The sequence below is a fragment of the Ascaphus truei genome, chromosome 3 (assembly GCF_040206685.1).
Source record: "Ascaphus truei isolate aAscTru1 chromosome 3, aAscTru1.hap1, whole genome shotgun sequence".
In the NCBI taxonomy this organism is placed as follows: Eukaryota; Metazoa; Chordata; class Amphibia; order Anura; family Ascaphidae; genus Ascaphus; species Ascaphus truei.
Genome location: NC_134485.1, coordinates 32,127,700 through 32,199,788, shown reverse-complemented (window position 1 = coordinate 32,199,788; position 72,089 = coordinate 32,127,700). Strand labels below are relative to the sequence as shown.

Sequence of the window (72,089 nt, the reverse complement as noted above, 5' to 3'; positions counted from 1 at the left end):
CAGTGCACGGCTTTGCCCGGGGGCCTATAATGCTGGTAAGACGGCCCTGATCTCGGAGGTGATCCAGGAGACAGATATGAGCAGGTCAGATGCTTCATTGGAAAGTGTTTTAACTAGCTGGGGGGAGGGAGGGGAGAGTATTGAAATACGTAATAAATTAGGATAAATCCAACAACACCCACCCTGCTGCCAGAGGTAGTGAAGGTGGGATATTAAAGCAGGAAACATATCCAGGATAACAAAAGACAGCTAGAAAGGAAAAATATATCAACTCAGTCAGAAGGAGGTGTATATGGGAAACAGGAAGCATTAGGAAAAATAGCAATAAAGGCCTTTGGGTAACGTGTACAAATTCTTGAAGTTATAGGGTTTTCAATGCAATAGCGCCATTCTGTGCTATCACAGCTTATATAAAAAACCTCTATTCTTTGTTACATGGGCAAGTTTCCTTTTATCTCATATACCAATAACTAGATAGTATGCTCTCTAGTGTATATGTATCTATGCACAGAAGGTATTAGTTTTTAATCCAGAACCATTCTTTGCCTAGAATTCTGCCAATGCTACTGTAGGAGCTTGTTAATCATGTTTCATTCACTTGATGCAGAGTCATGATGGAGATTTGACAGATAAGATGATGCACATGGACTCTTTCAAAATGACATACCATATGTATGTACAGTATGTATGTATATCTTTATTTATATTGTGCCATTTATGTACATAGCACTTTACAGCAGTAATATAATATATACAGGCATACCCCGGTTTAAGGACACTCAATTTAAGTACACTCGCGAGTAAGGACATATCGCCCAATAGGCAAACGGCAGCTCGTGCATGCGCTTGTCAGCACGTCCTGAACAGCAATACCGGCTCCCTACCTGTTCCGAAGCTGTGCGCAAGCGGGGAGACTATAGAGCCTGTTACAAATGCGTTATTTACATCAGTTATGCACGTCTATGACGATTGCAGTACAGTACATGCATCGATAAGTGGAAAAAAGGTAGTGCTTCACTTTAAGTACATTTGCACTTTGCATACATGCTCTGGGCCCATTGCATAAGTTAATGCGGTGTGCCTGTAATGGGAAAAAACGCTTCAGACATAAAAGTAACATTAGGAAAAGGAGTCCTTGTCCCGAATAGCTTACAATCTAAATATGTGTCATGTACAAATTTAACCCCTCCTAGTATTGATACTCCCCAAATAACAAGATGATGCATGCAGGGGAAAATTGTAAAAAAAAATCTAATGCATTGATGCTAAAACATAGTGAGGAAAATTACTCTGCATCAATTTAGCTTAAAAATAGCTTGACACATGTACTTTAGATCATATTCAGCCAGTATTATTCTCTGTTTCTCATTACAATGTTGCTAGAGGAATAAGAATATTATCTAAATCAATTGAAAATACAATGAAAATAGGCAAACTTTCTTTCAGTTCTGATTTATGAAACCATCACAGAAAGACATTTGATAAATGTGCAACATGCAACTTGCAGCTGTTACATTCAGTTTGAAATGTAAAATGATCCATTTGTCTGGAAGAAAATCTAGTTTTCAATTTATCAACTATGGTTGTATTTCATTCTGCTCTGTAAAAACAAGAAGCATTTCATCACATTAGAACTGCTGGGAAAAAAACATATATACTTTTTGAATCAGTTTTTTTTCCTTTCTTTTTCTAGGCTAGACATTGTCTGTTCTTGCTGGAAACATTGTCATTGCCAAAATCATATCATAGAATACTGTAGATTAGAATAAATTGCGCATGATATAAGCTGAAACTAAACTTATGTTCAGCAATGTCAGGTGTAGTGTATGTAGACACGCCATTTCGTGATTTGAAGGATCCTTGCAGCCTCTCTGAGTTAGGCTAGCTTTCCACATGTACAGGCATACCCCGCATTAACGTACGCAATGGGTCCAGAGCATGTATGTAAAGCGAAAATGTACTTAAAGTGAAGCACTAACTTTTCCCCACTTATCGATGCCTGTACTGTACTGCAATCGTCATATTCGTGCATAACTGATGTAAATAACGCATGTGTAACAGCCTCTATGGTCTCCCCGCTTGCGCACAGCTTCGGTACAGGTAGGGAGCCGGTATTGGTGTTCAAGACATGCTGACAGGCGCATGCGCGAGCTGCTGTTTGCCTATTGGGCGATATGTCCTTACTCGCGAGTGTACTTAAAGTGAGTGTCCTTAAACCGGGGTATGCCTGTATATATAAAAAAAGAAAGAGAAGCACATGCTCACATAGTGTAATATATCCTCTTATTAACGGCTTCAAAATATTATTATAAACTACAGTAGAGCATATGCACTCACAAGAGTAATAGAAATAAAAGCTTATCTGGAGTTAAACCAAGGACCCAGTAAGAGAGCATTCAGATAGCATCTGTGTGCACACATTTTGCATCTGTAGAGCGGAATTTTTTTGGGGGGGTGGCAATTTTTTGGTGAGAAAATGTATGTGAGAAAGCCTTAACTTTTCAAGAACAGCACCCTCCTGTAGAGTCGCATCGTCATGGCGACCCAACGTCAAATAATGCTGCAACGTCACATGAAGCCATGTTGTCATGACAAAGCGGTGTCACATGAATATGTGTGAATTACATGTGAATATGCTAGGGCAGAGGGCCACCCTCGAGCCTACAGATAAATCCACCACTGATTGTCTGTAACGTAATCTCCTCAGTGTTTTTACAGTTTGCCTTTTTAATAACATTGTTTTATAGATGCAACCTACTGCACCGACACACTTTATTCGAGCAAATACCCAGTATGTACCTGGCAGATACCTGGAATGCGCCGCTCCTCACCTCTGACAAGCCCCGTTGCGTTTGCCTTCCCAGCCTGGGTTCATGCCTGGCTGACGGGCGGCTGATCTGTTAAATGATAATGATTAGGATTTAATAGGCTGCAATGCTTCGCGTGTCTACCAGATGGCATAAATTCATGAATTGTAATGCAGTATATATATATATATACTGTGCAGTATTGCAGCCAGCGGGAATAAAATGCTTCAATCCCTGCCTGGAAAATAACCCAATGCACTCGGGCAGAAAACAGTCACAAACCTCAATACACCCGGGTATACCCGAATTCGTGGGACTAGCCGAGCTCGAATAAAGTGTGTCGCCAGTGTACATTGCTGGCAATTTTCCTATGCAAGACTGTACCAATAACACATTAAATATAAACAAAATTGGTTTATATATATATATCAAAGAAATTGTCTGCGCTGACGCACATGATTTCAAAAATTACATTTATGAAGGGTATTTATACTGTTGTCAATTTTGGTCCATGCTACACAAGTATTCTGGGCATAAAAAGTTACTTACTGGTCTTTAACTCCGCGGCCCTATAACTTAGTAACTTGTTTTTCTAAGGGACAGTGCAACGCAATCTGAAAGGATGAGGAATGGAAGAAGGGGAGTCGTCCTCTTCTGGCCCATCATCAGTGATTCTGCTAATCATTCCCGAGGAGTAGTCACATGTTTGCAAAGTGCCAGAGGGGTTGTGACACTCTGGTGCCATTGTCTGTCTGACACTCAAATAGCTAAGGTGATGAAGAAAAATAATGCAGAAAACTGCACACAAAAAAAAAGTAATGTAAGACGCATTTTGATACACAGACCTGCACCCATATGCAAATTTCACTATGTTCAAACTTTTCTCACTTTATGTAGCCCCCTTTCCCCGTGTCTATGGGAACTACGTGTGCTGCCATTACCTGTGGCTCACAGAAGGCCTGAGCCTCCGCAGCTGGGAGCCTGGGGTGAGCTCTCATTTTTCTCGATGCAGCGCCTCCACCAAAGAGGGATCCCAGTGCAGTGTGATAACCCCTTTCAGAACCAATTACAGTGAAATGATACACACACCAGTATATAACAATTGGTTTACTGACAATAGAATAACGATATAACGGTACCATACAATATAACACACACAATACAATAATAACAACACATGGTGAGCATAAAGGATCCGTCTGATCCCACGACGTCTGCTGAAACTTCTCTCTCTGGTCCGCATAGACGTCCGCCTCTTGAGGGAGCTCCAGCTGGAGGTTGTCATTTAATGTCTATAGTTGCCTGTGGTTTGATCCCAAACCGCAGGCTGCAGCTTGTCATGTGGCGACTCTTCACTGGTGCTACACCTGACACTATAAGGCTAAAGGGCAGCGTCCATGTCTGGGGTCTTCCCTATAGCAGCCACAACCTAGACGGGGATTTAGGATCTAGCTGGGAACTAAGGGACAAACTTAGTCCTAGTCCAGGGGAGCACTGCACCCTGGACACTACCTCAACGGTTCTTCCCTTCTTCCAACTGCCAATAACTGCCAGCAACTCCAGTAACTGCCTATAACGGCCTGTAACTGCCAAATTGTGTCAACATTCTACCTGCATGTCCCTCAGGCTCCTAGGACATGGAGTCCCTTGCAGAGCCTCTCCTAAGATGGCTGCCTCAACTCTGGGGACTGCGCATGCGCAAAGACTCCACTGCGCATGCGCAAACCTAAAATGGTTGCCGCAACTTCTCGTCTCTCTGCGCTTGCGCACGGCTGCAATTGCGCATGCGCAAACTAGAAGATGGTGGCCCCCGCTTGCCAGGTATGTTGCGGAGCTCCACCGCTCCCATACACAGCAGCCGTCCCCCTCCCCGGCACCGGAGGTAAGAGGGGACACAGCTACATCTAAATCTCTCGTCTTGTCACAGATAGATGTAGACATGCACAAAAATGGCTCAACTAAGGCCGTGCCACCCATGATGTCACCCGTTGCCTTCGCCACCGGCAAAAGTTATGTTTCGCCGGGCGGCGGGGTCGCGGATTCCGGCAATTTGAGTTGTTCAAGGGCCGTCATGTGACGCGACTGCCCTTGAAAAATCAAATATTATTTGCTGGCTTCCAGTTTCCGCGACGGCGATGTCGCTCCGTCGCTCCGTCGCTTTGTCGCTGTCGCGCGTATTATAAGCGCACGCGGCGGCAATGTATTTGTTTTTGGGCGACGTCGCATCGCCGGCGCTATAAGCGCGGCCTTAGATTGATACATATACTCTGCCCAGCTCAGGCATATGTTTGCGTTTGATACATAGAACCCATTGTCTAATATATTTTGTAAACATCCACATTTCTGTTTTGTATATTATTTGTCAATAGTGCATTTTTTGCTCTTTGTTTCCATAATAAAAACTCTATTGGGCACATTTATCAAGTGCCTGGAAGGTGTTATTGAACACGTTGTGATAACCCGTTGTGACAGAGTCACTAACTCAGTAGGCTGGAATAGTGAATGGAGAGACGCTGCAGCCAGTTCACAGAGTGTTAATCTCCTCAGACAGAAAGAAGCACACCTGCAGCCTAATTAAACAGGGGCTGAACTATCAGTGAAACAAGTGCTTTAAAAAGCAGGAAGTTGCTCACACAAGGTGAGCTTGTTTTTCCACAGGAAGGTGGAGAGAACCCTCCCGGCTGGGAAGCTGTTGCTATTGCTCTGGTCCCCAGTCCTGCGAGGAGCTAGGCTGCTGGGACCAGCTGGGACCCCAACCCAGGATAAAGATACAGATTGCTGCGAGGCTGGACAAAGCCTGCTCCCCGGAACCGTGTTCCTGTTTGCTGCTGGAGCTGCTATAAGATAAGACTTTATTCTTATACGTATCGGTTAACCTTTGTGTAGCATGTTTTGGGCATGACCAGATTAGCTGGCTGTCCTGTTAGTAAGGGCTCAAGAAGTGAGTTAGTGTCCCTAACGGGACTAGGATTTAATTTTCAAGAAAGTAGTTTCTTAAAGGGACAGTGCACCCGTACTTATTTTGGTTGTGGCTAATAAACTAGTGTTTAAAGTTTCCCATCGTGTCTAGCGTCTTACTGACCCCGCCGCGAGGCCGTCCTGCCACAGGTGATGTCAGAAGTGGGATGTTACGCCTCTGGGGGTCAGTAGATGAAGATGTGTTGAGACACTGAACTCAAGCGGAAAAAAAAATGATTTTTTGCTGAAGCATGGAAGTTACAGCTAGCAAGCGCTGAGTGTAAATTTTGCCCCGTCGGGTATGAAAGGATTGCTGTGTAAAGCTAATGCCTTTTGCTGAAGTGAGTGAATTTGCAGCTAGCAAGTGCTGTGAGCAAAGTTTGCCCTGTCTGGTAAAAAAGAAAGTGAAAATGAATTTTGGCAAAGATGTTGCCCTAAGAAGAACCCAGAAGGTTCAAAGATTGTAAAGCCCATACAAGTTACGTGTGTTGTGCAAAGTCTGCCTCGTCGGGTGTGAAGAAAAAATAAATAAAATCCGGGGTTTTAAAATGGCCGCCGTCAAGTGTCAGTTTTGCAATGTACATAACCATACAAAACAGTGTCCCTTCAGGCCATACGATGATGATGATGATGACGACTCGTATGTGGCCCCTGGAGGAGAGCCGTACCCACAGATGAATTTAGTATGCTGGGCCTGTCATAAAGTAGGTCACATGGAAGATGTGTGCCCCAAAATTTTCAAAGACAAACAGCTGCAAAAGCAAGCAACGCCCTATGAGTGCAAGCAAGATGTGGAAGCTGATACCAGTGAGCGTGTGCCCAGTACCACTGATATCTCTGAAGCTAATAAAGCAAAGAAAAAGAAAACTGTTCCTCAAATCACAGGGGAAGTGACCAAGCCACTTGAACCTTCGCTGTCAGGACATGCGTCAGAAAGGCGCCGAGATGTTCTGCAGACCGGAGTGACCGGCAGAATTGTCACAGGAACGGTGGCAAAGGAAAAGGAGGAGCAAAGGGAAGCTGAATCCTTGATCCAGGGAAAAGAGGCCTTAATTTATGCACTCCAAACTGAAAAGCGTGATTATGATGTCTTGCAGGAACAATTGAATAGGGAGCGAGAAGCTAATGCCGAGGTACAGAGGTGTATACTCCCAGCTATACAAGAGTATGCGGCTTTAAAGAAAACAGAGCATCTCTTACGGAGTGAGTTAGAGGAGCTGACGAAAAGTTTGGATAAGGCCAACACCGCAATTGCTAACATGGAATCAGAGAGAACAAGTCCTAACTGGAGACTATGCTATCAGATGTCCCAGAGAGATGTGCAAAACTTCATCAAAGACTTAGAAGTTTCTCACCAAGAAGCTAGCATGCTCAAAACAGAGCTGGAGCTCTCACGCCAGGAGGGCCACAGTCTAAACACAGAGCTGGGTATGTTGAAGGAAACCCATGAGAATACCCTGAGGGATTTAGAGACTGTAAGGAAGGAGAATGTAAGTCTGACGCAGAAAAATTCAGACTTGACTGATCAAATCAGTAAAGGTGATAAGAAGCTCCACCAAGCAGGAAAAGTGGAGAAGCAATTGATCAAGGAAAAGCTAGAGGTGCAGGAAGCACTGCAGAATGCAGAGAGGATGCAACGTGTCTCCCTGCAGCAGCACACACAGGCAACGCACTTATGGCAGAGCCAGCTGCAAGAGCTACATGCAAGTCTGCAAGCAGCCAAGGAGAAGCAGCGAGTGCTACAGGAACGGCTGAGTACCCAGTATGTCCCCACAGAACAGCATGAGGAACTGAGGGCCACGCTGTATGCCACAAGAGCATCGCTAGGGGCAGAGCTGGGTACTTTGAAGAAAGCCAATGAAACGGTCCTAAAGGATATAGAGACTGTGAAAATGAAGAATATAAACCTGAAGGAAGAGGTTTTAAACCTGACTGGTCTGGTCAGTGATGGGACTGAGAAGCTTCACCAAGCGCAGAAAGTGAAGACGCAATTGGCGTAAGAAAAAAATGAAGTACAGGCTGCTCTGCAGAATGCAGAGAAAATGCTGAAAAAAGAATGCCTCGCCCTGGAGCAGCTGAAGATCACGTTGAGCGCCACAAGAGCATCGCTGGAGGCGGAGCTTAGAAGCCAGGTGACTCTGTGTGAGAGGGAACATGAGAAGGTCCAAAGACTGGAGCAAGAGCTGGAGAAGCAGAGAGGCAACTCCATCTCCATGAGTCAGTATGCCAAGGAGAAAGAAGCCTGGAAGACAGAAGCAACAGCGATACTGGCGACAAGAACTGCAGAGCTCAAAAAGATAGAGGAGGCGTTGATGCAAACCCAGAGTAAGCTCCGGGAAGAGGTGAAGGCCCTGAGAGGGGACTGGCAGCATCAGATTGAAGAGCTGCAAACGCAGGTTGCTGAGCGCAAGATACAGCTCGCCGAGCGGGAGAAGGTGACCGTCCGACAGGTGGCTTGCCTGATGTTGCACCATGAAACCGAGATGTCTGATATCCACAAGCGGCTGGACTACATGACCAATGAGGGGGCCCGGCTACAGCTGGAGCTAGACAAGGTCCGGGAGGAGCACCAGCAGCTGCAGGTCAGAATAAAGAAAGAGAGACAGATTTAAGCCTTGCTCTGAGTCTGCTAGGAGACGTAGAATCGCGACTCAATTCTAACGAAGATGAACTAGCAGCCGCACTGAGTGAAAGAAGAAAGGCAGAAGGACTGCTTCAAGACCTGAGGAAGGACCTGGAGTCTGAGTGTGCTGGCCGCAAGATGGCGGAGAAACAAAAGTGTGACCTGGTCAAGGAGCTTGAGGCTCTGAAGACTGAGCGGGATGCTACGTTGGACTCTACGGCTGACCAGCAGGAGGTTTCTCAGATGAAGCTGGAGGAAAAGCTTGCAACCCCAAGACAGACGTTTGGGTTACTGAAGCAGTCCAAGGAAAAGGTGGCGGTAGAGATAAAACAAGGGAGGCATTCCAGGAAGCATGACCGTGATACCATTGCAGAACTACAGTATACTTTCCACAAGGCACGGAATGCGAAGGCCAAATTGCGATGCACTGGCACAGTAAGAATCCAATCAAACTACAGTGCCCAGGGGGCACATGAGGGCAGCCACTGTGAAGAGACAGCCGCGAATGAGACGGAAGTGTGCCCGTGATCATAAGGGGAGAAAGACCGCACAGATGGTCCAGCAAATTTCCCAACAGAGTAAGTTAAAGAGTCAAGACAGAAAGGCCCAAGCCTATGAGTCTGCTGACCGTAAAAGAGAGGTGCCATGGGGTGTACTTCGGGTTAAAAGGAATCCCGACCAAGTTGAAGTACTGAAGATAAATGGTGTGGAACCCAACACTGAAGGTACACTGAGGAAGAAAGGTCCAAAAGAGAAGGCCAAACAGTCACTGACGAGTGTATGCAATGAGCTGACCGAGGTCAATGCTCTTCTACAGGATAAGGGAGACTCTGAGCACAAGAGGACAAGGACAACAATGCATCTCCAGGATTTACAGATCAAGGTCACAGCGTGGCGTAGAGTCCTGGCAGAGAGAGCTAATAGACAGCAGGATGCTCAGGAACCTTGTCAAGAAGAGACACAACAAAAGTGGAGCATCAACCTTAAACTGAAACTGGCACAAGACAAAGAGATAGGGAGGTACCAGTCTTCAGACACAGGTAGCCTGGTAATTACCCCAAAAAGAAAATGCCTAAATTGGAAGGCAAGAAAAAAAAGGGGGAGGGAAGGGCTGACGTCAGAAATTTTCGACGAAGATGCTGGTGCACGGGAATGGTGCACGGGCCGCTCCACAGGACAATGTTTCGCTGGGGAGAGGGATATGTGACAGAGTCACTAACTCAGTAGGCTGGAATAGTGAATGGAGAGACGCTGCAGCCAGTTCACAGAGTGTTAATCTCCTCAGACAGAAAGAAGCACACCTGCAGCCTAATTAAACAGGGGCTGAACTATCAGTGAAACAAGTGCTTTAAAAAGCAGGAAGTTGCTCACACAAGGTGAGCTTGTTTTTCCACAGGAAGGTGGAGAGAACTCTCCCGGCTGGGAAGCCGTTGCTGTTGCTCTGGTCCCCAGTCCTGCGAGGAGCTAGGCTGCTGGGACCTGCTGGGACCCCAACCCAGGATAAAGATACAGATTGCTGCGAGGCTGGACACAGCCTGCTCCCCGGAACCGTGTTCCTGTTTGCTGCTGGAGCTGCTATAAGATAAGACTTTATTCTTATACGTATCGGTTAACCTTTGTGTAGCATGTTTTGGGCATGACCAGATTAGCTGGCTGTCCTGTTAGTAAGGGCTCAAGAAGTGAGTTAGTGTCCCTAACGGGACTAGGATTTAATTTTCAAGAAAGTAGTTTCTTAAAGGGACAGTGCACCCGTACTTATTTTGGTTGTGGCTAATAAACCACTAGTGTTTAAAGTTTCCCATCGTGTCTAGTGTCTTACTGACCCCGCCGCGAGGCCGTCCTGCCACACCGTACTAGAACATGATTAATGTGCCCTATGTACAGTATCTTTATTCAGTAGTTCCTAAACCTCTCATCAAGAACCCAGCCATACAAGAATTTAGGGATAACAAATGTACTTGCTCACAGCTGAATGGCCATAATTTATATATGAATAGAATAGTGCGTGATTGGGAGGGATTGGGAAAGGATTGGGAACCATTGCCTTATTTGGATTTTTTTATTATTATTTAAAAGAGACAAACAAAGAGCACAAAAAAAGTAGAAGATAAAAAAAAGAGAAGAAAAATAATAAGGCAGAATAAAAGGAAGAACAATGAAAGTGGAAAAATAAAGGCATGTGTAGCCCGGCCCCCTTAGGCTTTCCAGTACCCCCCTCATCTTGGCGGCGGTCGCGGGTGCCGCCGGAGACAGCGACGGACCCGTCAGCTGGCCGCAAGAGTGGGGGCGCGCAGAGCAGCGTGTGGGCGGTTGCTGGGTGCTGGTGCGGCGTCGCGGCGGTGATCGCGTAGCCAGGTACTCCCGGCAGGTCCCGTTGCAGGGTGCCACCATTTTCTTTTGCCTTGTGCATGCGCAGTGAGGGCAGTAGTTGCGGAGGCCTTCGGCTAGCTCGCGCATGCGCAGTTATTATTACACTTTAATATGCTGTGCGTATACAACATTAAGGAAGGATTATAGAAGCTTTTCCAGTGAGATACCCAAAGATTCCCAAATGTTTTTTAGATCTGGCCTGCTATTGTCCTGTTAGAAAAACTCAGGGTTGAGAAACATCCAGCATGTGAAATAGAGTAGCACACACATTCTTCCAGTCCAAGGTAGTATGTTCACAAATGACAACATCCCTGCGCCAGACAAAATGCTACCGAGAACTTGGTTAACCCCAATAACTGTATCTCTTTCAGTGATCAGGGATCTCCTATTATACTTTTACACTCTTTTTTTTTATTTTTTTTTCTTGAAGGATTAAACAAATGTAACAATTATTTTTCATCAACTTGAAGCAATAGCAAGAGCTAGATATCATGCCAAAGCACATTTCCCTTCAGGCTGCTGTACTTCGAATGCTGAATATTATGATTGCTGTTTTATTTAATTGAAAATAATAATAAATCAGACACATCCATTTCAAAGCTGAAGCTTTACATAAAAATGTGCCAAGCTACAGTATTATAAATGTGTTAGAAATATGCATCACTACTTCAACAAAAATGTGATTAAAAAAGTGCCTTTAAACAGGATTTTATGTAGAACATTTTAGATAAGGATAATCAGATTATCAGCCCACATTAGGCCTTCATACTGTATATTAACTACACCCCTGAAGAAGTCCATACCTTGGATGAAACGCGTAGGGTTTTCCTGTGCGCTCTGACCTTGTTGAAGCAGTCAGTTCTTTCTGTGGACTCTCTGCTGTGATATCAGCTGTTTCGCTGCTGCGCCCTCCCGCTTGGATATCCAGTGTTGCGCTGACTGCCACGGGGCCAGATGATCCTCCCCCCACTGCTGGATAGCTGAGGGAGCCGGTCCGTGACGTCAGATGCCGATTGAGTGCGGAAGCAGAGGACGTGTAACAGCTGACTGGAGTCCACCACACAGCGTCTGAACCCAGAGTGGTTAACTGCTTTTATTTATTCGGGAGCATGTGAGTGTGTTGGAGCCTCCTTGCTCGACTGTATTTTATAATTAAATTGTGTTTCACTATTTTTCTTTCTTTTTCTTTACATATGCTGCCCATTTGAGATTCCTTGTGCTATATCCACCTTGGAGAGGAAGTTTTTTGCGCTTTATGTCCTCCCCCCAGAAGTTACTTTGAGTGATTGCGAAATCTCTCACACCAGCTGCATCTCCTCTTGGTGATATTTATTTGTTTCTGTTTATATATATATGTATATTTAAGGTTTGCACTCACTTTCCTTGCACTGTATATTAAAACAGTTGTGCTCTCAAGGGACCATATTGCAGATCCTTCTTTATTTCTATAATTAGTTATTCTTCACCATTCATTCTGCTGCTTTTGTTCGGCTGCTGTCCTTCATAGTGTCTCTAGTTGCTTCTAAGCTATATCACAGTGGTTGTCTATCTTGCAAAGCTCATTATTCCACAATCAGTCTAACTTAAGTACAGATAGAGCCAGATACATCTACAACCTGCCGCAACCCATGTGCTGCTGAACCGCGGACCAAACATGGAGTGTTCACGGCAAACTGCAACGCAGGGGGAATGGTCAATCAGGATTAACACAGCGGGGGTCCCTGCTTCTGAATGAGACTCCCGCTGTGTGAATCCTACAAGGCTGCATCAGTTTGGAAGAGATGCACAGTGAGAGTTGACAGAATCAGCCACTCTCTCTGCGCACCTCTAACAGGCGTTGTGCTGTTTTATTTTACTTTAATAACATAGTGTTGAAGCTGGGTGTCTTGGAGCTGAACTACATTAATTATAGCCCCGGGAACCCCATGCTTTCTAAGTTACAGGCCCCGGTATGGGGTGCCGGTTTCTCCGTGTGCATTTAAATCTCCCGGTTGTGTGACGCAGAAGAATTAAACCTGAAGAGAGATACCGGCACCCTATACCGGGGATTGTATCTCAGGAAGAAGGGGGTACCACGGGCTGAAATAAATTTGGTTTAGCTCCGGAGACCCCGTGCTTCAATAATATGTAAATAAAATAATAATTAAATCCGTTTCATTATCTTAGTGGTTAGCCCTAAGTTGGATTGTTGGGTCTTTTAGGTAAACCAAACAATGTGCTGCAATACTGCTCTCACTTGTCTCCCTCCATTTACAGGCAAGCCCTGACTCGCCAGGCACTTTTCCACCCCACCATCTCAGAACACTCATATACGGTACCACACATACAGTAAAACATAATACATTGCAAGTGAAAATTAAGTGCAATATAGCGCTCGTATGACAACCTAAATAAATTAAACTAATTAAACAATATGTGACAATGATAAATAAACCTGTGTAATAGAGTCCAAAAAAGAGTCAGTTGAGCTGCCCAAAAAGTTGCTCTGGATATCTCACAACCAGTGATGGATATGAGAGTGGTAAACCTCTTGTGGCGCTGAGGAAAGGAGTGGCCTGTGAAGTTCAAATGGACTGTAGAGATTGTCCTGTTCCTTGAATTGTTACCTCAAGAGAAGGGAGACAAAATATGGAGAGACACTACAATAGTGCATTACCCAAGAAACGTAAACATTGGATATGTAGACTGAGCAATTTAATAATCCAAAATGGAAAGATAAAAGTGTGTACAATTGTACATCAATTAGTAAAACATCTGAGTGCTGGAGCACTCTGAAAAAAAACTTTGCTCCGCCGATAGGAAAAATTGGAATCCTACTCACCAAAGGTGACTAGGACATATGCCATTAAGTAATTGGTCTTTAGCTGATCAACATCGCTCGCAATGAGGTGCAACACGCCAGTGCCTCGAGGAGATCCGCCTTCCGTGCTCGAAGTCCAATACTTCCGGAGTCTCACCGATCGGCTCCTCTGCTGACGTCACTGCTAGTGTCCACTGCTACGGTATCCTTGCTACGCCAAAATTGTCCAACGCGTTTCAAAACTCCTAATTGTGGGTTTCTTTGTCAGGCATCATTTTTTCAGAGTGCTCCAACACTCAGATGTTTTAGAAATTGATGTACAATTGTACACACTTTTATCTTTCCATTTTGGATTATTAAATTGCTCAGTCTACATATCCAATGTTTATGTTTCTTGGGTAATGCACTATTGTAGTGTCTCTCCATATTTTGTCTCCCTTCTCTTGAGGTAACAATTCAAGGAACAGGACAATCTCTACAGTCCATTTTAACTTCACAGGCCACTCCTTTCCTCAGCGCCACAAGAGGTTTACCACTCTCAAAACATAATACATACATGATCATAACACATCAAATACAGTAACGGTGTTGAAAAATAAAAAAAAATATTTAACTAACAAATCTTTTTTTTAAAAATGCATTCACCATCAAACTTCACTAACCCTCAACACATTCAACAACAACCTGCCCACAGTACCCCTCCATAGTACTCACCACAACACCCTCAACAATACTTTTCCCCACACTACCAATCAACATCATAAACAACCCCCTTCCAGCCCCACAGTGACAATCAATTGACAGAGGGGGTGGAGGTAGTTGCCCTGGGGAGGGTGGTTATGCCTCCCGGTGGATATTGGGGTGGTGAGGGGTTAACCCCTTAATTACTATAGCAGTTACTAACCTCTAAGGTAATTAAGGGGTAATTGGCCAGTAGTTCGTTTTTTTAATTTAATTTTGCTGCCCAATGGAGGATGAGGAGGACAAGATGAGGACAAGGCAGGGGTAAGTAGAACTTTAGTTTACTTGTGGTGAAGGAGGTAGTTGCCCCAGGGTGGGTATTTAGGCCTCTCAGTGGGTAGCGGGAGGGGTTTATCCCATCATTACCATAGCTGTTACCACTGCTATGGTAGTGAAGCGGTTAACTCCTTCCACAACCTTCTTGGTAGGCCTAACCATCCACCCTGGGGCAACTACCCCCTTCACAAACCCCTTAACTCCTATCAAACCAGATACTCTATTTTAACCCATTTATTACCTTAGCTGTGTTTGCCTGAGGGGCTGTGTAGACCACCAGATGTTTGCATGCCTCTTCCTGGCCACGGGACTTCCTGTCACATCGCTGTATGCTGTGCTCGCTCACCCCCCCCCCCCCTGCACCCGACAGACAAATTTCCGTATACCACGCATGAAACTAAAGAGGAATCTTTGTGAGTATAAATGTTGTTGGTTTTATAATTTTTTTATTAAACAGTATGATTGCCACTTCTCTTTGGAAAGGTGCTCCATTATAATAGAGGAACAAAGTTCATCAATAGTGCTCAAATGACTATAGAGAAAATGGTTATTATAATGTCCATATAGGCTTTCTTGATTGAAGATAGAATAATGCAGGCATCTAATGTAAATGTGAGTGATTGGTATATAGGTGAGCGTTATGTATAGGACATATATATTGAAGTCCTAGGGGTGCTGTGAATGGAGAATGATTAGCTCCACCACATCACTCCTAATGAGGACAATGTCACACACGCTTGCAACCACCTTTGTAGTATACCTTCCAATATAAAATAAAATAAAGGATAAAACTCACATGAGAAAAGCCTGTCTTCTTCTTGTTGGTGGCGTGCATCCGAGATAGCAGTAGATAGATGAGAATTCTGCAGGAGGCTGTGTGTCAGTGTGTCAGGGCACAGCCATGAATGATCAGGATAACAGCTTGTAGTTAAAACGTATTCTTTATTCGGACACCATGGTGCAGACAAAAAAATGGAGGGTAGCTCTTACGCGTTTCACGCCTAAATGGCGCTTCGTCTGACGAAGCGCCATTTAGGCGTGAAACGCGTAAGGGCTACCCTCCATTTTTTTGTCTGCACCATGGTGTCCGAATAAAGAATACTTTTTAACTACAAGCTGTTATCCTGATCATTCATGGCTGTGCCCTGACACAGTGCTCCATTATAAGAAGATTATTTTACTTGACATATGTGCTGCTGATATACAAAAGAGGAAGAAAAAACACCTCATCAGATTCTCTTAAGGCTTAAAAGGAAGAAATGAAATGTGAGTATGAAACTCACCCTGTGAACATTTGTGTCCCATTGTTTGCAATTTCACACTAATGTTCTCATTTTTCCCCTTTTCTCTCTTTTCTCCACATTTTTATTTATTTAATGTAACTACATAAGTTTATGTAACGATGTAATTATGTAACTATGTAACTATGTAACTCTCTTTTTCACATAAAATATATGTCTGTTTGTAATTTTAAGGAACAAGGACAGCTACCAATATGGCCATTTCTTCTTTTGAAAGTGTATGGAATTTTGCATAACATAATAAGGTGAGATACATTTGTGTATATTGTGTTCTACTAATATTACTGTGCAGTATATAGTGTTCTTGTTGTGTATGTGATTATCAATATGAAAAGTGATGTCCATGTGATTGGCTTATAACAGCTCTCCTTTAAATGTAAACTGTTTTCATAATATATATTTTAAAGTTATAAAAACTCAGTTTTCTTTTCTTGTAAAAACTATATTAGACTCCTGTTTTACTCCATGCTACATTCAAAGTTAACATCTGATTTTTTTTTCTTAATAAACGTGTGCAGCACTGTGAATACAGGTGAGATTGAACAACAGACAGACTTCTTTTTTTTTAAAATTTAATTGAAACCTTGTTTATTGAATTTCATTTTATGCGTAAATAATGTATTGACCATAATAAATGATGATAAGCTAAATAATGCACAAATGATATTTTAAAAATATGCTCATCAATAACATTTCACAAGTAGCGCCTCTCCCTGGCTCACTCATGCATATTCCATGTGGCTCCTCCAGTTCTTAAGAGTACTGGTGCCAAACACCATTTGAACAGCTATGGATGGTCCTTCGATTTGCACTTTATCGAAGCCACCGTGGGACAAGACTGCTATTAAATCAGCTCAAAGCCCTATGCATTGCATGGTAAATGTACTACTTTCTTAGGGTTAATGGCTGCTACCACTGTAGCTACCACTGACCTATATATACATAAAGCATTACACCAATTGGTTAAAGGTGTTTATATAAATACAAACTATCACACAATATAAACAGAATAATTATACATAAAAGTACAGCAATAGATCACGGCAATGCTGACAGCGGCCAGATGCTCCATAGCGGCCGCCTGGAAACAGGTTAAGCCCCCCTCGAGAACTACAGTAGTTAGAAGAATCAATGAGGTCATGACTATGGAGAAGCTGACAGCTATGCTCCAAAAGAAGATGCCTCAGTTTTGGAACACATGGGACCCCTGGTTAGAGAGATAAAGCTCAAAAAGGCCAAACACCTGGACCTTTAGTCCCTTCCAGACAGCAAGAGAGAGAATCAAGGTAGCCTCTGGATGTACCTTCACCCCCTCCTCTATCCCCCACCCATTCACCCATTCACCCTCCCCCCCCCCACTTGTTTGTTTCCTTCCCTCCCTTTCCCCCCCCCCTCTCTCTCTTTTCCCCCTATGGAAAACAGGAAAATGTTATTGGTCACCACCTGATTGTTGTATTGAGTAGAAATGTTGCGGGCTCATGACATTTCTGTATGTACTTTTATATGTGAACGTGTCCAATAAAAAATTGTTTTAAAAAAAAAGTACAGCAATAAAAATTACATATGTATATCAAAATGCATTAATAACACTATACATGCAAAAGGACTAAACTACTGTATACAAGTAAAACACCTTAATATACCTATTTATAATCTCGAATGAGACAGGAATCATGTCTATACTGTAGGTAATAAATGTATACATTCCTCGCAAAGACAAAAAGTTGTTAATTGTAAATGAGAGTACACTGGATATATTTCTTATACATAATACAGTAAATGTATATTCCAAAACATACAAATGCATGGGTGAACACAAATCTACAGTATTCTGGAGACATTATATATATATATATATATGTATATTCCAAAATAGAAAATATGCAAATGCAACGGAGACCCAAACATACTGTATGCATATACAGTAGACACCCAAAAATATAATAATGAACTCCTACTCTATCTATAAAGATCTAACTTTTTAGAAACCACTATCAAATACAACAAGATTAGGTAAAGAAAAATCAATTAAGAAGAAGAGTATTTTTTTCAAATACAACAAAACATAAGAATAATCACAGCTTAAAAAATCCCATTTGTCAAATAAACGGAACTATATCCATATCCTTTTTTGGACCATTATGGAACATCGTATCCAATTTAAAGATCCAATAATATTCTTTTCTGGATAATTTTTTCATTCAATCGTCCCCTCTGTCAAATAAAACAACATGTTCAATAGCTTTGAACTTAAAGCCACGCGGATCCTGACCATGACATGCTTTAAAATGTCTTGAAACACTTTGAAGGGCAAACCCTTTCTTAATGTTTCTGTCATGTTCTTGAACGCTTTGTTTTAGTAATCATTTCGTTCTACCGATAAACTGCTCGCCACAAGGGACACTGCGAAAAGTATATCACAAAGCTCATGGTGCAGTTGGTAAATTGTGAAATGTTAAATGTGCCCATCCTTCCATGTGGTTTCAAGTTGTATTAATTTCATCTGCATATTTGCACACTGAACAACGGCCACATCTAAAGAAGCCCTGTGGTTTGGCATCAAGCCAGCCAGACGGATAATCACGTATATCTTAATTAACTTCCTTTCTAAACTGGCTTGCAGCCAGAATTCTTTATAGGGATTTCGCCTTCCTATATATCCCTTTTGGCTTAACAGGTAAAAGAGGTAGAATCATGGGATCACATTTTCCAATGTTTCTCTATCATTTTACCAATTTTTGTTGCTACTCCATTATATTGAATGATTAATAGGACGACAGTAGAAAATCTAGAATCTTCTTATTTTTCATTATGTGATTAATCAAATATGATATCCTCTTTCGACAAACCAAATCATTAAATTCTCAGCTTGCTCCAAATAATCTCTCATCTCACTGAAATTGCATCTAATCCATTGAAACTGCCAACATTTAATATTCCCCTCCATTTGCCATCATGGTTTTTGGAAGCCAATAGATAGCTGTTACAATCAACTTCTTTCGAATAAATGTTAGTGATAACATTGTTCGCATTCCCTTTTTCTAGAAATAGATTAAGGATTAATAATTGCATCCCATTTAGCTGTAAATCTAATATTCAAAGTATTATTATTATTATTATTATTATTATTATTATTATTATTATTACTATTATTAAGCAAATCTCTAAATGTATCAAATAAAACTTGTCACCGTTCAATAGAAGTATGTCATTTATATAGCGTTTCCTGACTGTATGTTCAGCGCAGAGATTATTACACCATATAAAGTTTTGTTCCCAGCTACAGTACCCATAAACAACATGGTGTCACTGGGAGCAAATTTGGAGCACATTGTGGTACCACGTACTGTACCTGTAATAAAATATATTGGATCAGCACTCAAAAAGTAAATCAAAGAAAATGAAAGACTTACGTTTTTTTCTTTTGGTCTCACCAAGTTTTTTTTTAATGTATTATAAAAAAAACACACACAGAAAAAATATCAGCACAAACACAGGGAAAGGAAAAGATAGCAGACACACTGTTAAATGTGCACAATAGAGCAATGTTTCAAGGTCTCCTGGCCCCTTCAACACCACATACCTGCAATTTTTTTTTAAAGAAAATTATCTTTTGTTGCTATCCGGTGGCGATTACGTCCAGGTGGTCTGTCACCAATGTGGAAGACCCGGTGTGGAATTCCCTTCCTATGACCCACTGCGCCTCCAGGACTGGCCTCCCTACTACAACCCATCATCACCCCGAGTGTCTGCTGTGGAGATTGCCATCTCCGTCCAGAACCATGCACTCTCAACAGACATTGAAGAGGGCAAAACCATTGCCGCAGCCGAGGGCAACCTTCCTGTTCTTGAGCCACGAGGCCTAAAAAAGACTTACCTTATTTCCTTATTGAAGAGAAGTTCAAGGATGTGAATCCGCCAACCGAGTGATTTATCTACTCTCCCCATGAGTTGTCCCATTTCTTTGCGAACTTGTTCCAGGCAAGAAAGACACACTTCTTTGTGGACTCCGAGTATCTGTTTCTGGCTAAAATTTCACCCTTCTTTGAGGACTCCATTCCAAGTGGCATCCAATCCAAGTTGAGATTACTTCAACCATCGCGGATGCTGAAGATCTGTTGCTGGATGCGATGACAGAACCCTCATGGGATCTTCCGGATTTCCGGTTTGCTCCCTTGCTATCTCCTTCTTCTCCCATTGCCATCCCCTTCTCTAACAGATGTTCAGGCTGTTCCATTGTCATATTCTCCTCCCACAGAGGTCAGCGAGGAAGCTGCTATGGTGCCGTCTGCATAAAGTCCAATGGGGAGTGTAAGCTTGTTGACTTGCAATCAGGTACTGGTCCCGTAACTGCAGTTCTCCCTGGCTGTGGGTCTTATCCGGAGTCCCCTGAGCAATGACTGGAGATTCCCCTTTTGCTGAACTGGTGGGACTGCATGTTTCATGGGATGTCCTGCATTTGAACAGAACCCATATGAAGAGAAACCATATGTGGGGGGTAACAAGGTAGAACACTGATGGGAAACCGGAAAGCTCACAGAGGAGCTGGAAAATTACATTATATGTAAAAGACTTCAGGAGCTGGACTATAGATCTTACTTCTGTGAGGACACCGTCATGGATATAACTTATACTTCCCCTCTTCCAGAGGAACCATTGATCTGCATTCTTCCAGGTGCCCCTTATTCCACTCAGCTAATAGTATTAGGAAAGGCAAGGAGTATGAATACCAATATGCCACTGAGAGTATGATGCATTAACTGAAAGTCTTTGGTATGATTGAGTTCAAAACAAACATTGGTATGGTGGGCATGTAAATATGGAGAACCGCATGGGACGCCTGATTCCTCTATGGCAGGTGGGGCGCAATGTTCACATAGATCATGTGGAGTATGTCAGCGAGGGGGGCAAAAAGTGAAGTTAGTTGCTGGAAGTTCCTGATGGTAAAGTCCATAAACCAGACCCTGCCCATTATTACTTAATTCTTGCTGGTGTTGTCTGGCCTACGCCAGTCTGTATTAACCCATGTTAGAGAACTGGGTTGCAGAGGCACTCCTGCAGTTATAAGTCACTCTCTATGAGATTGCCTATAAACCATAAAAGTTATTTATGTGTGTTCATTATTCTGTGAGCAAGGGAGAGACACTACTTCAATACAATTTTCTTGATAAACATATTTTTATGTGTAGCACTGTTTCCACGCCCCCCCCCCCCCCCCCCAGATACACAGCTTCTGCTACCTATATTGTGGCGCGAGTACCTGTTAGGGTCAGGAGAGCTGAGCTGATCTGCGGTGATATAGAGATCAGAACAGGCTTAGGTTCTTTCTCTGAGCTTCTTCTCAGGGTGCTTAGCACCTCCAGCCGTAGCAGGCTACAGGGTGTCCGGACATCAGTCCCCGCTATTACACAATTCTTTCCTCCTGCCCAGGGACTGACACTTAGACAGAAGTATGATGAACAAGGGTCTTTATTCTGGCAATCACTGCAGATGTTCTACATACAGCGTGCACGGTCTCAGAGGCTCCAGGCCTCTAGATGATGCTTGACCCAGATTGTACAGGGCATCTACTGGGTTTCAATCAGATGTTCCTCATCCCTGATGGGAGAGACTCAAAGCCCTACTGTTCTCTTCCTCCTCCAGACCAGGACTAACTAAATTTGGCACTGCCCCAATCAGGAACCAGAAGGGGCAGGCTCAGGGTCTATAACTATCCTTTATAGGCTTACACAGGCCATGAGTCACCACCTTACTTCTGTCCACCAGAGAGGAGCATGTAAGGGGTTCAAAAGCTCACAGAATTAACCTGCACCGCCTGCAGCTAGCAGGAACTTACATAACAGGGGGAAAAACAGTCAGAATAGACATACCCTGTTACATATGTATATTTTGTGAGTGCATTACTTACTTTGTCATCATTTAAGATTAGTCAATACAGTATTCGCGTTTTGTGCACTTGTTATTTTTAATTTATTTACTAGTGGGAAGTCAATCATCTTTTATCCCTTGGGAATGCACACATTTTTTTAACACTGTTTTCCCCAGATCTCATATTGGATTTTTAATTACAATAGTTTGAAGGCAGTGATCATTATATGTAGTACTGTAAATCACTCTTAACACACTGTGGTTATTTTTCTAAATTATTTTAGGAGTAACTGTGAATAAAAATTGAGAGACAAAAGGAGGGGGGAAGTAGAAAGAAAAAAGGAACTATTTTTTACTTTGCTCATTTCATAAACAAATAAAAAGAATTTAAAAAAATGCAGAATTTAATTTGTACTGCAATATAACCTCTACCTCAATAATAATAATAATAATAATAATAATACTGTAATAATAATAATAATAATTAAAAGATTTAGTCAAGTGTTGGTGTCAGTCATTACAGCCAGAGGAAGAATTGGATTACTTGCTGAATGCCATGGGCCACGGTTATCCACAACTGCTCTGGACCAATTCTATTGTAGTGCAGATCAGCGGGGAGAACTGTGAGTTATGGCTTTTGCTTAAAGCAACCAGTGTAATCCACAGCTATGTACTGATGCAAACAAAACCTGGTGTTTCATGTTGAATACTTTTCTTGTAAAGTTCGCACACGGCATGTAAATGACATATTTTATTTAATTACTTTGGGTGGTAAATTTAGTACACTTTGGGGCCTTTTTACTAAATAGTAATAAGTGGTTTAATGGTCATTAAATGCCCTTAAAGCACAATATTGCCAGCTTTTGTATTCACTAAGCAGTGATAACAGTGCAGTATTGTGTTCTAATGGCGTTTTAACAACCTTTAATGTCCGAGGCAAAAAAGTCCTCTGACAAGAAAAAAAAAGCTTTTTTTTTTGCCAGTAATTGCTATTCACTAAACAGTGTTAAGCATAACTAACTTTAAATCTTGCAATATTTTGTCGCCAGCTAAAGGTTGGCGCGCAGATATTGCAAGATGCATAAAAGCTTTTTCTTTTCTATTTTTCTGCACAAGAATGATACTGGAGGCTGACTGGGACCCCTGCAGGTCTCCGGGGGTCCCCATGGGTGTCTGGGGGTCCCTGTGGTTGTCTGGGGGTCCCCGAAAAACAAACGGAGCTGTGATGATGTGTATTGACTATCGCATATTGTATAAAAGGACCACCCCAGATCAGTACACAATGCCACATATAGAAGACGCATTGGATTACCTCACTGGGAGCAAGTGGCTTTCAGTTTTGGATTTTCGAAGTGGATATTATCAGATCCCAATGAGCCAAAACGTATTTGGGAAAACCCTTGAGGAACACGAAGTTTGGTTGTTGAAGATGTTAGATCGATTAAGTGACAGTGGACATCTGTCACATACATAGGGCATATCGTATCTGAGAAAGGAGTGGCCATCGATCATTCTAATTTAGAGGCTATTGCATCAACGCCAGCCTACACAGCTAACAGAACTGCAGTTTTTCTTGTGATTCTGTGGGTATTACAGACAGTTTGTGAACAACTTCTCAACTGTAGTCCAACCCTTGACACAGCTGACAAAGGGTTACCCTCCACCAAAAGGGAATTGATGGACTCTTAAGTGAAAGGAGGTTTTCCAAGCTATAAAAGCCTACCTGATGAAAACGCCAGTACTAGCGTTTGCAGATCCCCAAAAGCCCTATGTGCTGCATGTAGACGCCAGTTTGGATGGACTGGGAGTAGTGCTGTACCAAGAGCACCAAGAGGGACTGAGATCCTGCGTTTGTGAGCCGGTGGTTGTTGCCGTCCGAGAAAAACTACCCAGTACACAAACTGGAGTTTTTGGCTTTGAAATGGGTGATAGTGGACAAACTACATGACTATCCATATGGAGCAGCACTTGTAGTGCACACAGACAACAATCCCCTTATGTATATTCTAACATCAGCGAAACTGGATGCCATTGGACACAGGTGGTTGGCAGCATTGGCCACTTACAATTTCAGTCTAAAGTACAGACCTGGGAAACAAAATATTGATGCAGACGCATTGTCACGAATTTACAGGGACGCTCAAGCCCAGGATGGACTTTGGAAAAACATTACCGCTGCAGGAGTGTACACAATGTGCAAGCGAGTAGAAATGCCGTGACAAATTACCACAGAGAATCCAAATAGAGTGGCTGATAGTCTGGGGATCTCTCCCACTGGAGTTCCCTTAGTGTACTCTCACCCTGCAGAGATGACAATAGGGGGATTACCCCAACTAAACCGACAAGATTTATCCCGATCACAGCAGACAGACCCAGGAACGAGAGAAGCTCTGAGGGACCGGAAGTCAACTCGGGCAATCATCGGGGAGCACCCCAAGAGTCGAATCCTTGTGAGGCAATGGGATAACCTGGTGCTTAAGAATGGAGAAATGTTCAGAGTTGCTAAGAAAATGCAGCACCTGGTGACTAAGCAACTGGTACTTCCGTACCGGTATAGGCAAGTGGTTCTACCTTCACTACATGACGTTCATGGCCAGTTGAGCACAGACAAAACAATGGGATTAGTGAAAGATCGATTCTATCCGCCCAGAATGGCATAGGATGTTGAGGAATATTGTAAGAACTGCGGAAGATGTGTGCCCAGAAAGACTTTGCCTACCCGGGCCGCACGCACCCTTGACCGATATCACCAGCAGTGGGCCACTGGACTTAGTCTGCATGGACTTCCTGTCATTAAAGTCAGATAGCAAGAACACCAGTAATATCTTAGTGGTCACAGATCACTTCACCTGGTATGCGCAAGCATTCCCCACAAAGGACCAATGAGTCGCTACAGTCGCCAAAGTGTTATGGGACAAGTATTTAGTCCATTAAGGATTGCAAGCCAGGATACACTCCGACCAAGGACGGGACTTCGTAAACCGACTTATCAAGGAATTACTGCGCATCTGTGGGATAAAAAATTCAGAACCACGCCTTACCACCCACAAGGAAATATGCAACCCTAAATAATCAAGGAAAGGAAAGATGGAGTCAGCATGTACACCACTTAGTCCATGCTTATAACTGCACCAAGAATGAATCCACTGGGTATTCACCCTATTACCTAATGTTTGGACAGGAAGCCCGATTGCCCATTGACCTGTGTTTTGGAGTATTGGCAGATTGGAACACTCACCTCACACATGGCATATATTTTCGAAGCAAATACAATATACAATAGTGACTCATGGAGATGGAGAGTTTTCTATTATAATATATAGCAGGGTCTTCCCCTGGTCCCACGGATCACACTAAGGTCCGTTTGATTGTTAGTTGAAGCCTCAAGCAAACACAGTCGGTGCAGTGCTATAGTCAGTGAACGTCACGGCATGTGTACCACTAATAAGTGGTTTGCCAGCAGATTGTTACACTAGTCTTACAAGCACAGACACACAGTGTTATAGCTTCAAGGATCACTTTGAGCTAAAAGTAGCAGAATAGTTATAAAATCGATAATCGGACGTGTTTCGTAGCTGCAAAGGTAGTTAAAACTGCCATATATATATACTTTTGGTATATTATCTACTGAAAGACATTTCTTTTGTAAATGTATCATTTATAATGTCTTTGTTATGTTCACATTTTCATGTGTAATGGGCATGTATATTGCCTTATGTAAAATGCAACCCTTGAATTTTAGGGTTGCACTTCAATATAGATTAGAAAACATTTTTGTATTTATTTGCATTTTTATTCAATTAATTGTAATGTTTAATTTTTTCTTAATGGGATATAATGATGCATTTATCATTTATAATCATTATCATTATTTCTAATTGGCCTATTATATATAAAATTACGAGGTTTTTTTGTGTTTATTGTTTTTACATTAAATGTATTTATTTTATTGATTTGATTTTTCCTTATTTGCTAGTATTTTACTAGTGTAACTATTGTATGTTTCATGGTTATATGTTTTTATGTTTCATGGTTATATGTTTCATGGTCGTAGGAGGACATGTGCAGAGCTACACAATGGAGACTTTTGTAAGGTGAAATTATAACAAGGCTTTATTGTGCCTGTCGCTTTAAACAGCAAAAAAATCAACATAAGCGAAATAGTGAGCCAACCAAAAACCCCTATCTCTGCTTTGGAGACTATCTATACATGTAGCTCAGCCCTCTCTGACTGGGTTGGTTAGCTAAGCTATTTACCAGCCCCAAATCATGGAGACATTTATCAATACACATACATAGATGATAGTCTTATATGAAAAAGTCTTATCTGTTAGCTGGGCTGCTGCAGGGGAAGCTTCTCTGCTCTCCTGGAACCGCACCCTTGTGTGCACAGAAAATGTCAGGCTCCAGGTTTAGAAGTCTTATTTGTCAGCTCTGGGATACTGGTGCTTGGGCAGAGCCAATACCTTTTTCCGTATTGGAGGAATCTGTAAGTTACTGGTCTGCAGAGTCTCAATCTGTTTGAGTGCGTCTTGCAAGTCTCTTCTCTGGGAATTTATCTGCGCACTTTGCTTTCTCTGATTCTGTATCCGTGTCTCCTTCATATTCTGGAGTTCTGTAATTTTTGTCATCAAGGTTGCCGCTGCGTCTGTTTTCTCCTTGGTATACTGACTCAAGGGAATGGAACCGTCTCTCTGTCTCTCCAGATCTTGCTCCAGTTTCTGAGCCTTCTCGCGCTCCCTCTCATACAGAGTCACCTGATTTCGAAGCTCCGCCTCAATGATGCTCTGAAGACATGTAGTGTGGCCTGTAGCTCCTCATACTGCTCTGTGGGGACGTACTGGGTATTCAGATGTTCCTGCAGCGCTTGTACCTCTTTAGCAGCCTGCAGCTTTTCTTCCTGCAGCGTTTGCTGCTTCTCCTCAGCATACTGGAGGTGCGTACGCAGACCTTGCAGTTGGTTCTGCAGTCGGTGCTCTGCTTCAAACATTTCCTTGACGTGTTTTGTCAACTCAGAATTTTCTTTTTTTAATCTTAAATTTTCTCTTTTTCCAGTCTCTGTACTATTCAGGGCCTCATTGCAGTCCACTTTCCATTTTTGCACATCTGCTTGGAGGCGGGATGTCTCCTGGCGTGAGACTTCCATCTCCAGGTTTAGGTTCTGAAGCTCCTTCTGAGAGACTTTGAGATCTAAGTTAAGATGTAGGATAGTTTTCTTTGAAATGTCCAGCTCCTCAGTGAGACTGTGAAGTTCCTTTCTGGAGACATCCAGTTCTGTGCGGCCGCTGTTGATCTCATGATGTGAGGCATCCAGCTCTAGGCGAAGAGTGTGCATCTCTTGCTGGAAGACTGTCATCTGCTTCAGTGCCTCCTCATACTTCCGCTTCAGCTTACCCATCATTTTATCAGATTGTCTCTGCTTCTCATCCATGGCGGTAATAGTAGAGTTTGCAGTGTCTAGCTCAGTCTTGAGATCGTCCAATTCTGTCCTGGCCAAAGAGTACATTGTGAGCACATTGTTCTGTAGCTTCACGTTATTTTCCCGTAGCCGATCACAGTCATGCCTGGCAACCTTCAGGGCATCCCCAGGGCTGGTCAAGGGATCGTCACTCACCGGTTCCGGCTCCGCTTCCCTGGGATGGTTGGTTGAGGTTTTTTCACTATTAGCACCGGACAGACACTTCTTTGGGGTACACGACTTCTGCCTTGGGCCCTCTGGATATTCGGTCAACCGCGGGACGACTTCTCCATTTTCTCTAGGCTGCAGGGCATTTCGGACCCCCTTTTCCTCCGCAAGATCTGCAGATGTGTCTGTTCCTTCCACGGTAAGTGAAGAACCGCTTTTCTTTTTCTTTTTTTGCCTTTTTGTTTTGGATGACACCGTCCCCTCAGGGATACTGGGGTCTCCATCTTCATTTGAAATTTTAGCAGCATCACTGGATCCACCTGGCTTTTCTTGCAACTGTAATAGCTGACGGAAATATTCGGTGATCCACTGCTCCTGCTCTTTCTCCCGCCGATCATATTCGTCATCATAGGGAGCGGTCTTTTCGGTTCGTACCGAGTTCAGGCACCCCCACCATTCTTGGGGTGTTTTGTGGGTGTGACTCGGTTTGGGTTCCCCATAAGAGATGTCTTCCTCCTCATCGGACTGGGAGACTCAAGAACCTCTGCTTTGTTTCCTTGTTCAGATCACACGTGAGCTAAGGAGTCTCACTTCCTGTCTCAAAAGACAGGCTTTTCTAAGCAATCAGGCAGGTGGTGTTTGTTAATTGACTACCAGCAGTTAACCACCATACTGCTGGATTAGAGGCATATTACTGAACAGGGATAAGTTCCCTGTTACAATGGTTATATGTTTTTATTATATGTTGTAATGTATGCTGGTTTCTTGTCATCATTAATGATTGGCGGGCTGGTGACATCATCTTTCCAGACGAGTAACAATGTTACTCATTGGTTAGCCTGCTGTATTTAGTGCGCTTCAATGGGTATTATGGCTCTGCCCTGACGATGTGTCCCACATGATACGAAACGCGTAGGCGAGCCAATTGCATGCTGGGTACGAAGGTCACGACGCTGTAGACCCAGAGCTGCTTACACGAGTGCAGGGAAAACTTCAAGTGGACGCCGGTCTGGAACTTGCCCTCGGCACTTACCATCTGCGATCCGGAGGAGGGGGGGTTCATGGACTGCGGAGTTACTGCTGTGGTTGATACCTGCCTGGTGCACTTGGATCATTAAGATCCCTCTTTTATTGTAAGTCTTTGTGCTTATTTTATGTCCCCATAAAAACTTTATACTTTAAGAACATTTATTGATTCATTTTCTCTCTCTTTTTTGCACCCCGTTTGTTTGTTTGTCAGTATTTAGGAAGCGAACTTTAATTCAGTGGACCCTGAGAAATTAAAAACAAATGAATTTTAACAAGATCTAAACAAGTAAAATTTTCACTTTAAGGGTGAATCTTTCTAAGGAAGCCAAATATACTAAATAGTTCTTTAAAAATAAAAAAATCAGTACCTGTTACGTGGGTCTTCCCCTTTAACATGAATTCATTATTGAATTGTCTGCAATGTTTGCTGGTGTTTTATTACGGAAATATTACAGGACACATTTATTGATCAGTGTTAAGCCGTACAGCACTTGAATGGGCCATGAGTTGAATGGGCCATTAGGTTCTGTGTGGCCTACCACCCTTTAGAATATATAACATGTTCTTTTATATAAAGACATTCTATCAGTGATCTGTAAAATATTAATTGATTATACACGTGTTTATGTTTTTTGAGCAGTTTACTTTTTCAAGGTGTCCCTTCATGTTATAAGGTGGTCTCTTGCCAGACATTGTGAACAAAAGTGCAGCATCCCAACCTTCACCTGCAACCAATTTGATGTCACTAAAAGAGCCGTCCTTCATCTTTCCCAACCTCATAACTACATACATCACATTTCTCTTTGATATTTTCCCAGAATGTTTACCCAAGGGAAGTCTTTAATGTTCACATTTGTTGAAACCATATTTTTGCAAGAGTACAAATGCTTAGGTGTAATGGGACTTCCTAGGCCATAATTTATGCAAATCACAGAATAAATATGTTAATGTGTAACATATGTGTTCATTGTTATTTTAAGTCGAAGCATGCCATGAAGAAGAGTGAGCAATGGTCAATGCAAATGTTTAACCAATGAGAAACTATATGACACATTTATCAAAAAGTTATCTTGTGAAGATATTTTACCATGGCACATACATATTATTACTCAATTAAAATTTTCTGGTAAACTCATTCACTGTCTAGTCCATGTTTAAGATGAACTGTGTTTATCATATGAGTGATTTGTAGTTGTGACGTGCTGCATTTTTCTCTCTCCCGTATTTTTGGAAATACTGCATTTTGATACAGTATATTGCAACAACATTGCCAACGATATCTATGGAAAGTGTGATATTCTAAGGCTGCGTTTATAGTGACGGCGACGGCGTTGCAACCGATGACGTCGCCGTCGCCACTGGCGAAAGTTGCACGTTAGTTTGGAGCGACGGGCAGAGTGCAGTAGGCACTCTGTAATTGGTGTAGACAGTCACATGTGGCGACTGTCTCTCCCAAAATCAAATTTCAATAGCTTAAAAAAAATGTAGCTCCATCGCTCCGTCGTGCTTACTATAACGCATGCGATGGATCCAATGTATTTGTTTTGGCACGACGTTGCGTCGCCGGGCACTATAAGCGCAGCCTAAGTTATACTGGAATATAATATAATGTATATTAGATTTTAAGCTACTTGATATATTTTTAGAGCCTTTATATCATTTTGTCATATACATTATTGATTCAAGTGGCTTATTAGTGATCGGCATAAACCTAAAAATTATTTATAGCCAAGAACAGAACACGTTTTTATTTTATTTGCTTCAGGTTTTTCATTTATATTATATTAGATTTCTAATGGCTTTTATGATTGCATACCTATTTTAAGCCGCTTTGGTGTTTTGGTGTGCTATTTCAACATTTTCCTACTTATTGTATTAATTTGTTTCAATATTTTGGCAAAAGCCAGAACCAAAACGCAAAAGATTTTCAGAACCAAAAACCTTTTCCAAAAACAAAACACACTTTTTTTAAAAACCAAAATATGTGTGCAGTTACTCATACTTCATCACTGTAACTGAAGTGTGATGTTATTGTATTAGATGATAATAGATTTTGGCAACACAGGTTTTTGCATGGATAAAATAATAAAACTGCGGTACATTACCACTGAACTGGTGAATCCCCTGCATACAGCTGCTCATTTTTTATTTGGCGATATGATAATAGATCATTCTGTGACATGATCCACTCCCCCTTTTAAGGCTCTCTTTGATTGCTGATGTTGTACTGAACAGCTCTGCTTTCGCTTTGTTATTTTTTACATTTGATTACACTTTGTTGGAGGGAGAAAGAAAAAGTAAGATTAGTATTTTTGCCGCCATGACTAAGATAAACTTGTAAATGTTTATTTTTACACCACTTGCAGCATGGTACAGATTATTGCAAACAAATGATAATACTGTAGTTTAATATATTATGCACCTGGCATATGATGCAACAAGCACTTTGATCCCTTTTATTGAAACTTCCCAAATCACTGTAATTACTGCATATTCTTGTTTGTATCAGAAGAATAATGTGATGTAGAAGACTTCATTATGCAACATGCTCCTTAGGGTAATATTTACAGTTTTATAGCCATGTCTTTGCTGAGCATATTTAGCGTCAATCAGACAGAAATCATATAATCAGAAACAAAATGTCCTCAGCACTCGAATTTGTAAAGAGATGGTGAATGGGACTGAACTATTGTCTCAATAATCATCAACGGTTTATCAATTAAAAAGGACTGATTGTTATTAGATAGGCACATACAATATCACAGTGGAGAATACAGAAAAAAGAGAAAAGCTGCAATCAGAAATAGAAAAAAAAACTTAGTAGTATAACACAACAAAGTGGAATATGTATACAAATTAAAAATAATACTTATCCACCACATACTGTAACTATGTAGACAGGATGCAGAACAAGGAGGAATGCACAGCAAAATATTTTTTAGCAAAAGTCTAAAATATGGAAAAAGCAAAAAATAACAAAGGAGGCCGTACACTAACTCTAAATGGAGGGGGGGTGGGAGATAAAAGCTAATGGGGACAGTCATATATCAAAAGAAAGCAGCAGGGCAAATCATATATTATGTTACTGAGCCCTCTGTTCTATGCTTCTGCATTGTATACTGTACTTTCTTATAAGCGCTGATTTTCTTCTTAATGTTTCTTACATTTTGCTGCTAATAATTGCTCAAATATATTATCTAACTGTTCCTACACACGTTTGTGGGCTAATTCAATATCCAATATCCCTTATTTTTTCACATTGAAAATTCGATCTCCGTTCATAAATAATTCATAACTAGCAGTCATAATCATGGGCTGGAAAGAGATGGCTTTTTTAATGTTTGCATTAGATCTAAGACAGAATCGGAACAGAAAGCTTTTCTTTGGAAGCCCATTGCTTCTATCATACATACAGTATCTACTACTATAGAAATCTCACATAAAAGTATTCACATTTTGATGCTGTAACGAGGGACAGTTAATACGAAGCAGATTCACTAACAAACCCCTTGCAGCAAACATTTGTTAGACATTTCCCTGTAAATTAAAAGTTTGTGCGTGAACCACAGTGCAATAAATGCAAAACGAAGTACATTGACCAGAGCCTGCTGTTTTATTTATTTTCATTCAAGAACTGACTTGATCACTACAAGGTGATCCTCCACCTGCTACTCATTAAGCATTCACCGATAAAAAAAAAATCCAGCAACTGCATCGCCATGTTGTGTTGCACAACTGTTTTAATGGAAAGGTTTATGCTGCAGGAAAAGGAGTATGTACATTTAGCAAATGTAGAAAAGTTCTTCATTATTTTTTTACCAGAAACCTCTAGATCTGAGAAGTGAAAAATGTTCACCGAAGTTTGCCGTCTGTGAAATGTGCCCTTTTTTTTTTACATTTTCACATAAATCATAGAGCTCCATCTTGAAAATTCTCCAAGCATTAATAAAGTCAGTGTACATACAGTAGTCAGCTGAGTTTTTTTTATATATATTGTCACGGGAGACCAGGCATTTACACCTTTTTACCAGGATCATACACTGAGCAAAGCAGGTAAAGTGAAATAAATTGTAAATGTATTCGCAGGAAAAGGCACACAGACAATGGAACACAAACTACATAAGAAGAGACACACTTACTTGGGACCTGGGGTAAAAAAACTAGTGTAACCCTTGTCCCCCCCCACCCCCCAGACTCATCGGTGGTGTCTAGGGTGCGTGAGGGCAGATTACATGCATAGTGGTGGTGCATACCTGCGTGGAACAGGAGGGCCTGAGCTTCCCGTGGTGTTATGGGGGGAGACAGGACCAGGCTCTGGGGTATTGGCCTCCATGGTATCTTAGTGGTGGTACAGCGCCTCCATCTTCTATAGCTCCCAGGGATATGGGAGAGGACCCGTATAGAAGAACCACCCTGGTCCAGGGGTGAATGCTCCAAATCACACAGTCTTTGGTAAAAGCCACAGGGTCTTTATTGTACTCACAGCTTATTAGAGTAGCACACAGCAGCAGTAGTACACAGCAAAACACTTCCTTCACAGTGTACAGGATCTGTCTCCTTCTCCTCTCCTTCCCTCCAAATAGTTCTCCTCAGGATGGTCTGAAAGGGGTTCTTTGCTCCCTGCCTCCACCCTCAGCCCAGGGCGCTCAGGGTGGGGCTAGCTCTTCCCTCACCCCCTAAGCAGGGTGAGGGGCACTGGTCCACCTATAACTCACTAGGCCCTACTCCTCTGGACCCTATGATCTAGCTCACACAGTCTGACTGTCCAGTCAGACACACCAACACTAACAGAACTGAGAGCACACAGGAACTGCAGCTAAGTTTGGTCAGCCCTGCCCCTCATGACATCAACAGAACCTCCCCTCTGCATCAGGCCTACAGCAGAGTCAGGCTTGTATCTATCAATCAGGCAGGGCTTACAAGGGGGGAAAACCCATGATTACTACTGGGGCTGTCATTAACAGGACTTACCACATTAGTAGGAAGATGTTATAGCCCATGCTGTTTACAGGGGGCTACACTAGACAATCCTAGCAATTTGGCATGTTAAACAAGAGTCTTCAGTTGACCGGGACATATCTCCAAACGTCCTGGAACTAAAATCGTCTTGAAATCCCAGCCGTGACTGCTACGTTCAATTCTCAGAACTTGGCCGCAAAAAGTGGGAAAAATATTTTGCCTTTAAATTTCAACCAGTGAATGTTATTAAAAAAAAGAAATATTGGAGATATGCACCATGGACACAGCCTGATGAAGCGAAGAGAGAGCTGCAGAGAAGAGAGAGCTGCAAATTCTGGGTAAGTCCTCGCGCGGCGGCCATTTCTCAAAAAAAAACTTGTAGATGTTTTTAAATCGGGAGCCATACTCAGACCGCATTATAAGCGGCTCCGTGTTGTAGCGGATCGTGCTGTAACGGGGTTGAGCTGTATATCAGATGTTGTCCTTTATTCTTACAGTATAAAGTGTGAGAACGTACATAACTCGCTATTGCATGGAAAGTTCACTTTAATGGGGCTTCCATACGATAGTGCCTGATCTGAATTGATAGAAAAAGGGCCTTTACTTATTCTTTAGATTTAGGTCTGAAAACCTCTTCAATCTATTCCCCCAGGATATTAAGCTGTAACACCTGAGAACTATTTTCTGTATGCCTACTAGTAGTCTTTGTTCATAAACTCCATCATTATTAACCCTTTGGATCTGACGGTACAGTGTGTTTAATACTATGAAGGTGAAAGTTTTCTGCCATTTAGAGGGTATTTCTGTCCGTAATTTCAGAATAAATGCCAGTTAGGAGTACAGATACTTATATAAATTATAGTGTACTGTACATCTGTCCAAGAAACATATTTTACATAACAATCTGAGGAACTGTAAGTGAATGCATCATCGTTCAATACCATGAATTAGGAATTTCTACAAATCATGGGTAATGAGATCAATATCATTAATACACTATATTTGACTCAAATTTAAGTTTGTTTTTAAATTATACTAATATTAACATTTGATTTATTTTTTTCCCTAAGCTTCTTTAAAGGTTTTTAACCTAGGTTATCTTTGAATTTTTGATATATTTAGGATAACTACATTAAGTATTAATAATTGTTTAATTACTGTATATTGACTTCCAATATTTTGATTGGAAACTCTTCCATACACACATTACTCTTTGAGTGAAGAAGTATTTCATCCAGTTTCTCCTGAGTATAACTCTTACCTGCATCAGAGTCTGAACTTTTATTTTAGGTAATATACCCTTCAAAACTTGGTAAAAAATTACAATGTAAAAATATTTTGTTTTAAGGTGTTTATTAGAGATTGATGGTACAGTTCAAATTCATTCAATCAATGTTTTGACCAAATCCTTCCCACCCACCAAAATAAGTCTGTGGATTGGGTACTTAAAAAGCCAAGCGGATTCATTCAATTCGATCATTGAATATAATTTATAAGAATCCAAACTCAGATTTCATATTGAAGCTGAAATCTATTTCCAGATTACTATGAATGAGAAGGGGGCAAAACAAACACCACCCAAAACTTTATAGAGGAGAACAAACAGATACTGGCCATGTGCAAGCTCCCAAATTGAGTGGCCAGGCCCTGCACTTCCTTAACAAAGAGATCACCACTGAGGAAGTGAGTGATTAAAAACCTCAAAAACTTAATATCTCTGTGGACAGATAACTTCACCAACCTCTACTACAAAACAATTGGCAAATGTATTTCTCAGCAGTGAGCACTTGACAATATTGTGCAATGATCTCCTGAAAGGTAAACCAATTCCCCAATAAATACTCCATGTTAATATTTTTTTAATCCGCGAAGAGGGAAAAATCCCACAGTGTGCCAATTGTAGACCTATTTCATGAATTAACTCGGACATTACATTTTTTTCCCTACAATACTGTTTAACAGATTGAAAAAACATATCTCTTCCTTTATCCACCCTGATCAGTTGGGATTTATGCTTCAAACACAGGCAACAGATAATACAAATTGAATGTTAAACTAAATTAATAAAGCCAGTCAAACTAAAAGGCCCACTATGCTGTTAACCATTAATGTTGAGAAAACATTTTGGGGTTAAAGGTGAATTTCTAAAGGCCGTTAATAACCTTTATAGCTCCCCCATGGCTAAGATTCATAGCACATGCTTTGCTTCTGATTCCATCCAAATAAAGAATGGGATGAGACCATGCTGCCTACTTTAACCCCATATATATATATATAGGCAGACCTGCCTAAGACATGCAGATGAGCATACAGTTGTATTTGTATATATATATATATATATATATATATATATATATATATATATATATATATGCAAATATAGCTGTATGCTCATCTGCATGTCTTAGGCAGGTCTGCAACCCCGCCTTTCCCCATTATCACCCAGCATACAGCACTTCCACTGCAGCAAGGGATTCTGGGAAATGACATGCAAATGAGCACACAGTGTCACTTTTTGCCTCAATAACCATTTTTAACATGGTTCCCTATAGGCTTAAGCTTGCTGCATGGTCACAGCTTCGAGCACAGCCAGGGTTAAGGTGCATACCAAGAAAACCACCCACAGACAGCTGTTTCGACATTGATGGGTCTCATCAGTGTGGGGTTGATTTTACTGGGAATGCAAGAGAGGCTTATGGGATAGGCCAAACCATAATACTGAGTTAAGTTATGGTGAGTAAAAAAAGTGACAAAAACCCTCCACAGGAAACCCATCAAGGTCGAAACAGCTGTCTGTGGGTGGTTTTCTGGGTATGCACCTTAACCCTGGCTGTGCTCGAAGCTGTGACCATGCAGCAAGCTTAAGCCTATAGGGAACCATGTTAAAAATGGTTATTGAGGCAAAAAGTGACACTGTGTGCTCATTTGCATGTCATTTCCCAGAATCCCTTGCTGCAGTGGAAGTGCTGTATGCTGGGTGATAATGGGGAAAGGCGGGGTTGCAGACCTGCCTAAGACATGCAGATGAGCATACAGCTATATTTGCATATTTGCTTTCCTGTGGAGGGTTTTTGTCACTTTTTTTACTCACCATAACTTAACTCAGTATATATATATATATATATATATATATATATATGCAAATATAACTGTATGCTCATCTGCATGTCTTAGGCAGGTCTGCAACCCCGCCTTTCCCCATTATCACCCAGCATACAGCACTTCCACTGCAGCAAGGGATTTTGGGAAATGACATGCAAATGAGCAAACTGTGTCACTTTTTGCCTCAATAACCATTTTTAACATGGTTCCCTATAGGCTATGTTATATACAAGGCTTTATATATAAAACCATTGATCATAATGATCAGTGAGGAAAATACATACATGGAGCTACGATTGGTTCTCTCTCTCATAAAGTACTGTAGTCCTATTTCTGATGATATACTGTAATCCTATAATTGACACCGCTTTTGACGTCTCTAAAAACTTTTTAACACTATTACCAAACATGGCGAGATTTCAGGTTCTAAAATTACCAGCACCAAATCTGAGGCTTTGGGGATAAATCTGGCCCCAGAGACCAATAAATTGATTTACACTATTTTATATTTTACTTGGCAAAAACATATTTATGATACATGGGAATCAAACTGACTAATTAGGTTGGCTCCCAATATAGAGTAAATTACCCTACCCCACTTAATCTTAAATATACTATAATGTACTACGGTGGTCAAAAAGCTCTTTCTTGGATTGGAAGAATTTACTCAACACAAATGAACCTCCTACCAAAATATTATATACAGTATTTTCCGCACTTTACACATCTCATTTAAGAGATTATATTTGTTTAACATACGGTACAACAGAGTATATCCCATTTCATTTGGGGTGGAAAAACCAGAATGCAGCCCAAAAAATGTAATGGCTCCACAGGATTTGAGCGTCTATCAGTCCTGTGTTTATTATCTTACTTTAAGCGAGCACAGTTGAGTCAGTTGACTCTCTAGCATCTAGATGCTGGAGTGAGAGTGTGGATGAAAATAAAAGCATCCAAGGTCAGACCACTGGAATTGAAGTCACTTTTGTGACTCTCACGTTCCGATAGAGATCAATACCTAGGCTCGATTCCAATAATATTCCACTCTTTGAAATGGTGAGACGCTCTGAAGTACAAACATAATCTGACTTTGAAAAACTTAAGTGAGGGAGTTCTCATGGTGGGAGAAGACAGGCATTGCCAGGCTTTGAGATTTTCTCCATGACGCTGATCTTAAATCCTTTAACTTATTTAGGTAGAAATTTGGTGTTCCTAAGGAGGAATTCTTTAGATACTGTACCTCCAGCTAAGCCACTTCTTCCATGCCTGAAGTTTAGTGGTTTCTTCATGAACATACAATACTATGAGTATTGTTTTAAGTCCTCTTCAATATTGGGTATCGACCACATGAATTCTAAAGAATTAATCAAGGGATTCAACTGCTTCCATGGAAGGTCTTCACGTTGATATTTATATACTGCTCTTCCCATAACAATTATTTTGATGGATTCGAATTCCATTTGGCAGATTTGGATTCTGTTTGCAGGTTCTGATTCCATTGTCGGTCGGATTCTAAGTAAGAGGAGACAAAAAATGAATCTGCCTTTTTGAGACTGACCTGGGAATTCCGCATATGAAACGAATGCCCAATCCGTGGCGGATTAGAATTCCGCAAATATTTTCCTTATCTCTACTTTTTAGCTTTTTTAATGAACAACACAATATAGCCCTGTGACAGGGTAGTTCCACTGCCTATATACTAGAGATGGGTCAATGTTTTTGCGGTATTTAAATCCACAGCGGATCGGTCGATTCCTTTGGTCTGCGGATTTCAGTGGATCAATGTAAAAAAGGGCGATTCGCATTTTGCAGATATTTTTATTATTATTAACAATACACTCTGGATTCCTCAAACCATGGACATATTTGTAGAATTAAATCCGATGATTCAGCAATCCATAAGCGGGTTCTAATCCGCCAACAGATTGCTGAATGTGGGATTAGATTCTACAAATCCGTCCATGTGTTGTATCCAATTTTGTTGAATCCACGTGGATGGAAACCGGCCAAATACATTTGCAGATTTTATACCGCAAAACTGATTTTTGGGACAACATCAGCGAAAATCTGGGAAACAGATTTGAGCATATTCGCCCATCTCTACTAATTACTTTGTATGTGTACCTGCTGAGTCCAGCGCTGATTAAATCTCAGCCTGAAGTAATTAGCCAGATCTCAGCTGCATGATAAGCAGGGCTTGAAGGCCTGGGATTTGCTGCAGTCTGTGGCTTACCCTGGAACCTTGCAGGACCATGATGTTACTGGAATCAGAGACACATTTTCTTGCTTAAAGACTGAGCTTTGCGGATCAAGCACTCAGCCAGATTATGGACTGTTTGAATGGACTATTCTAAAACCTACTGAAAGTAAGCTGCTTTATGATATTTTGTACATACGCTGAATGTAAGCTCTTGTTGTGTTCCATTTTTTAAGGCTAAATAAAAAGCCTATGCTCAGAATCCCCACGTGTCATTACCTACTCACTGCAACAAGCCCACAGATTCTATTTCCAATATATGCAATGTAGCTAAAAGAGGTCAATTTGACCAAAATCAATTTGATTAAACTAACAGACTCAATTAATTATTTTGTTTACAACTGCTTAGGCCTGGTAAACATATCTGACTACCTGTAAATTGCATGGTTTTTCGTGCTCATGTTGCAATGTTGGAGAGTTTATGGAAACAGAGGAATACATAAGTACATATTAAATTTATTGCATGTCCAAAAATCTAAATTCTTGGTAAAAAGTAAGATGAAATATAAGAGTAGGGGATAACCTTGCTCAACCAGACAGTAGGGAGAATGGTGTGTGCTGCCCAAGATGGATTTACTATTTACCAGTCTATCGGGCCACTCCTGGGACGGGTCTACCTAATAGAGATGACCAAGATCCAGGAGAATGTTTTCTGTGCTTAAAGAAATTATCAATATCTTACTTTTTTACCAAATGTTAGTGCAAGCACAAAAGGAGAAGAAAATCCTTGTAATGGCGCACACCTCAGTAATGATAAATGAAGAAGTATATAAAATAAACTTTATTACGTCATTTTTTTAAAGAAAGGACATGTACACCAATTGCTAATTCCCTATTGATACAGTCAGTATTACCAGCTTCACGATTTAAAAACATTTGCCAAACTATTATTTTGGACAACACACAATGCAAAATTACATGTCCTAACCTGTAATAAAATTTCACACTGAGATGCATCATGCTTTTATTCCAACCTGGTTAATGGGGTATACTGTATAATGCCTTCACCAATAATGGGACACTGAACTTATGAAAATAATTCTTTGTGACAGTGACATCACGCCGCCATTCACCACTTGCACCCCTGCCTTCTTTAGATAACCGGGAGCAGTGGTCCCGTCCCCACTCCCGCCTCATACATTGGGAGCGGGAGCAGGTTATGATGATACCGGGAAGCGGGCTGGCAGGATTTTTTTGACAATTTTTATTGTGTGATTCATCATTTAATAAGAGAATCATGATAGTAGGGCCTTGTAAACTGGGACCATGATCTTTTCTCTTTGCTGTTGTCTTCTGAATGAACATACAGTATGTGAGCCTGATCCTAATAGACTTAAAATTAGCTTTCGGTAGAAATACTAATTTAGGAGGGGTTCTTCCAGTAAATCTGTAGTAACCTGATATAAAAAAAGCTGAAGAACATGGTTACTGGTTGTGTTTCATGTTCTCTGCAGTCCTATTCCCTCCGCGTATTTATAAGTTCTTCTGGAGGTGTCCATGTCACGTTACATTCCTCACCCATCCTTCGTAGTGTCCGTTACTCTAACATTAGTAAGAACGAGACAAGCATCTCTCTAAAAACGCCCCAAGAGGTACAATTCATTTATAATGTTTACAGTACCAACGTTTAAATGATACTGTGCACACGTACACACACACACACACAGAGCTGGCTCTCACGCTGATCTGTCAGCTGGATTAGAGGAGCTCTGTCAGCTGGAGGAGAGTAGCGGCCAGCTGCTGCTGCATATAGTGCCTCCGCGATGGCTGACCAAGACCCCATGTCCATGGTGCCGGATCCTAATAACGCAGCGAAGCTGCTCTGGGTAAGTCTTGCATGGGGTGCCGCTGCATCGTGGGTCTGGGATAGCTGGGAGAGTTGTCCCAGCTCTCCCCCTATGGCGGACATGGAATCCCTGATCTCGGCCATTTTTTCCCACAATCCAGTTATAACGCAATCACATCTGGTGGACCACGAGCACCGCGTTATAACAGGGTTCAGCTGTATTTATCTCCTAATGTCTATACCCAAATATATCTGTATGCTCTTCCGTTCATGAGTAAATACAAGGGAGATCATTAAGGAAATTCAATTTCTGCGAGGACTGGAGGCACAGCTTCTTATAAGGTAGTGACCGCGATTTTAATAATTTTCTGGGGGATATTACTGATGAGTGATGAGTGCTGTGCACATGTACAGTATTATGTCGATTAATAATATACCTCACCCAACCCCCCTGACCCCGATCGCAGACAAATGAAGAAGAAACTCTGCCTCACTGCCAGCTTTCGTGGCATGTGACATCACGTGTCAAGCTATAACCCGACGTATATTTTGCAAACAATGTGTTACCTTCTTTCAGGACCTACATCAGGTGATGCGTGACATCACTAAAAGGCCAATTCACCATTTTCATTTCTTTTTTTTCCCTACAGGTAGAAAAATCAATTTACGAACGGAATTTTGTGAGAGCTTTCTATTTTCATTAGAAGTCGCCAGTCGTATATACATATATATATATATATATATATATATATATATATATATATTAGAAAACAACACAAAAATATGTAGCGCTCAGGTGGATATGAGAGATATTATTAATAGTAGAAATTATATTATAACTAATAAACATATACTAATAAAAAATATCACAAATTTAACTAAATATAACAACAAACCATAACGTGATAGTGATAAAGAATAAGTCCAATATGAATATTCCACTTTAACCATAATCCAGGGAGATAAGAGTCCCAGATGAAGATCCAGGGAGCGTGATGCAGCTTCAGATAAAAGTGGTATAGTCAACCAATATGAATCTAAGAACAAAAAACAAACAGAAGCGCAAGCTCCATAGTACGTAACTGTTTAAACAATAAAGTACATTTATTTAAAAAACTGCAGCCCAAAGGAAATGCACTTACAGGATTAAAAGAAGCAACCATATGTGGGAGAGAAATCTCTATGTGTAGTCATCTGCGAGGGTGAGCGGGGTCCCAGGTAGGCAGGGTACATCTGCACAGCTTGTAGCCACCACCAGCTCCTGTCACGAGTTGGCGCCAAAGAACTGAGTCAATCAGTATCTCCACGTCCTCTGTTCTAGCATGTAACAATTGCCAGCACTTGAAAATGCAGCCAGCTGGATCGCAGGGACACCCAGGACTCCGTGTACACACACCCAAAAATTTGATGACGTCACCAACCCTACGCGTTTCGTCACACAAGGGCGACTTCGTCAGGGGTATTTTTGATTGGTCAGTGACAGCCAATGAAATAGGCTGAATGATGTAAAGTTATTCTCAAACCCTAATGCCTGTTTCACCACAAAACTGAGGTTTACAAGGTTAAATAAACATTAATATATTTTAAAAATTCCACAATAATTCATCAATATTTGTGTGGTTCACACCATACACTCAGAATAACCCTACTTATTAATTAAATTAATTTAATCGCTTCTAATACTACTACTAACAGTACCAGAAAAATAACCTTCTAATACCAATCTAACATTCATCAAATATGAAAGAATAAACCATTTAAATTGGAACCTATATCTATAATTGATCTTAGCTCTAGTAAACTTATTTCTATCACATAACTCAAATAAATATACCATTTCATGTGTATATAATCATATATAACTTCTTATGTGTAGTGGGAACAACACAACAACAAAATTAAAATACATAAAACAATTAACATATTTCACAATAAAAAAGGAAATACATATAAATAAACAAGAAATAAATAATATAAAAAATTAATGATAATTAATATTTGAATTTATTATTAATCCAAAATAGGAGAAAGTTTAATAAATAAAAAATGTACTTATACTAAAAAATAATACTAATAGAACTGGATTGACTCTAAACTTGAAAATTAAGCACCTGTTTTGAATATAGATAAAAAATATATGTACTACAGAAAACAAACCTCCAAAAACACAGAACCCTATCCACTTAACACTTGAAAGTATTTTAGACAAGGGGATAGAAATTACTATAGTAACCTGAGCAGTTAGGCAGAGATTAGGATAGAGTAAGGTGCTCTGATAGTGTCCTTATACACAGGTAGGAGGGGAATGCAGTCTGGATTTGACAATTTTAAGATACATTCATTAGAGTCTCAATAAATTCGGGCACCAGATACCCTGAAGGTAGGGGTAGGTAGTCCTAGGACAGCCTCCTCTGCCTCATTGGGCTGGCCCTATGTACTCACTGTACCACTGCTTTCACCAGAGTTTCCCCTCCATCGCGTGCTGCTGTAGAGTGATGTCCAGAAGTGCAGAAAAGTGGTGTAGCGCACCGCGATCCAAAGGAAGAACAGGTCTGGCCAAAAATGAAGGATCTTTATTGAGGTATCATAAAATCAAGGGATGCAGCCCTTCTACGCGTTTCGTGCATAGCACTTTATCAAGAAGTGTTTTTGCACTGTGTAAAAAGCGTTTTAATAACAATGGCTGCCAAATCTCGCGATATTTGGTGACGTCACGATCGCGTCATATCCAATGGGAACTGACTGACCCACGCATGCGCATCGCGGCTCTAAACGGGGGAGGTACCAGTCTTCACACCAACTCCCCACCACTGCTAAGGAACGCCTCCAGGGGAGTGCCAAACAGGGAGGAGAGACGTGTGAGAAACTGCATCCGCCCCCATCCTGGCTCTGCGTGCCTGCTTGTGGGGAAAACATTGCAAGTGTCTATTAATGGCATCTAAACTGTATGTTACTCAAAGAATTTGTGTGCTTAATGCCATATTCAACCCACTATGACCACATACAATGGGAGCCCAGATATCTCCACCTCAGCCAGCCTATCATCCTGAAAGTCACCGGAGAAGGCTGAATATGAAGCACAGTGCCAGTCCCCCATGTCTGTGATCACATACATATTAAAGAAAAATAAAAAAAATATAAAAAAATAATAAAGATACCACATTTATCAAACATAATTGTTGACAAAATGTATACAAAACCATGAAATCATATATATTGTTCTATATTCATAAATTTATTGAAGTACAATAATACTATGAAATCTAATGGTTCAAAGGTAATTTGTATGTGAAAAGAGATTATATAGCGAAACTGGGCAGCCATTTTACAAAAATCAAAACATACAATTGTATTAGTTAAAAAATATATATATGTACATAACAAACATAAATAAAAACAATAAGTTCGTGTAAAAACAAATGAGCATCCTTGTGATGACAGTGAGATCATGAATAATGTAAACAACTATATTTTTTGGATTCTACATTTCGTCTTGTGGGGTGCCTTAAGGAGGTTACATATTACACATTGTTTGTGGTATAACAATATTCATCACATCAGTAAATTGGTCAGTGGCCATAGTGACCCGAGATTGGCAGCTAAATATATAACAACAATTTTATATCATATTATAACTCAATGTATTGTCCATTAATCTGGTACGTTGACAGAAATGGCATGGGGAAGTTTCCAGGAGGTTTAGGGGAAGGTTTTAATCAAAAAGAGTCATATTGTCATGACAATGATAATAAAGATACCATTATCTCAAAAAGTGGTTTATGGTCCACTCCACATTTATACCTTCAGGAAATCTCGTTCTCAACGTAAATATCCAAAAGGACTCTCTACAGTTTAAGGTATTAACAATATCTCCCCCTCTCTCCTTTTTTGATATTTTCTCAATTCCCACAAACGAGAAATTTCTGATGCCACCCTTTTCACATTCTGTGAAGTGCTTTGACACCGGATGTTCTAGGTCTTTCTTACGTATCAATCTGCAGTGCTCCTGCATTCTTATTTTTAGGGCTCTTGTGGTCCGACCCACATATCCCTTCCCACAGCCGCAAGTGATCAGATACACTACCATATTGGTGTTACAATTAATGAAACTATTAATATTGTGCTGCTTATGCGGACTGTGGGAAAAGACATGTCTGGATGGCCTCATAAATTTACACATGTTGCATTGATTACACCTAAAGGATCCCTTGGTCAGAAAGCGATCAGGATTGCCCACGGGGGTGGAGATGACACTCGGTGAGATAAATGCAGCCAATGTTTTGGCACGTCTGTAAACATGCCTTGGAGCTTGCTTAGTATATTCACATAGAATAGGATCCATTTGTAATAAGTTCCAATGTTTGTTTACAATGTCTTTTATCTGATTACTAGATTTGTTATATTGGGATATAAAAATTGGGCATTTTTTCTCAAGCCCCTGTGAATGTTTATTCATTTTCCTGGTATCCCTCATCCTGGAGCTATGGGGTAACAGTGTTTCTCTATCAGTCCCCACCACTTCCTGTAGGGTTAATTGGAGGGTCTCCCTGTCATAACCTCTTTCAACAAATCTATTCGTCAGCGCCTCAGACTGCGCGAGGAAGTCACTCATTGTAGAGCAGTTCCTCCTCAGTCTGAGGTACTGACCCTTAGGTATGCCCCTGATAACAGACCTGGGGTGACAGCTGTCCGCCCTCAAAAATGAGTTCCTTGAATTTATTTTTGTATAAACATCTGTCTGAATTTTTCTTTCTAGGTCAATATAAAACAGAATGTCCAGGTAGCTTATGTGATGTGCATGATAATTCATAGTAAAGTGAACATCTAAAGTGTTATTATTTACATACTCAAAAAATGCTAATAAACTATCTGTGCTCCCGTGCCAAATAAAAATGAGATCATCTATGAAACGTTTAAAGAAAATGATATTGTGCCTAAAGGTGTTAGTGCTATTAAAGATAAAGTTGTTTTCCCACCACCCCATGAAAAGATTGGCATAGGAGGGGGCGAAGCTCGTCCCCATTGCCGTACCCCGTAGTTGCAGATAAAATTTGTGCTCAAAAAGAAAATAATTGTGTGTTAAGAGGAAAAGTATAGCTTCCATAATAAATGTGGTCATTGGTAATGAGCTACCGGGACATTCTATAAAATGGCGGACAGCCGTCATGCCCAGGTCATGGCGTATAATTGAGTACAGGGAGACCACATCCATGGTTACCCACAAGAATTCCTGATTCCATTCAATTTCCTTCATTTTTGTCAACAAATCGCCTGAATCCAAGATGAAGGATGGCAGTTGTCTCACAAAGGGCTGCAAATAAGCGTTAACATATCTTGATAAACCATCTCCCAAAGATCCAATGCTCGAGACTATCGGTCGACCAGGAGGTTCGACCAACGTCTTATGGATCTTTGGGAGATGGTGGTAGATGGGAATAACAGGTTTCAGGTTGATTATAAATTCAGATTCATCTTTAGTTAACACATAAGTGGCTGTTCCCAAATCTACCAGATCTAACAATTCTTTTAAAAAATGTTCTGTGGGATCCCGCGGTAGTCCAGAGTAGTAGGACACATCACCAAGTTGGCGAAACGCCTCCTTGAGATAGTCAGTCCTACTCTGAACCACCACGGCGCCCCCTTTATCCGCATACTTGATTACCAAATTGTCATTGTCCTGTAGGGATTTAATGGCAGCACGTTCTCCTTTGTTTAAATTATCACTTCTTAGCTGAGAAAAGGAAAAGCCCTGGGCTAGTACTCTCAAGTCTCTAATAACTAGATTCTCAAAAAGTGTAAGGTATGGACCCTTTACAAAAGTTGGATAAAAAATCGACTTTTCTTTCAAAGTGGATTTCCAATCCCCCAGCGTATATGACTCTAATACATCAATTCCATTACTCTGCAGTAAAAGATCCTCCATGTCCTTGACTGCACACTGATCCCTAAAGGAACTCAAGGAGTAAGTAGGTGGAATAAGGCTTTGAATCGTGTGTATTGATTCAGGGGAGTCACCATCTAAAGTTGTCGCCGTCTGGGACCCACCACCATGCGGTGGGTGGTAAAATTTCTTTAATGCCAATTTGCGCACAAACTTGTGGACATCGACCACTGTGCCACTTATTTGGGGTGGATCTCCTCGACCCTTTCCTCATTGTATCTTGCATAGACCGGTCATAAACCGGTACAACTCTTTGCCAGCTATAAATTTGATTTTTCTCGTAGTCAATACGGTCACGGTCATATTTGCCCTGTTTTCTGATCATGATCTCTCTCTCAGCGTCCTCTGTGGTTTTAGCCAAGATTTTATCGAATTTAGAGAACCCCTCAATGTCTTTGAATCTGCGCAGTTTGTCCTGCAGTTCCTTAATCTGATTGTCAAGAGTTTCTTTCTCATTGATCTTGTGCTGCAAAATCTGATCCATTAGATTAAATGAGCAGGTATTTAGTGTTTCTGTCCACCTTTCCTCAAAGGCTTTATCAGGGAATCCGAATGTTGGGGCCTTTTTGACCCTCAAGCCTCTGGGTATTCTCTTCATTTTTAAATAGTTTTCTGTGGCGACAATGTCCCACCAAATACGTGTCTTGTAAATCAGTAATTTTTCTAATCTTTGGAAATAAATCCTTAGATCTGCAACATCATTGGAATCAGTATCCACCACGCTTTCAAAGACACGGAGTGCCTTTTTTTTCCTTAAGGAATCATCCCCACAATTGAATGTATATATTACAGGTATAGGAATGTCCTGTATATTCTCACTGTCATCCATTATGAATTCCTTCTATTCAATAGTAATCAATGTCCATAAAAACAAACAAAAGCACAGACCTGTTCTAGAATCCTGAATTTTGGGTAATTCTTTTTCTTATAACACAGGAAATAAGTCCTTATTGCACAATGTCACCTGTGTATGGACACGAGCAACCTTGTAGACAGTAAACGAGGTTAGGATAGAGTAAGGTGCTCTGATAGTGTCCTTATACACAGGTAGGAGGGGAATGCAGTCTGGATTTGACAATTTTAAGATACATTCATTAGAGTCTCAATAAATTCGGGCACCAGATACCCTGAAGGTAGGGGTAGGTAGTCCTAGGACAGCCTCCTCTGCCTCATTGGGCTGGCCCTATGTACTCACTGTACCACTGCTTTCACCAGAGTTTCCCCTCCATCGCGTGCTGCTGTAGAGTGATAGACACTTGCAATGTTTTCCCCACAAGCAGGCACGCAGAGCCAGGATGGGGGCGGATGCAGTTTCTCACACGTCTCTCCTCCCTGTTTGGCACTCCCCTGGAGGCGTTCCTTAGCAGTGGTGGGGAGTTGGTGTGAAGACTGGTACCTCCCCCGTTTAGAGCCGCGATGCGCATGCGTGGGTCAGTCAGTTCCCATTGGATATGACGCGATCGTGACGTCACCAAATATCGCGAGATTTGGCAGCCATTGTTATTAAAACGCTTTTTACACAGTGCAAAAACACTTCTTGATAAAGTGCTATGCACGAAACGCGTAGAAGGGCTGCATCCCTTGATTTTATGATACCTCAATAAAGATCCTTCATTTTTGGCCAGACCTGTTCTTCCTTTGGATCGCGGTGCGCTACACCACTTTTCTGCAGTTAGGCAGAGAACAGCAAAAGAGAAAGAACACTAAACCAGTGTGCTTGTATCTAAGCACTCATTGAGACCCTTGGGCGAGAGTGTATCGAGAGAATACATCCAAAAGGATTCTCTCATACAGAGTGACTTGAATCTATCCCCACCCAATTTGGTACTGGGAATATTTTGTATACACATATTATTGAGTCCCCTTGGATCTTTGGAATGTACTTGGGCAAAATGACGAGGAACATTGTGTGCCAAAACCCCCTTGATAATAGCACGTCTGTGCGCAAGGAACCTGACACACAGTGCTCTTTTTGTGTGACCCACATATTGTAGATTGCACGAACAAGATAGGATATACACTACAGTATATAGGTTGAGAGACAATTGATTGGACTTTTTAATGTGTACACAGACTGATTACTAGATGAAGAAAACGTGTCCGATAACTGATGATGTTTACACATTATACATCTGGATCTCCCGCATTTGGCATTCCCAGGCACTAAATGTTGCCCTCCATTACCCAGTGTATTATCACTAAGTTTACTTGGGGCCAAAATATTTTTAATGTTTAAACCCTTACGAAAAACCAATGGTGCCATAGTAGACAACTGACTGTTTAGGTGTGGATCTGAAAGCAACACTTTCCAATGGCGATTCATAATCTGTTTAATTTTATTAGAATAGCCATTGTATTTTGTGATAAATTTAACACCACAGGTGTTTTTGTTCTTGGCTTCCAAAGCCATAGATTGAACAGATTGTTTTATCTTTGATTTGGCTAATAGATCCACACGTTCTACAGACCTAACCTTGTTGAATGCCTCCTGCACTAGCGACATATTATAGCCCTTATGTTTGAAATCCTCAATAAGACGACAGGATTGCACCTCAAAGACCTGGTCGGGCGAGCAATTCCTCCTCAGCCTATTGAACTGACTGAGGGGGATATTGCATAGCCACTTGGGATGGTGGCTGCTTTTTGCGTATATATAGCTGTTGACCGCCACTTCCTTGAAGTGCACCTGTGTATTAATGTTCAAATCTGAACCTACCGACAATTCCAAATCCAAAAAGACTATATTTGATGCACTAATAGGATGGGTAAATCTGAGGCCCATATCATTGGAGTTGAAGTCGGCAAATATCTGCTCGAGGTCACCACCATTCCCATCCCATATGATTAAGATGTCATCAATGTACCGGCCATAGAACATCAAGCTCGCCCCCAGCCGTGCATTTGACCAGATAAATCCCAATAACCCATAAATAGGTTTGCATAGATGGGGCAAACGTGGTGCCCATGGCTGTACCACAGGTCTGGAGATGGAAGCTCTCCCCGAACAGAAAATAATTGTGACCAAGGATAAAGCCGACAAGGGAGAGGATGAAATTGCTCTGTGATACAGATAAACCTCCATCACCACCCAAGAAGTGCCCAACCGCCTCGAGACCCTTAACCCATGATTTATACATGTATATAAAGATTGAACATCACAGGTGGCCCATTTATAAGTTGATTTCCACTGAATCGAAGAGAGGGAGTCTATGACGTGGCGCATGTCCCTAATATACGAATGAATATGGACAACATAAGTTTGAAAAAAATGGTCCACGTATTTGGACACGCTCGACGTCATAGACTCCACCCCTGACACAATGGGCCTACCTGGCGTGTTCTCGAGGGACTTGTGCACCTTCGGGAGGTGATAGAAGATAGGAATAAATTGGTTAAGGGAAACTCCCTAATTGGGTGCTCTAATACTCTAATTGGGTGCTGTAGAAAATCCAGTCCTGATTATTGTATAGAATATGAGCAGGGTCACAACCCCTAGTGTATATAACACTTAGAGCCTCATTCAGAAAGCATCGATAAGGCCCTTATCGAGCACTTATCGACCAAAATGGCTACTCGTATTCAGAGAGCCTCGATACTGCTGCGACACACTTTATTCGAGCAAATACCCAGTATGTACCTGGCAGATACCTGGAATGCGCCGCTCCTCACCTCTGACAAGCCCCGTTGCGTTTGCCTTCCCAGCCATGGTTCATGCCTGGCTGACGGGCGGCTGATCTGTTAAATGATAATGATTAGGATTTAAAAGGCTGCTGTCCACCAGATGGCATAAATTCATGAATTGTAATGCAGTATATATATATATATACTGTGCAGTATTGCAGCCAGCGGGAATAAAATGCTTCAATCCCTGCCTGGAAAATAATGCAATGCACTCGGGCAGAAAACAGTCACAAACCTCAATATACCCGAGTATACCCGAATTCGCGGGACTAGCCGAGCTCGAATAAAGTGTGTCGCCAGTGTAAGTGCTCGATAACGGCATGTATCGACACAAAATGTTATCACCAACAGAAATTCTCAAATTTAGCGGCGATCAGCCGCTTATCGACCATTTTCTGATGGATCATAAACTCGCGGGATTCAGATACCCGCGAGTCGGCTGTCGCGGCCTATCGCAGCCCATCGCAGCTCTTAAAGGCGTTCTTCTCCCCAAATCCAAGTCACCTCAAACTTTTGGTAAATTGGTGGGGAGATGGCCTCGATGAGCTGCGATGTGTCGGGACTTAGAAAAAATCAGGCCCTATTCCTGCCTCGGATTGATGCCGGGGGTCTCCGGAGCTGATAGCCATTAATAGTAGCTCCGGACCCCCCCGGCATGCATCCGATGCAGGAAAAATGCATGTACAGCAACTTAATTACCTTAGCGGCTAACCGCTAAGGCAATGAAGGGTTAAACACCCGTGCCAGGCAAACAGTAAAGACATACAATACAATACTGTGGTTAGCGAGGGTGGGTGAAGGGGGAAATTGGCCCTTAGTGGCTGTTTAGGCCTTGCGGGTGGGTTGCGGGGGGACTTAACTCCTTCATTACCTTAGTGGTTAATACCGCTAAGGTAATAAAGGGGTTAACCCAACCGCTACCCCCCTCCCCCCGCAATGTCTATACACCCATCCTTAAGGCTAATACCCCCTTCACCCATCCGTGATGCTTAGCACTCACCCCGGACTGACTATACCCACCCTATACCCATTGAGTAGTATAGTGGTACATCATACCCATATAATAATAATAATATGGGCATGATAAGCCTCTATAGCACTCAATGGGCACCCTAATGACAATACATTAATACACAAGACACACAATAATAAAACATAAGTAAACACACTTCACTAAATAAAAACAGTAGCCAGCTAATCCAATCAATACAAGCAATTACAACATCAACAATGAATTAATTAAACCATTACCCAATCAAACCAATTAATTCCTAAACCAACTCAAAATGAATAGTAACACTAACCAATCCAAACAATGAATTACTCCAACATTAATGAATGTAACCATTAAAAGACAAAGAAATAAATTAAAACAATCTCTGAAGTAACCATAAAACATATTAGCTAACATAATATAATATTAAGTACAAGCGAACACCAATCGCAAACCTTTTATTACATTAAGCATGAACAAACAATCACATCCACATAATAAACTGCAATGAAAAAAAGCAAAAGCAATAACAAGCGAGAAATGCCCCCCAAATATTGTCATAATAATGTATTAATCTGTACCCTAAAGAGGTACAGATTAATATATTATCAGTCAATGTGCCTCCCCCCAAAAAATCAAAAAACACATCCGAAGATTAAACCTGTAAAAAGAGACATTTAAAAACATAACTTACCATTAGAAGCGGCATAACTTACCATTAGAAGCGGTGGCCCTCCGACTCCCGGGGAAACAGGAAGCTCACGTACCTTGAAGGCCTCCAACAGCATCCGATGCCATCCGCCATGAAGATCCGGATCAGGTACCCCAATCTTCTTTTTTCTTTCTTTAATCACCTTCTTCTATCTTCATCTGTAACCATTTCTTGTTCTTTATCTTCTTTCTTCATCTGTCAATCCAAAATACCCCATGTTAAATCCCAGCCGATGCTGGGGCTCAAATGAGGCGTCACGGCATTAAATAGGGCTTGTGATGTCACATTTAGCCTCAAAATGGTTAACAGCCACCTGATTGGCTGTTAAAATCATGTTCCGACGTAAAAAAATTTTTTGGGACATGACGTCACTTAAAGGGAATGATGCCAGCCAATCAGAATGGCTGTGCTTCATTTGCCTTTAAGATGACGTCACGAAGCCGGCGTCACATGGTATTTCAGCCAATCAGATTGTGGGAACCAATTCCACACTCTGATTGGCTGAAATACCTTGTGACACAGCGGCCATCTTGGATTTAGTGATGGTGACATTTCCTTGCATGGGAGATACCGGCAACCCATAAAGGTGCCTGTATCTCGGGAAGCAGGGGGTCCCTGGACATAAAACCAACGTGGTTCAGCTCCGGAGACCCCCTGCACATCTACACTATTAAAGAAATGTATATTTAAATAAATAATTTTCGGGCGACATTTCAGCTGGGCGAGGCTGCTCTCTGAGCCGCTCTCTCTGCAGCAGAAATGAATCGCCGGTTTAGGCTTTTCAGAGGGTTGATCCTATCGCTGGCAGCAACTCGCCCATTTTGGGAATTTTGCTATCACTGGTAATCGAGCCTTTGTGAATACCGTGATAGCAACACCCAAAAAACGGCATTTTAATTTCCCTGGCGATATTTTTTATCAACCCTCTCTGAATGAGGCCCTTAGTCTTAACCATCATAGGTGTCCCAACATATAATAATGAAGATAATGTGAGGTGTAGGGAGCTCCAAAGTATCAGGAAAAAACCTCTAACCTGTCCGGTGAGTGACTACTCCAATCCGGTTGTCTCTCTCTGGGTGGGTTTTCAATTCTCGCGTGGCTCTATGAACTCTCCACGCTTCAGGGTATCCTGTTGGATTAAAGCATACTTACAAAGCCGGTATACTTCTTTCTCCGGTGTGCTGTTAGGTTAGGGGTGGACCATGGTCAATGGCGTGCATCCGTCCCGATCGAAGAAAACATTCACAAAGCAGGGAAGTGGGAGTGAGCACCGCATTCAGGAACAGGCTGGAGGCCTGCTTTGTGAAGATGGGAATACGTGGATTGGCAATATAGAGAAACTTAAATTCATCTTTAGTAATAAGTTTACCATCAAGAGCTCCTTTTAATAAGGAGCATAGCTCTAACTGATAATCCAACGTAAGGTCAACTTTCAAGACCACATAAGAAGCTTTATCTGAAAGCAATCTCATTGCCTCAGCCATGTACTCCTCACAATTCTGCACCACAATGCTACCTCCCTTGTCGGCCTGACTTATCACAATCTGATCTTTCAACCGCTTCAACTCCTTGAGTGCCTCAGATTCACCCACTGACAGATTGCCCTTAATAAATGGTGAATCCAAACATAATTTTTCAAAATCCTTCAAAACAAGTGTATAAAAAGTATCAATATAACTACCTCTCGATTGATAAGGGTAGAAAAGTGATTTAGGATTAAAGGCAGTGGACACCAAACTCTGTGCAGGAGTATCCTCCAAGAAATCCAACCAATTGTCTCTACCTTGCATGTAATTGGAGAGAATAGGATGTATATCATCCTGTGAATATGATTCTCCCATAAGATCTATCAGTACCTTCAAACAACCCATATCCCCTTCACTCAGCCCATTTGGTAGATGTTCCTGATCTTTCGACGATCTGATAGAAAAATAACGTTTTAATGTTAATTTCCGTACAAAGCTATTCAGATCGACAAAAAGATCAAAAGCCCTTGGTTTAGAGCTTGGAGCGAAGTGTAAACCTTTGTTCAATAATGATATTTGTTGAGTTGTAAGTGTATGTGAGGATAGGTTGTAAGTACCACTAGGTTCTGGAATAATTATTCTTGATCTGTTCTTCTTTTGCTGAACCTGCCTTCCTGCTCTGGTTCCTCTTGTCCTCTTTTTAAGCCTTTTGACTGATTCCACGTGCGAGTTTGGGTGTCCTATAATGGGTATGATTTCTCTGTTAACGCCCGTTAGCTTTTCTCTAAAAAAGAGGCACAAGATTTGTTAGAGTCATACTTTTTGGAGGCCTCAATCAACTTTGGCCTAGCTCCCTGTTTATCACTAGAAATGTTTGCCTGAGCAACCAAGTTCTTATTTGGACTAGTGATAGATGTTGGACACTAAGTGTATCCAATTTATTGTTAGTCTGAAATTTTTCCAAATTGTCAATTGAAGCATCCACTGAGTCACTCCGCTTATCAAAAACCTCATTGTTAGAATCATTTCTAGAATGACTACGGTAAGATATTTCTTATAGTGTTTCTTACTATTTTGATAATTTTTGGAAGAATTGGGACTTTCCAATTCATAGTTTTACCACTCTCGTAGTCATCATTATCTCTGGTGAGTTTAGTAGTTTATCTTTCCATAATTTCTTTATCAAATGATGTTACTCTTTGGGTACTAAGAGTTTCAAGTCTAATCAATTCTGGATCTTCTGAAAATGTGCGAAACTCATTCTGTAGGTTATCAATAACTAACTCAAGTGTCTTTAATTTGTCCTCTCTATATTTTACTAGAATTTTCATTAAAGAAAGAAACATTGTTCAAGGGTGTCAGTCCAGTTCTTTATAAAGATTTCATCCATATCAAATGTTGTTGTTTTTTTTTAAATCCTTAGCCCTCTAGGAAAAATATTTTCATCAATATAATGTTGGAGAGATAATGTACTGTATCCCACCAATGACGTGTCTCATCTTTGAGACATTTCTCAAGTTTAAACAGATTACCTTTCATATCTGGATCATCTGGTAATATAACAGGGTTTAAACATTAAAAATATTTTGGCCCCAAGTAAACTTAGTGATAATACACTGGGTAATGGAGGGCAACATTTAGTGCCTGGGAATGCCAAATGCGGGAGATCCAGATGTATAATGTGTAAACATCTTCAGTTATCAGACACTTTTTCTTCATCTAGTAATCAGTCTGTGTACACATTAAAAAGTCCAATCAATTGTCTCTCAACCTATATACTGTAGTGTATATCCTATCTTGTTCGTGCAATCTACAATATGTGGGTCGCACGAAAAGAGCACTGTGTGTCAGGTTCCTTGCGCACAGACGTGCTATTATCAAGGGGGTTTTGGCACACAGTGTTCCTCGTCATTTTGCCCAAGTGCATTCCAAAGATCCCAGGGAACTCAATAATATGTGTATAGAAAGTATTCCCAGTACCAAATTGGGTGGGGATAGATTCAAGTCACTCTGTATGGGAGAATCCTTTTGGATTTATTCTCTCGATACACTCTCGCCCAAGGGTCTCAATGAGTGCTTAGATACAAGCACACTGGTTTAGTGTTTTTTCTCTTTTGCTGTTATCTGCCTAACTGCTCAGGTTACTATAGTAATCTCTCTCCCCCTGTCTAAAATACTTTCAAGTGTTAAGTGGATAGGGTTCTATGTTTTTGGAGGTTTTTTTTCTGTAGTACATATATTTTTTATCTATATTCAAAACAGGTGCTTAATTTTCAAGTTTAGAGTCAATCCAGTTCTATTAGTATTATTTTTTAGCATAAGTACATTTTTTATTTATTAAACTTTCTCCTATTTTGGATTAATAATAAATTCAAATATTAATTATCATTAATTTTTATATTATTTATTTCTTGTTTATTTATATGTATTTCCTTTTTTATTGTGAAATATGTTAATTGTTTAATGTATTTAATTTTGTTGTTGTGTTGTTCCCACTACACATAAGAAGTTATATGTGATTATATACACATGAAATGGTATATTTATTTGAGTTATGTGATATAAATAAGTATACTAGAGCTAAGATCAATTATAGATATAGGTTCCAATTTAAATGGTTTATTCTTTCATATTTGATGAATGTTAGATTGGTATTAGAAGGTTATTTTTCTGGTACTGTTAGTAGTAGTATTAGAAGCGATTAAATTAATTTAATTAATAAGTAGGGTTATTCTGAGTGTATGGTGTGAACCACACAAATATTGATGAATTATTGTGGAATTTTTAAAATATATTAATGTTTATTTAACCTTGTAAACCTCAGTTTTGTGGTGAAACAGGAATTAGGGTTTGAGAATAACTTTATATCATTCAGCCTATTTCATTGGCTGTCACTGACCAATCAAAAATACCCCTGACGAAGTCGCCCTTGTGTGACGAAACGCGTAGGGTTGGTGATGTCATCGCGTTTTTGGGTGTGTGTACACGGAGTCCTGGGCGTCCCTGCGATCCAGCTAGCTGCATTTTCAAGTGCTGGCAATTGTTACATGCTAGAACAGAGGACGTGGAGATACTGATTGACTCAGTTCTTTGGCGCCAACTCATGACAGGAGCTGGTGGTGGCTACAAGCTGTGCAGATGTACCCTGCCTACCTGGGACCCCCCTCACCCTCGCAGATGACTACACATAGAGATTTCTTTCCCATGTATGGTTGCTTTTTTAATCCTGTAAGTGCATTTCCTTTGGGCTGCAGTTTTTTAAATAAATGTACTTTATTGTTTAAACAGTTACATGCTATGGAGCTTGCGCTTCTGTTTGTTTTTTGTTCTCATATATATATATATATATATATATATATATATATATATATACACACAAACATCCCCCAAATAAATTAGGGAGACATGCCAGTGCTGAGGGGTCTCTCTCTCATATAATAAAAGCCGTAGACTGCCTTTAAGTGGGCAGGATGGACTTCATCATTATGAACCGCGCATTATCTGAAACATCGTGATGTTATATATATAGTAGGATACTTGACAAATAATAATATACCAAATACTACTATACATTCGTATATGATAAATAATAATTGGTACAACATATCTAGGATATTGCATATCCCCCTCACCCTTCCATTACACAGAATCTCTGGTTACAATGGAAGCACGGTTTGCTAAGCGATGATGGGAAAAGACAGGGTTGCAGAACTCTGAGACATGCAAATGTATGTTTTTATTTACAGTACACTGTATGGTGGAAGTTTTTTGTCACTTTTTTTACTCACCTTAACTTTTTAATGTCTGGTTAACCTCTAGGTTAACATAATCACTGAAGATATCTTGGCAATAGCCATAATAAATAATAGTACTTTTAGTTGCTTCAACAAATGCATTTAGCCTATTCATTTATTGAATTCAAGTTAGATGTATAGCATAGGGGCTTATTCTATTGTATAAACTGCAAGGGCTAAATGTTTGTACTATCACACAGAAAGCCCCATTATCTCCATTGGGGCTTTCTGTCTGATACTGTACCAATGGCAAACTCACATCTTAAAGACTAAGCTCCATTTTTCTTTTCTTTTTTTCTTTAACAAGCGACGAAGACTATTGAAGAAAATGGAATAACTAATACACTAGTAGCCAAAGTATAGATTATAGGCAGTCCTCGGTTATCCAATGGAATCCGTTCTGGAAGATGCGCTGGATAGTGAAACCGTTGTAAAGTGAGTCCCATGTTAATCAGTGGCGGCGAGTGTTGGATTACACTTTCAGGCATCGAAAAACGGCCCATAGGGTTGCATTGTAAAGCGTTGGATGTGCCATTCGTTGTAAAGTGAAACGTTGAATAGCAAGGACTACCTGTACAGCACAAGTAGAACAGTGTGTTTTAATGTAAGTAGCTGAGTATCTGCAGAATGTGTTGCAAAAGTCAGCTACAGTATTTTATAACATTCAGGGTTGCTATGCAGAGCCAATTTATGTTATTTAAATTGTTACGCAGAACCAATTTTCTGTGCTGCTGCATGTTTCCAATTACACTGTTTGTCATGCACCAAGTTTACCAAAGTTTTCTGATCATTTAGGCATTTTATTTTCCTTGAGAGTCAGTAATCTGAGATTGTTTTTCAAAACCTGTCCTGTTTCCTCTGTGACTCAGCATTTGTATGACACAGGATGCTATCCAATAATCCTTAAAGTAAATATTCAATCTGCATAAACTTGATACAAAAAGTGTATCCTTCAAGAAAAAGTAATTTAAAATTAGTTACATCTTTATATCATTAGGTTGCCCAATTCCACTATTATTCATGAATAATATAAACCTACAACAATAAATAATACTTTTGAAACCTACAGTAACAGGTCTAAAATGAAAAATATGCCTAAATAATGACTATAGTTTGTATACAGCACAGGCAAGCAGGAAAAAAGAATTATGTTTAGCTTATCTAATGTATGCATGTACTGTGTATCGTTATTCACGTAGTGCGCTCAATCTTCTTTTGTACACTTTATTAACAGACACTACTGTACATTAAATTATAATACAATAATTGCCAATATCAAACAATAGGAAAGGAAATCCCTTCCACAGAGATCTTACAATCTAAGTGGTATGTGGGGACATTTAGGTACGGAGACAGCAGGTGAGGGAATAACAAGATTGCAGTGCTTGGCCACAATGGTTGGTAGGAGTGACTGTGGGTGTAGTCATTAGTCTTGGCTATAGAAACGCTTCTTTTGGAGGTGAGTTTTTTCAGTTTTGACTTTAAGGGGGGGAGGGAAGGTGCTTGGCGTATACTGAGTGTGAGGGAGTACCACCGGTAAGGGGCAGTGAGGGAAAAAGATTTAATGTGAAAGAGGTCAGTAGCGGTGACAGGGGTGGAGAGGAGACTGTTATGGGAAGAGCGCAGGAGACCAGCAGTGTAATAAGGAGAGATCATAAGCTGGCATGTACAGTAGGAAGGAGCAGATGTGTGGAGAGTCTTAAAGGTAAGGAGGAGAACTTTGAACTGTAGATGATCCAAAATATGATGGGAAGTCAGGAGAGGGATTTAAGGAGATGAGCAGAGACTCAGAAAGTGAAATTATTCTAGCAGCAGAATTTTGAATAGATTTCAAAGGAGAAAGTTTTGAGGCAGGGAGCCCTGATAGTAGTATGTTACAATAATCAGTACAGGAGAGGATAAGGGCATGTACTGTAGCCGTAGATTTACTGACGATAGAGCGGATCTTGGCAATATTATGGTGGAAGAAGTGACACATTTTAGGCGGGCCTTGAATTTGAATGGAGATGGAAAGGTACAGTAGGAGTCAAATGTCACACAGGCAGCGAGAATTTGCAGCAGGATACGGCAGATGGTAAAACCATTTACTCTAATGGAAAAATGGGATATTAGTAGAGATGGGTGAATCAGCCCAAATGTGTATCCCAGATTTCCGAGAATTGTACACCCAAAATCCATTTCACGGTAAAAAGTCTACGAATGGATTAGGTCGGTTTCAATCCACATGGATTCATCAAGAACGTCATTTGATACAATCCATTATATGCATAATTTAGGAAGCACAAAAAAAAATCAAATATTCTTGCCGGTATGCAGTATTTTAATGAAACATTTCAGGTTTTTAATATAGTACTTTGTTAGCATATACATATGAAGTCAGCTTTATATCCACCCTGACCTGCACATGTGCTTGTGAACCACGGACGAAATGTGGAGTGATCAAAGCCAAGTGCAAATCAGGGGGGAATCAGGATTAACACTGCAGGGGTCCTTGCGTCTGAATGGGACTCCCTCTGTGTTAATCCTACCGGGACGAATCTGTCTGCAAGAGCTGCACAGTGAGAGAAGACAGAAGCGGTCCCTCTCCCTGCGCATCTCTAACAGGCGATCGCAATTCATTTGTTTTATATTTTAATTATATAGGATTTAAGCAGGTGGGCTCCGGAGATGAACCTTTGAAGGGGTAGTTGCCTGTGGTGGGTGGTTAGCCCTCTTGGCTACCAGGAGGGGTTAACCCCTTAACCTCTAAGGTAATGAAGGGGTGGGCACCTCCCACAACAATCCTGGTAGGCCTAACCACCCACACCGGGGCAACTACCCCCTTAACCCACCCCCTCTACACCAAACCCACCCAGATACTTCAGTTAAACCCCATCATTACCTCAGAGACTAGCCACTATCTTAATTAAGCTACTTGTTTTATTATTTAAATTACATAGTATTTCAGGCCGGGGACCCCTGCTTCCTGAGATACAGGCTCCCAGTATGGGTTGACAGTATTTCCTACAAGTTTAAATCTCCCATGTCACATGACCTGGGACATTTAAATGTTCAGAAGATACTGGCAGAGAGAGCTGCATTTCCCTGAACAGCTCTTACAGGTAATCACACTGTTTATTTTAATTTTATTAACATACTATTGAAGCAGGGTCTCCAGAGCTGAACGCAGTAATTTCAGGTCCGGGGACACCCTGCTTCCAGAGTTACAGGCCTCCAGTGACATTGGACAATTAAACTTGCAGGAGATACCGGCACCCCATACCGGGTAGGGACTGTACCTCAGGAAGCATGAGGTCCCCGAATCTGGAATTAATGCAATTCAGCTACGGAGACCCCGTGCTTCAATAATATGTTAAGAGTAGCTAAGGTAATGAAGTGGTTAACCACCACTGCCTGGTTTGTTGGTAGTAGAGAGGGTGGGTGAAGGTTATAGTTGCCCCAAGAGGGTGGGTAGGCCTCTCGGAAGGGATTAACACCTCCATTACCTTAGCGGTTACAACCTCTAAGGTAATAAAGGGGTTAATCCCCACCGGGGTAACTACACCCTTCACCCAGCCCCTCCTCCACCAACAACACACAGATGATCAATAAATTCAGTGCAATTCAATAAAATACATTACTATAAAAAATACTCTAGCCATTTAATCAATTGATTGTCACAGGGGAAATCTACTGTATGCCCTCAATGGGTCACAGATAGCCACATTGGCAAGCAGTGGCCACCCAAAAACACCCCCTGCCCCCTCTACCTTCAACCACCCCAACACACTCTGTAATCGACAAAATACCTATTATCCATATCTGGATAATAGCGCATTTGCCCATTAAAAATTAAACATTGTCCAGCAACACTATAGTGAATTAAAGTTGGTACCTATCCCTGCCAGGGTGAAGACAATCTTCATCTTCATCCTACTGGTGTTCCTGGTCAATCACAACACATACAAATGGTCAAAAGTACTAGTAGCCAAATATGACTAATAGCGTGGTTTGCTCATTTGTATTTAAACAAATATAAATACACAATTAAATACAATTTACATTACAATACATTACAATACACAGTAGACAAAAAACCTTCTATTGTCACTGTCGTAACCTATGCCCTCAACGGGGGCGGATTGGAGAGGCACAGATAGCCACAATGGCAATGAATAGGCAACCTAAAAAAATAAAATGTAAAAAAATAAAATACATTACAATTAAATAAAAACAAACATTTGACAAAAAATGCATTGATTGTCAATGTGGTTACCTATACCCTCAAAGGGGGCATAGATAAACACATTGCCAATTCATGGGTATACTAAGAAAAATACACAGTTAAATAAAATACAATCAATGTTGATCTTACCCTTACCAGGATACAGTCTTCCGTCCTCCTCATCCAACTACAGCACCAACAACTCTTGACCCACAAAGCAGTGATCCTCATCTTGAGCAACAGAATTATGTGCAGAAGTCCACAATCTTCAGTTGCCTGAAGAGTACTAACCTAAAGGGTGGCGAGATCAGAATATGTGTATATTTAGTCATAGTTCAGAGTTAGCAAAACAGAAAACTCATTAAGTCATTATGATATTTAAATAATGTCAAAAATAACATTTAATTGCCTTTTCCTCCGTACTCAAAGAATGTATTTAATTACCTGTACCTCTAATGTACATCAAAGATATAACAACTTTTCCACTTTATAATATTACTGCAATATATTTTGTTAGCAAGTATATTATTTATTTTGATGTGTTATTTCCTTCTCTGCCATAAATGGATGGTACGGTAAAAGTGTTATCATCTCTAATGCATTCTAGATATTGAACAAGCAAATCATATTTTATTTTAATATAGAAAAAACAGGATATTCAGCGCTCGTGCTGTGTGATGGTGTGGATGATCCCTTTGCAGCATGTACATAAAGCGTCTCCCCAGAAACTCTCAAATCTAGGTGAACCCCCCTTAGAAAGGGGGGAAGGCACCCTGAAATACAAGATAATATAAAATGCACAAATGCGCACCAGGGATTAGTGAAAGGTAATTTATTAAAAATACACAAAAACTGAGGGGATCCAACCCCACCTCAGAACAGCTGTGCAGCTGGACGGCTAAGTACTACCAAGGAGAACACCTGATGGTGACTAAACCCTAAGCTGCACAGTATACAAATACAGTAAAATTTATATAAAAAACATGAAAGAAAAAAACAAACATGAATACAAACTATCAACAGATTTGTATAGAAACCGCCATAGGGTTGGGCACTGGTAAGGGGAAACGGACACTCACACTGAGACAGTCAGCAGACTCGCGGTGTCTGCACAGGATCCGGATCTCGGCACCGCGGAGATGGATAAAACCGCTGCTGTCTCCTGCAGGCTCCGTCTCAGCTTACCAGCATACATGCGCAGGATGACCTGTCGTGACCTCTACGCGTTTCGTACCAAGTACTTCGTCAGGAGGTCACGTACAGCGTCATCCGCGCGTATATATAGGTGGCAACTGATTGAATAAACCAGCCCCCTCAGAGAAACACCCTTACTTTGCCTAATTGCTACGCTGATTGAAACACCTTGAAATAAGGTTACTAGGCAACAGGGTGTATGGCAACTCATGTGGGGGATGTGTGCAAGTATAAATTAATCATTGCACTCACCCCTATGAAAAAATACAGGAATAAGACCTCTAACAACATAAATGATATACTATGTAAACAAATCATGCTGAAACCTGTATATGAATAAAAGAAAAAAGAACAAATGATTAAATAAAAACAAATAAATATAAAAACATACATAAATATTAATGCCAATAAATATTAATAAATTCATTTTATTAAAAACGGAATACCTTATCTTAAAAAAGGAGTCAATTCAATTAATTCATTGAAACCATAGGGATGTCTGGTATGCATTTCATAAATCCAAAATTGCTCCCGTTTCAATAAATGATTATCTCTATTTCCCTGTCTACTACCTAGTGATACACTTTCAAGTCCCTTAAATTTAATACAACCAGGTTCACTGTTATGCACTTCTTTAAAGTGTTTTAAAAGCGGAGTTAATGGCATACCCTTTGCTATTATTTTTGGTATGTTTTTAACATTTCTCAGGTGCTCTAACATGCGCATTTTAAACGGTCTTTTTGTCTTACCAATGTACTGTAAATTACAGCTACACTGTAAGGCATAGACCACATGCGTTGTCTGACAATTAATGAAACTTGTAATATTGTAGACCTTGTTAGTAACTCCTGATGTAACTCTTTTCCCTTGACAGATATGGTTACACGCTTTACACTTTCCGCATTTATACGTGCCTTTAACTCCTAGGCGAGTTTTAATATCTCCAGATACGATGGCCTCTCTGGAGACTTGACTTGGAGCCAGAATGTGTTTAAGATTAGGTGCTCGTTAGAACAATATCCATGGTTTGGACTTTATTTGGGGACCCAAAATGGGATCAGCTTTTAATATCCCCCAATGTTTTTGCAGAATTTTTCTAACATTGTAATGGGTATCACTAAATTGAGTAATAAATGCTGGGATTTGATTTTGTCTCTTCTCACTCTTTTTATGATGATTTTTCATCAAATATTTCCTAGGAATCCTTTCTAGTTTTTTGAGCAAAGAGTTTACTAAATCGCTATCTTATTCTTTGTCTAGGAATATTTTCTTTAAAAAGAAAGATTGTTCTTCATAATCCACAGCCTTAGAATCATTTCTCTTTAACCTGAGAAATTGATTAAAGGGAATATTTTGGACCCATCTCTTATCGTGACAACTAAATGGGTCTAAATATGAATTTACATTTGTAGCCTTAAAATGCGTTTTAGTATGTACAGTTTTGGCCTCAATGTAAATCTCTAAATCGAGATAATGAATGCTTACTGAGCTATTTTCACCACTAAATTTTAAATTACAATCATTATTGTTCAGATTAGTGACAAACTCAAGATAGGAATCTTCTGTCCCCTCCCACACAATAATAATATCATCGATGTATCTCTTCCACAGCTTAAGCTGCGGAGGAGTACATCTAAAGATCACCAGAGACTCCCACTGTCCCATATACAAATTGGCAAATGACGGGGCAAATGTTGTGCCCATCGCCGTCCCCAAGATTTGCAAAAAATAGAGGGAATCAAACAAAAAATAATTGTGACTGAGGATGAACTCAATTGAGGACAAAATAAATTCAACCTGTGTAATGGGAAGTGTTTGTGGGGTCAATAAAAAGTGTCTAATTGCTTCTACCCCTTTTTTGTGAGGGATACTGGTGTATAGTGATTGAACATCTAATGTGGCTAATCTATAATTATCTTCCCAAACAAAACCATCAAACAATTGTAAAACCATAGTGGTAACTTTAAGGTAAGATGGTAGTGAAGTGACCATTGGTTGTAGGAAAAAATCAATATACAGTAGGTGGATAAATTAGAAGTGAGGGAATTAATCCCGGAAATAATGGGACGTCCGGGTGGGGAAGTGAGAGATTTGTGTATCTTGGGGATATAATAAAATATTGGAACAGTGGGAGTCTCCGTGAACAAATATTGATACTCCAACTTAGAAATAATACCAAGTTCCAGAGCTCCATACAAATGCGTTTTAATGAGACTCAAAAATTCCTTTGTGGGGTCCCTCTTTAATGTGACATATGAGATGGGGTCCTGTAAAAGGCGATGAGCTTCCTTAAAATAGTCCTCAGTATTCAAGAGGACTATTCCGCCTCCCTTATCAGCTGACCTTAATACAATGTCAGGATTGGACTTTAGTTGTTTAATACTTTTCTGTTCATCCCAAATTAAATTGGAATATAATCCTAGTTGTTTTTTCTTACACATATCTCTGAAATCCTGTTCAACCAGTTTTCCAAATAATTCTATATTGTGTCCTCTTGAGGCATATGGGAAAAATACAGAATTTGGTTTGAAACCAGTATGTGTGTAACTTCCAAAGTTGACAAAGTCAGGGTCACTCTCTTTCAGTAGTGCTTCTAGATCTTCAATAATAGCCATCTGATCAACTGTAATATCAATTGCCTCATTGTGAGAAATTTGATCTGATGTAGCCTTATTGCTACTATAATGACGCTGTAAAGTCATTTTTCTTAAATATTTTTGAAGATCAATATAGAGATCAAATTCATTTGATTCTCTAGAAGGGGCAAACGTAAAGCCCTTCTTAAGCACTTGAAAGAGATCTTTATCTATAATCAATGAAGATAAGTTAAAGGTCCCATTACTGGTTAGTGTCAATGGCTCAGGGATCCCCTCTTTGTGGGCGGGCTTTCTCCCTCCTCTCTTACCTCGTCTGAGTAACCCCTTTTTCGATTCATTTTTTGCAGGGGTTTTGAGGGGGGATTGTCTAGGTCCCAACTTGGTCTGTTGGGCTTGTTTTTGATCGATTTCTGAAAAAAACAATCATTATTATCTTCATTTATATCACTTTCATTATCGTCAGCTCTATCTTTTAATTGATGAAACTTATTTGAAACTGGTAATTCAAATGCAATACTTTTATCCCCTCTACTGGCATATTGGTTTTTCCTTTGATGTTTATATTTATGTTTTACATCCTTGGATTTACCATTTTTGCCTACTATTGACCAGTTGTCACTTTGACTCCTCTCTCTATATTTATGTTGATTAGAGGGTCTATTATTAGAGTGATATCTTTTGATATTTTCATTTACTGGTCTATGTAGATCTTTGTTAGATATTTGAATATTCTCTATAGTCTTCCGTCCTCCTCATCCAACTACAGCACCAACAACTCTTGACCCACAAAGCAGTGATTCTCATCTTGAGCAACAGAATTATGTGCAGAAGTCCACAATCTTCAGTTGCCTGAAGAGTACTAACCTAAAGGGTGGCGAGATCAGAATATGTGTATATTTAGTCATAGTTCAAAGTTAGCAAAACAGAAAACTCATTAAGTCATTATGATATTTAAATAATGTCAAAAATAACATTTAATTGCCTTTTCCTCAGTACTCAAAGAATGTATTTAATTACCTGTACCTCAAATGTACATCAAAGATATAACAACTTGTCCACTTTATAATATTACTGCAATATATTTTGTTAGCAAGTATATTATTTATTTTGATGTGTTATTTCCTTCTCTGCCATAAATGGATGGTACGGTAAAAGTGTTATCATCTCTAATGCATTCTAGATATTGAACAAGCAAATCATATTTTATTTTAATATACAGTACAAATTATATCAATTGTTCCTCTATGGAGTTGATCAGCAAAACCTTGTATACTACTGCACACCCTTTCTCTTCTATTAGTATGAATAATTTATCATTCAGACCACATATAAAACCCAAATTAGACTTTAACAATAAAAGTAAAGGGCTACTGTATAAGCAGTGCTATACCATGACATCATACACCTCCTATTGAATGAAGACTCCTTACACCCATTCACTTGGATGGGACAGAAGGTGTAATATTTCATAGCACTGCTTAGTAAATACAGTACATACAGAAAAAGGACACTGAAGCCATATGCCGCATTGAGTGCTTATTTCTTTAAATTTCCACCTAGAATTTATTCAATCAAAACATTGTTGCAAAAGAAAGGGTTAAATAGTTTTATTAAAAGGCTACATTAACGATATTATTTTTTATGGAGTGATGTGAAGTGCACTATAATTTTAAGACAGTAACTAGGTGAGGATGATCTGCCATTTGAAATGTACTCAGAACATACTGTAACTTTGTTTAATGTGACATTACACATAGCATAGTTTGTTCTAATTGTATTAGACAGTTCATTCATTACGTGCCACGTTTTTTAGAAATGTTTGTAGAAACAAATTACTTTAAGAAATGAGACAAATTATTTTATAAAACTTAGGATTGTTCAAACATCAATTATTTTCTTGTAATGTTGGAAATGAATGCAGTCTGTAAACTAGACTGGTTGCTATGATGTCTGTAGAGATTTTGAAAGCTTTCACCTGTTTAACCATGCCTAAAAGAAACATTAGGTGATATATGAACAGGATATGAAATCAACATCATACTCTGAGTGTGCACTGGAGTATCAATTTATTAGTGTATAGAATACTAGTTGAATGAAAAAGCTATTGAATAACATACACCATACTGTACTTTAAACTATAAAATATTGCTACATGCTTTAAAAATAACACACTCAGTAAGGAACATGTGACTTTCAAGGGGAACAGGATTCAGATGGAAACATTATTTTCCATCTCTTTACACATTTTCCTGGCCCATAAAGTCCTTGATTATTATTTTTTTCTTCTATCACTTTATGCTGACTCCTACATTTTGTCTCATGCTTTCCCTCCACAGACTACTAATATCTGCCGATGTCTGGATGTCATTTTATTATTTTAAACAAAAACATGCAAAAGGAGATTTTTTTCCTCTTCTAATCATACTATGTATAATTTCCTTTCAGCTTTACCATCTTCAAAACTCTTGTGGTCAAAACTTTGTAATTGCTTTTGACTAGGTCCTATCTTCTATCAACAACATTGATAGAATTGCCTGTGCCGTATGTTAGTATTTTTAAAAATGATCACAATGTGACAGATATGATATGAACCCACCAACATTGGGTAAAACTCCTAAAATACGTGCTATTAATGTCTGTCAACTTTGATTCTCTGCTAGTCACATTCAGGGCCGCTGAGGGGGTAGCCGGGCCAAGTGTGCCAGGCCCGGTTGCTGTGGGTGGCCCGGCTGGCTGGCATTGCAAGTTGGTTTTCTCCTTTCCCCGGATCTCGCCAGCTGCGGGCCTCCCTCACTGACACTGTCCCATGCCAAGCCTGTGACGCTGGCATGCGCTTGGACTCTCTGACATCGTTGTGCGCCAGTAGGAAGCTGAGCCCAGTTTCTGGCATGTACTGGCATGAGAGAGAGGCCCTGTGCATGCTGGCATCAGAGGTTAAGTGTGTGAGAGAGGCCTACACAGTGTGAGGGGAAGCACAGCAAGAGGCCAGCAGCAGCTAGAAGAGAGCCAGGGCAACAGAGGCCTCAGACCATCCCCAAGGTAGGTGTGTGTTTTGTATTTATTGGGTATTTTAAAAACAAATTGGGGGGTCGGGGGGTTGTATGTATTTGGAGGTTAGGTTTTTCTTTGTATGTATTTGGGTGGTGTTTTTTTGTATGTGTTTTGGGATGGAAAGATGTTTCGTATTTCTGGGAGTGTTTTTTTAGTTGTATTTGGGGGTGGGTTTTTTTGGCATGTATTTTGTGGGGGGAATTGTGTGTGGGGGGCCGTGAATGGGGGGGGTGGGGAATGAATGGGAGGGGGGATTGAGGGAGCAGGATTGAGTGATAGTGGGCTAATTGAGGGAGGATGGGGGGTGTGAGAAGAGAGAGGGCTTATAAGAGAAGGGGTGAGGGGTAGAGTGAGGGGAGACAGGGGTATAAGAGAAGGTGTGAAGGGGGAGTGAGGAATAGAGGGGTAAAATTGAGACGAAGGGAGAAGGGGGGGGAAATAGATGGGGCTCACGATATGTAAAATGCGAAGGCTCGCAAGACCGTTGACACGGGGAGGTTGGGGGGGGGGGGGCAATCGTAACTCTAGTCCTGGGCCCTGAGAAATCTGTCTGCAGCCCTGGTCACACATAGGTGTACAATTAGAGCCCCTTTCAATCAAGTCCAAAGCGACTGATCACACCACCATCAGATTAAAACTTCTATTGATTTGATGGACTGCATCAGACTATATTTATATTTAATAAGGTCCCCAGACTGTCCTGGCAAAACCATGCATCTTCATTGCCATGTCAGCAGTCTATTGCAATTGCAATTATTACATGCAGGGCCGACAACAGAGGGGGACAAAGGGCACGGGCGTCCCAGACCCCGTGAGTCAGGGGGGCCCGGCTGCCGGGCCCCTGCGCGGCCCTGGCCGTTATATTTAAAAAAAAAAAATGCTGGCGATTGCGCATGCGCAGAGCAGAGGTCCCGCAGGGTGTCCTTTCTGCTGCCTGTGGGCCCTGTCTGCTGCCTGTGGGCCTGGCCTGGCCCGTTCCCCCCCCTCACTTCCTCGATCCCCACGTGGGACGGAGGGCGGGGAAGCGTCAACCCTGCACCCCCCACGTGCACCTCCTGCCCCATGCAGGAGCCGCGGGGGATGCTGCAGCCGCCTGACAGCCTTGCGTCCCGCCCCAAGAGCTTACTTCCCACGTGCCAACACAGCAGCAGCAGCCGCGGAGGATGCTGCAGCTGCCCAGCATCTCGCCCCCCCAGCTGCCCACCTCCTGTGCATTCCCCAAGCCCACCTCCCATGCACTCCCCCCTGTGACCACATCCCACCCCGGGCAGCTTCCAAGGGGACATCGGGGGCAGTGGCAAGGAAGCAGGAAGCATCACCCACCCAGTCAGGGTAAGTCACCCACTCAACCCACCCCACCCAGTCACTCAACCCACCCCACCCAGTCACTCAACCCAGTCACTGTCACCCACCACCCAGTCACTGTCACCCACCACCCAGTCACTGTCACCCACCACCCAGTCACTGTTACCCACCACCCAGTCACTGTCACCCACCACCCACTGTCACCCACCACCCACTGTCACCCACCACCCACTGTCACCCACCACCCAGTCACTGTCACCCACCACCCAGTCACTGTTACCCACCCCCCAGTCACTGTCACCCACCCCCCAGTCACTGTCACCCACCACCCACTGTCACCCACCACCGACTGTCACCCACCACCCAGTCACTGTCACCCACCACCCAGTCACTGTCACCCACCACCTAGACACGGTCACCCACCACCCACTGTCACCCACCACCCACTGTCACCCACCAACCACTGTCACCCACCACCCACTGTCACCCACTACCCAGTCACTGTCACCCACCACCCAGTCACTGTCACCCACCACCCTCTCACTGTCACCCACCCCCCAGTCACTGTCACCCACCCCCCAGTCACCCACCACCCAGTCACCAACCACCCAGTCACTGTCTCACCCACTCTCCCCCCCACTCTCCCACCCACGCACGCACTCTCCCACCCATGCACGCACTCTCCCACCCATGCACGCACTCTACCACCCACCCACGCACTCTCCCACCCACCAAGTCACTAACCCACTCACTCACAGTCACCCATTCACCCACCCAGTCACCCACCCAGTCACCCACCTAGTCACCCAGTCACCCACCCAGTCACCCACCCACCCAGTCACCCACCCACCCAGTCACTCACCCACCCAGTCACTCACTCACCCAGTCACTCACTCACCCACCCAGTCACTCAGTCACCCACCCAGTCACTCTGTCACCCACCCAGTCACTCTGTCACTCACCCAGTCACCCACCCAGTCACTCGGTCACCCACCCAGTCACCCTCCCAGTCACTCACCCAGTCACTCAGTCACCCACCCAGTCACCCACCCAGTCACTCAGTCACCCACCCAGCCACCCAGCCACCCACCCAGTCACTCACTCTCTCACCCACCCAGTCACTCACTCACTCACCCACCCAGTCACTCACTCACTCACTCTCACCCACCCAGTCACTCACCCACTCACTCATTCTCTCACCCACCCACTCACTCACTCTCTCACCCACCCACTCACTCTCTCACCCACCCTCTCACTCTCTCACTCAGTCACTCACCCAGTCACTCACCCACCCAGACAGGCAGTCATCTGTCTTTTATTGAAAATATAAAAATAAACCGGTTGCATTGTAATGTTTTTTTCTGTATCACAATAAGAAAACAGTTAAGTAAAGGTTGCGCGCTAAAAAATATTTTTTCGTGGTGGTGCGCTATGGGTTTGGGGGGGGCGCTATGGGTTCGGGGGGGGCATTTTGGTTTCGTTGGGGGGCACTTTGGGTTTGGGGGGGTGGCCTGCTCCTTTCATTTGTCCCGGGCCCCATGATTCCCTTGGCGGCCCTGATCATAGGCCTTCAACTTCATTGTCCCAATTTCCTTGAATTCTCTACTTTTGTTTATTAAATGCAGTCTCTCTCTAAGTGACTTTTAAAAGTTAATCTTCAGTTCCATTAAGAGTGATGCTTTGTGACTTTTTTGTATATTATTTTATTGTACCTCACGTTTAACAGCTATCCTAAATAACTAAATGAATAATTAATGTTTACCAGACCACCCAGTCACAGATTACTGTATGACTGGTGTCAAAAAACATCAATATATAAGCCTAGAAAGTGTTGACTTTATATGAAGGTGGATTAAATTACAGAATAAGTGATATAAAAGAGGATAATTCAATAAAAATAGACAAAATAATGGAGGCAAATAAAAGCTGATATGGGGATGGCCACATATAGATACTGAAACATATTAGGAGGCACATATTATGAAGCATGTGTGCTATTGTTAAGTGGCAAATTGGAAATTGCAATTATCCACGTCAAGGACATTATAAATGTCATTATTATATTTATATGAGAGTATAACCAGTGATATACATGAATGAAAACTTTATCATACACATGTACCCAGAATTACTGGCTTTGGTGACTCGTAAAACCAAATGTAAATTCATAGCATTTATTTGCATGTACAGTAGCGGTGCCTGCAACCAAGACCGTGTCGCAACTGCAAAATTGAGTTTTGCAGAAACCATAATACTCTGAAGTAATGATAGGCAGTGATAATGTGTCTTTAATCTAAATGGAACAGGAGAAAAAACGGCAGTGCACTGCCAAGAAAACCAGGAGGAGGCTCACGGCAGCAGAAGCAAAGATTTATTTATGCCATAAAAAGATTGGACAAAAGTTCCCCCCCTAGCCCCAACAAATAACCACCTATGCGTTTCGGGCTCTATGCCCTTTCTCAAGATGTTACGAATACACTTAGGACTTGTCTTTCTGATGCACTGGCGTTCTACACATCTTTAATCTAAATGCACTGTAATCCACCCCATATCCCATAAAAATCAGATGACTTAAAAGAATGACATTTTTATTAGCGTTAATTAGAGCTTAGATATGAATAACAAAGACTTTGTGCGACAATATAAT

The 72,089-nt window shown here is 41.2% G+C and overlaps 1 long non-coding RNA gene across 1 annotated transcript; it reads right to left on the bottom strand.

The window, feature by feature from the left end:
* Positions 1–41,008: 41,008 nt before the first annotated feature.
* LOC142490898 (uncharacterized) lies at positions 41,009–68,975 on the bottom strand. The gene is made up of 5 exons (XR_012800135.1): positions 68,898–68,975; positions 65,782–65,950; positions 65,395–65,496; positions 61,446–61,586; positions 41,009–41,147 (listed from the first exon to the last, which is right to left on the bottom strand). It is a non-coding gene; the product is annotated as an uncharacterized LOC142490898 (long non-coding RNA).
* Positions 68,976–72,089: the final 3,114 nt, after the last annotated feature.